This window comes from Coffea arabica, chromosome 5e (assembly GCF_036785885.1).
Source record: "Coffea arabica cultivar ET-39 chromosome 5e, Coffea Arabica ET-39 HiFi, whole genome shotgun sequence".
In the NCBI taxonomy this organism is placed as follows: Eukaryota; Viridiplantae; Streptophyta; class Magnoliopsida; order Gentianales; family Rubiaceae; genus Coffea; species Coffea arabica.
In genome coordinates this window covers 42,601,245-42,673,333 of record NC_092318.1, presented here as the reverse complement: position 1 = coordinate 42,673,333, position 72,089 = coordinate 42,601,245, and the positions used below count along the sequence as shown (strand labels likewise).

General features: G+C 37.0%; 4 protein-coding genes and 1 long non-coding RNA gene across 5 annotated transcripts; all 5 read left to right on the top strand.

Moving 5' to 3' along the window:
- The first annotated feature begins 9,123 nt into the window (after positions 1-9,123).
- Positions 9,124-9,375, top strand: LOC140006292 (uncharacterized). The gene is made up of 2 exons (XR_011813933.1): positions 9,124-9,210; positions 9,318-9,375. It is a non-coding gene; the product is annotated as an uncharacterized lncRNA (long non-coding RNA).
- A 1,602-nt stretch (positions 9,376-10,977) lies between these two features.
- On the top strand, positions 10,978-17,653 carry LOC140007037 (uncharacterized). The gene is made up of 5 exons (XM_072049724.1): positions 10,978-10,983; positions 11,025-11,571; positions 11,708-11,899; positions 11,993-12,103; positions 16,991-17,653. Exons 1-5 carry the CDS (start codon positions 10,978-10,980, stop codon positions 17,464-17,466), a joined length of 1,332 nt encoding a protein of 443 aa, XP_071905825.1. The 3' UTR covers positions 17,467-17,653.
- Positions 17,654-23,468: 5,815 nt separating this feature from the next.
- Positions 23,469-24,655, top strand: LOC113687392 (uncharacterized). Its single transcript, XM_072048127.1, has one exon. The coding sequence runs from the start codon at positions 23,482-23,484 to the stop codon at positions 24,520-24,522; it is 1,041 nt and encodes a 346-aa protein (XP_071904228.1). The 5' UTR covers positions 23,469-23,481; the 3' UTR covers positions 24,523-24,655.
- A 13,429-nt stretch (positions 24,656-38,084) lies between these two features.
- Positions 38,085-44,401, top strand: LOC113687391 (uncharacterized). The gene is made up of 3 exons (XM_027205008.2): positions 38,085-38,532; positions 43,473-43,841; positions 43,902-44,401. Exons 1-3 carry the CDS (start codon positions 38,106-38,108, stop codon positions 44,288-44,290), a joined length of 1,185 nt encoding a protein of 394 aa, XP_027060809.2. The 5' UTR covers positions 38,085-38,105; the 3' UTR covers positions 44,291-44,401.
- A 12,694-nt stretch (positions 44,402-57,095) lies between these two features.
- Positions 57,096-64,006, top strand: LOC140006291 (uncharacterized). Its single transcript, XM_072048126.1, has 3 exons — positions 57,096-57,543; positions 62,908-63,177; positions 63,307-64,006. Exons 1-3 carry the CDS (start codon positions 57,117-57,119, stop codon positions 63,792-63,794), a joined length of 1,185 nt encoding a protein of 394 aa, XP_071904227.1. The 5' UTR covers positions 57,096-57,116; the 3' UTR covers positions 63,795-64,006.
- The last annotated feature ends 8,083 nt before the right edge of the window (positions 64,007-72,089 follow it).

The following is a 72,089-nucleotide window of genomic DNA, read 5'->3' as shown; positions in this document are numbered from 1 at the left end:
CAATATTTTCCTGACTCTTATTCTTTAATTTCTGTTAGTGAGATTGATTTTATTATACCAGAAAATTTTGAGTTTCATGACAGGAACAAGTTAAGAGTCACGATGGCAAAATATCTCAAACCAGTAGGTGCTTGTGATGGAGGAGTGAATGAAGATTTAAGGTCATTACTTGGTTGTTTGGCGCAATCTACTGGTCCATGGAAGACCGTAGCTCGTGTGCTCAAGAATTACTCTATTTACGAGGGCTATCAGGATCACATAGAAGATGAAGCACTGAAGCGAGCTACGCGATTTTATCCTCCATGAATAAACAGGACAATGTCTAGCCAAAGACATTAAAGAAAGGCGCTGCTTGGGAGGCAACCCAAGGCTTTTGTTTTAATTTTCTTATGTTTTTGGAGTTTTTGTTAAGTGTTAGTTGCATTTAGTGATTTGTTGCTTGGTGGCAGGAAAGTGGCAGTTAGACGTGCCCACGCCAGGTGGTCACGCCTGAGGGAAAGAAATTTTCGTTCAGGATCTGCGGACTCTATAGCAGTTAGACGTGCCCACGCCTAAGCCAGAGGTTCCTTGAAAAAAAAAAAAAGAGTTAAAATTTCACATTGAGAAAATTCAAAAATTCAAAAAGCATTTTTTTTTCTTTCCTTTTCTTCAAAAATTCAAATTTGGAAAATTTAAATTCGGGAAAAAATTTGGAAAAAAAACATTGAAAAAAAAAAATCCAAAAACTATTTTTTTTTCTTTCTTTCTCTTTTTCTTTTTCTTTCTTTCTTCTTCTTTCTTTCTTTCTTTCTTCCCCGCTGCCCTGTTTCCCTTTTCTTTTATTTCTTCTTTCGGCTGCCCTCCATCGTCCGCCACCCACCTCGCTGGTGCACCTCCACCAGCTAATCGCAGCTTCTACCTCCACCACGGACCTCCACCTCCACCAGCCGAGCGCCGCGCCCCTCTCCTCCCATCGCGCGCGCAGCCAACAGCCGAGTGCACAGCTCCGCCTGAGCTCGCGCTCCACCAGCAGCCCACGGCGCGCGCCCGCCGCCTGCCGCTACCACCAACCCGCCGCCAGGAGTTTCCTCCGCTTCACCCACAGCCCACGGCCGAATCTTCACCTGCGCACAGCTCCTCCTACCCACTCGCAACACCATCAGCAACATCCTCCTCTGCTCCGCACACCGCACGTAGCCCACGGACAACCAGCGCCGCCCTCTTTTCTCCCTTACTCACCCTCGCGCTCCACCTCTCGCTCAGCCCACGTCGTTCGTCCGCCGCCGCCGCCGTCCGCCACGCCACCAGACAACGCCGTGCGCCGCCCGTCTCTCTGTTTTCCCCTTGCCGCGCGTCACCACCTGTCAATTTTGACAGGTGGAGGTATTAACTTTCTACCCTTGTTTTGGCATTTTTCCTGAATCTTCAGGTGCTGGGTTTTGTGCCTCTTTGTGGGTTTCTTGATGGATAACGCAGGAGGTGATTTGAACATTTTCTGGGGTTAATTTTAGGGTGGAATTACGTTTCTTTACTGCTCCATTTGGGCGTATTTTCTGATAATGATTACATTGTTGAATATTGATTTGGTTTTACCTGCTTGAGGCCTCTATTTTTCATCTGTGTGGATTGAATTTGGGTTGGCCATTTGATTTACTTTCTCCTTGAGCATTTACCAGTGGTACTGATAGCAGTAGTTTGCCTCAAATTTCTTAATCTTAAGTGCTTGACTGCCTAATTGACTACTGGGCTCTCGTGCTTAAAGTGTTGCCCGAATTCTGCACTATGATTGCTGGAATTCCCACTCTCTTGGGTCATTTGCTATTTTTAGTAGGTTGAACTGTGTAATTGACTGTCCAATTGGAGACAGTTGTTGAGATTTTGGGTGGAGTTGTGTCCAATTGCTGAATTTGTTATTTTGATTAGCCACTAGCACCGCTCTTCGTTGTTCGAGTTATTGTTTTGTTGCATTGTTGGGAGCTGTGCTCTGGTGTGGTGGGTCCTTTTTCTGCGTCCGTTTGCTGAATTGGGATATGAATGTGACTTTGCATTTGCTTATTGAAGTGGGTTGCCTCTAATTGTCTTGTGTGGGAATATTTTGTCTTGTTCATCTCAATTACTTAGTTCATTGGGGTACCTTTACGGCCTTTGGGGACCTTAGGTGTGCATTTTATTGTTTGGTTTGGCCGTGTGATTTACTTCTTTTCTACATGTGCACCAGTGGTACTGGTTGTGGTGTTTGGCTTATAATTTATTCGTCTTATGTGCACCAATGGTACTGGTTGTGTTGGTAATCTCGGACTGCTTTGTTTCTACATCTGACTGATTTGGGGCCACCAGTGAGTATTGATTGAAATTGCTGTATTGTTGGGATATTTGTATAGTCTCTAGGTGCCTAGGTTGTGCATTTTGTTGATTGGGTTGTCTACGAGGGAGGCACCAGTGGCTATTAAATTGTTATTGTTTTGAATTTGTAAGTGGCCTCTCACACCGATGGCCTCTGATGCTAAGTGGCGCCACTTCCGAGATCAGGTTCACCACGCGGATGAGCAAGTAATGCATATCGCCAACCAGATGGCTCCAATCTCTAAGAACCTGGCCGCGTACTTCCACCATGTCTGCTTCACTCCCCGTTCCCGCCTATCCCGTAGCCGCTTGAGAGGGAAGTTTCGTTTTTCTCTTCGCTTTAATTGCTATATTACCTCCATCGAGGGCAATGTCGGACATAGGTGTGGGGGGGACAGCTGTGGTACAGCTAGTATTTCTAATTTTTAGTTTGTACATGTTTTCCTTTATTTTTGTTATTTGTTCTATTTTTCGTTTATTTCCTTTTCTTTCTTTTTAGTGGTCAGTCTTCATATGACTACCAAGTTTTGATGCTGGATTGTTGCCTCTAATTCTGCTATTGCCAAGTTTTAATAATAAAAGAATATCAAGTTGATGTGGTTGAGTTCAGGAACATCTCTTTGGTGAATATCAATAATTGCTTAACTTTTCCAATTTTTGGTTAACTTTTCTAGGCAAAGGGAATGATTATTGGCATTCTTCATGTGAATTGGTCCAATTATTAATTTTAGTTCTCCATGTTTGAAATTTGAGGCTGGCTGCTGTTATTTTTATGTTATTTTTAGTTATTGTGCTATATGATTGTAAATAAAAGGTGACTGTACTCCGCTAGTTATCACTACTGAGTAACCGGGGATCTTCACCTAAAGTGTCGATTCTCGCGTCAAAAGGTAGTAGTTGCTATGAGTGCGTGGTCCTGTAGCGATTGGAGCTGAGTAACCGGGCTCCTTCATCTATCAAATGTTGGAGTTCGCGTCAAAATGCTCTAAGGGCTATAGACTAAGTCTTTTGTTCCTCAAAAAAAAAAAACAAAAAAAAAACAAAAAAATAAAATAAAATAAAGATTGTGTTAGTATGTGAATAAGTCAGCTTGCCGGTTTGTGATCTTAATGTCGAGATTTTGGTTAATAGTTGGACCATTTGCTGATAAATGTGAGCAACCATTCCTTTTTCTTAGATTAGTTTGCTTTAAATTGGAGGAGTTGGTGGTTGAGAAGCTAACCGGAGTGATTTTTCTTGGATCTTAACTGTGATGCTTGATATATGTTTTTCTGGGTATCTTGGCAATATGATAGTTAGAGCAATAGCCATTGTCAAAATTTTGGTGTTCAATTGCTGTTCTTATGCTTGAGGGCAAGCATGATTCAGGTGTGGGGGGAATTGATAGGGTATAATTTGTTAGTATTTTTATTATTAATTTTCCCTTCTATTCCTGACAAATATTGTGTTAATTGCTGATATTTACTCATATTTGGTATTTGGAATCAATTTCAGGAATGAAGCAGAAAACTACCAAAAAGGAAGGATTTTGTGAAAAATATGGAGACTTCTAAGGGTTTCAATCCTTGGGCCCTTGAATTGGTGGGGGACCACAAGCTAGTGAAAGACATTTGGTCATTTGGGCTTCAAAGAAAGCAACGTAGAGAGACTTGAAACAAGAAGTACTTGGGAGGCTTTGTCCATATGTGTGGGGACCACCTAGATAGCTTTTAGTCATCTTTCTTTTGTTGCTTTAAAAGGGGACAACGGACAGAAGCAAAAGATATCTAGGGCTTTAGTTTTAGTTTTTTAGTTTAGTTCTAGTTTTCTTTCTTTGGACTGGCCTCTGGCACACGCCAGGTATTCGACAATATTCCCCAACGGGGAGATTTTCTCATGAGGCGTGGTTAAGCTTTTCTAGTCAAGGGGACAACTGACGATTTGGTTCGACAATTACTGTGAGATCGAATCTGTTTTAATTATTTTCTTCATTTATTGGTATTTATATGTTCCTTGATTTTAATTGCTATGGCCTTGTGTATGATTGATTAGTGCGAAATAATTAATTATTCATATAGGCTATTTTTGCTAAATAGGGGTAATTGAATCCGTAATTGTTCGTTATCTCTACCTCAGTAGCAACTGGCGTAATTGGATTTATGTCAGGGGAGCATATGATCTAATTTAAACAAACCCTCGTAGTGTGTTTGTTGGTTAGGATTGGGCCTTTCTAATTATTAATGCAATCTAGAAATTAAATCCTACGGTCGTACCTAGGGTTATTTTTGGGTTAGAGAAATAGCTAACGGTCGTACCTTAGCTAACGAGAAATTAAGGAAGGGTTGGTTGTTTATCGCGTGGATGACAACTATAACTAATCTATTGCTAAATGTTGGAATTATTTCTGCATCAATGATCAGTGCATGAACCATTTCTAATGTGTACCCTTGGCTAGAGTTTTCCCTTAATTATTTCTCTTAATCAATTATTTTCTGCAGTTAATTTATTTAGTTAGCATTTAATCCAAAACCCCCCATACTTTGGACTCTAGAAGAAACGAATTATCCCCAGTCCCTGTGGATTCGACCCTACTCACCGCTATATACAAAATCTGTATTTTTCTCGAGTAGGTATTTATTATTGCACAGGTTCGGCACCTGTCACTCACCCTAACTGGCCACCCTGTTTGCTATACCTTGCCACTCATTTCTTCTCCCCTCTCCTTGATCCCAACTGACACTCCCCTTAATTACCTTTAGTCACTGTCAACGGACCAGGTTTTGATCAGGAACCAACTCGAACCCACTCAATATTTTTGGATACGGATATAGTTATAATTCTATTTACTCGGATTTGATCCAGACCCGTTTATACTAATCTAAAACTAGGTTGGTTATGGAATATTGAGTTTTGACCTAGGTTCGAACCGAACACGTTTGAATAAGTAATTGTTTTGACCATATGTTTGAGTATTTAATATTTGTTTGGATCTTCTAGGAGTTGTAATTTGTAGGCCTTAGAATAATTATCTAAAGTGATTTGTGATTTTTAATTGGGATTGTGGTGTGTAATTAATGTTTTTTTAGAAAGACATTTTTTTCATTTCTTTGCCTATTTTTTTTTTTGTTGGGCATACTTGACTTGTATCTGAACCTGATCGAATCTAGATCCTAGAGAATAAGTTCAAGACCCGTCGAGTATTTGGAGCAAATCTAGTACAAGTATAGTTAAGAGGGACTAGATCCGAAATATTCAATTCCGACCCGAAACTACCCAATGATAGGCCTAATCACTTTTAACCCTATTCCCGTTTCCTCCCGATTTGGATGCGACAAAATATTGATCCTATAATTAACTAAATACACGTCTCATCATGACCCTTCGAAGAAAGAAAACTATTTCTATATCTTATGTAACAAATACACTAATCTGCACCCCAACATGACCCAATGATTTTTTTTTTAATCATTCTATCCCTTCTCATACCCTTCCACCCTCGATTGTGCACATCAAATTCTGAACCTCACAATAGATGGACTCTAAAAGTCCTCTCAAAACCACTAGACTGGCCCTAGTAATTACATAGTCATCATGGTTCATTTATTACTTGAAGAGTGGTTCCAATTATGAATTAGCCCTTATGGTTTAGCCAAATTTGATTGACTTCCTCTATTATTTTTAAGATCCAAATCCAAATGATGGAAAAAGTGAAATGACAAAAGTGCCTATTGCTTAAGTATAGTTACCTCCCACATGATTGGTCCAAGTCAAGGAAAAAAAAAAGAGGGGGAGTGGGAGTTAGGAATAGGGCTAATGGTCCCCTATGGGCACCATTAGTAGGTGGAGTTCTTGAAATTTTTGGGTTGAAGGTTAAGTTTGTTGGTTTTTTGTTTCTGATTAGTTTACTAGGTAAGTGTTTGGTATACTATCTTTTGTCTATATTGCCCTTCATTTTGTTTATTTTTGACTATCTTACCCTTGTTGGTCTTTAATACCCTCGTACTTGCATTGGAGATTGTTATGTAGGATTCATTTTGTAGTCTTTTTCTCTTGTTGAAATCTAACAATATTGAACATTCAAATTTTCAAGCATCATTTCCAGTACAAATTCATGCTGTGCTAAGTGCGGTGTTAGCGGTAGTTAGCGGTGATGTGCTATGTGCTGGGTAGTGCATGTACTTTGAGCATTGGATTGAAGTTAAACCTAATCAGATTGTTAAAGTGATCAATATATAAACTAATCTGGTTGGAATTGTAGTTACATAAATGTCAGTGGAGACAAATATATATGTTCACAGTGAGACCTTCAAGAGATTATCTTAACATTTGGTTTGAAATTGCAATTTACAAATAGGGTCAGCCATTGGTTAGTTTAATTTTCATTTGTTTTTATGCTTCTTAATATACTATATTTGTGGAATTTTGATAGGGTATAATTTGTTAGTAAATTTATTATTGATTTCCCCTTCTATCCCTGACAAATATTGTGTTAATTGCTGATATTTACTCATATTTGGTATTTGGAATCAATTTCAGGAGTGAAGCAGAAAATTACCAAAAAGGAGGGACTTGTATGGAAAAATGCAGACTTCTAAGGGCTTCAACCTTTGGGTCCTTGAATTGGTGGGGACCACAAGCTAGTGCAAGGCATTTAGTCATTTGGGCTTTTCAAAGAAAGCAACGTAGAGAGATTTGGAACAACAAGTACTTTGGAGGCTTTGTCCACATGTGCGGGGACCACGGATAAGAAGCATGAGTCATTTGGACTCTAGGAAAAGAAACGTACAAGACTTTGAATTTGGTGTGGGGACCACTAGAGATAGCATTAGACTTCCTTTTGGCTTTAAAAAGGGGGAAACGTACAGAGAACTGGGAGGAATCGATAGTTTTAGTTTTTCTTTTCTTAGCTTTTTCGCATGGTTGTTCTCCATTAATGGAGGACTAACCTCTTAATTCTAGTCAAGGGGACAACTGCAGACTTGGCTCAACAATTACTGTGAGATCTAATTTATTTTAATTGTTTCCTTAATTTATTGGTATTTATATGTTTCCTGCTTTTAATTGCTATAGCTCGTGTGAGTGATTGAATAGACGCGCAATATTTAATTATTCACATAGGCTATTTTGCTAAATAGGGATAATTGAATCCGTAATTGTTCGTTATCTTTATCTCAGTAGCAACTGGCGTAATTGGGATTTACGTAGAAAGACAAGAAAACACGCACACGACTGTTGAGTGACCCCTTTCCCCCTTCTTCTTCAAAGTCAAGAAAACCCAAATTTTCGTTCTAATTTGGAAAACCCAGAAAATCCCTAATCCTACTTTTCATTTTCCTTCTTGTTTTAGGGATGAATCTCCGTTCTCGAGCTTCAAAAGGTACCGTTCCAAGAACCCTGCTGTTTATTGGTTGCTGACTTGCTGTTTGTCTTTCTTTATTTCCTTATCTACTACTCTTTGCTTGATCATTTGGTTCATTAAAATCGAAATGGGATGTCTTTTTTTAGCTTTCATATTTCTGGGTTTTTTTGAGGAAATAGATTTATAGATGCTATTGTTGTTTTTGAATTCTTCTTCAAAAGACGTGTCCTTTTTTTTTTCTGGGCTGAATTTTGATTATGATGTGGATGCAGGAAAAGATATTATTCAATATATAGAGAGCTCTGATGATGATGAACAAGGCCGTACAGATTCTTCGGATTCTGACATTTATATAATAAGTGGTTGTGAAGGTACAAATATGCACACACAGATAGTTTATATTACTTCAATAAATATTGATTTTTGCAAATATGAATGCCAGGATGAAAGATTTATTGATTTGTCTCTTTTGGATTGTTTAATTATATTTAATATTAATTCGACTAAATATATAATGACGAAGGCCAAGCACAAGGACCTCTAGTTTTTGCCCTTTTGATACTTTGGCCAATTTTGTAGTGGAATGCACACGGTTGTAATGAGAAACATGGAGTACATTTTTTTTTTTTGCCTATTTTCCTGTTTGAAAGTTTAATTATGTTAATAATCACTACTGTAGTAATGCATGTAAAAGCTAATGCTTTGGTGTCATGAAACTGTGAGTTTTACTATGGAAAAATTTGGTAATTGGTAAGTAATTTGTCCGATAATAACTGAGATGGTGAGTTAGATTAACTCTTAAAATGTCGGAGGTACATTACATTGTGGGGATTTTGCACGCGCATGTCTTTGTATCTCTGTGTGCGTGTGTATAGGGTTGTAAACTTTGGCGGTTTCTTAGTAGGCACCACATTGCTTTTCTTGATATTGGTTCTTGACATGCAGCCAAACCAAATACTTTTGAAGATATAAGCTAGTTTTGGAAATTGGAGATGATTCCAATTACCCACTGGACATTTCATGTTTTGAAAATATGTAGATCATTGGGTGTATTTTTGTTTAGAAATTGATAGAATTATTTTGTATCAGGAGTAAATGCTCATGTGAATTCGGAAATCTGAATGCTACAGGAAACCTAGTTGCATTCCATGTAAACCTGGTTTATGTATATTTTGAGTTCACTTGGTTGCATGGCATTTTATTGACTTGGGTTGCATTCCACGTATATCTTGTTTATGTATTTTATGGTACCAGCTCAACTCCAGAGTAAACACACTTAGTAATATTGTCTTTCAACCAATAAACACACTTATTGGTTCTTGCTAACAACCAAAGTCTCTTTCTTTTTTGAGTAAAATATTTTATCTATGTTTATATGTTCCTGGCAGAGGTAGCGGTGTGGATGAATGAATTGGACTGTACTAAATTGTTAGTTTTTTTGTGCTTGGGCAGCCAGGTTGGTACTTGCACTAGGTGCTTAGGCAAAGCTTGAATCTGTGCCTGGTGCTGCAGAGTATGCATTGCCATTTTCTACTCTTGAAGATGCTCGCGTTAGTATATGTACTACTGAGCATTAGTTATTCAGTAATTACTTCAAACAGTAATGCAGCATGTAAATTAGAATAATTGGTATTGTCTTGGTCTTCTTGAAATTCAGATGGTTGATGAAAAACTTAGAGCATTAGAGCGCCAGAACTTTGGTAAGGACTCTCAAATACGTGTAGCTGTTGTGGGATGTGGTTACTCTGGAGTTGAGCCAAAGTCCCCAGGCTCCCCCGAACGTATTGGCTATTTGAGAGTCCCAAGTTCTTATTTGATATTTACTCTCAAATACGTTTATTGGAATGATTTTTCTTTTAAAAAAAACAAAAAAAAAGATCAAATGATGAAAACTTTCAATATTAAATGCCAAACGTCATGCTTGTCAGTGCATTAACCATCAACAAATAAAATTTTATAAACATTAGGATGGATCAAGTGGTGAAGAAGTGAAGATTGAGATAATCGAATAATTAGTGGTAAACTTGAGTTTCAACTTAGCAAAAACACTAGCTGAAACATGTATAATGGCATTTCCGGTCAATATCAAAATCATATGTCAAGAATACCTAAAAGACACTACAAGGACTTGAGGCGATTTACATGCATGCAAGAGAATCGAAGTCCAGCAAGAAATTTGTTGTATTATTCACCATGTGGGAATGTATATGCAATTGTTTTAGAAATTTGTCTTGTCCAAATATTCTATTTATGGGAACAAGAAAGCTAATTTTTGGACTTTGATTTACAAATAGAAAGGGCAAATATGTAAAGTTATATTCTCATAAAATCCTTTCTTTCCATATCTCTCCAACTCTCAAATAAAAGAAAGATATTTTTTTTCTTTTCTTTCATTAAACTCCCAAACGAAATATGCATCTTTTCCCTTCTCTTCCTTTCTTTCCTAAGCTATCTTTTCTTTTCTCTTCCTTCATAAACTCCCAAACTAAGCCGAAAACACGCACACGACTGTTGAGTGACCCCTTTCCCCCTTCTTCTTCAAAGTCAAGAAAACCCAAATTTTCGTTCTAATTTGGAAAACCCAGAAAATCCCTAATCCTACTTTTCATTTTCCTTCTTGTTTTAGGGATGAATCTCCGTTCTCGAGCTTCAAAAGGTACCGTTCCAAGAACCCTGCTGTTTATTGGTTGCTGACTTGCTGTTTGTCTTTCTTTATTTCCTTATCTACTACTCTTTGCTTGATCATTTGGTTCATTAAAATCGAAATGGGATTCTTTTTTTTAGCTTTCATATTTCTGGGTTTTTTGAGGAAATAGATTTATAGATGCTTATTGTTGTTTTTTGAATTCTTCTTCAAAGGACGTGTCCTTTTTTTTCTGGGCTGAATTTTGATTATGATGTGGATGCAGGAAAAGATATTGTTCAATATATAGAGAGCTCTGATGATGATGAACAAGGCCGTACAGATTCTTCGGATTCTGACATTTATATAATAAGTGATTGTGAAGGTACAAATATGCACACAGATAGTTTATATTACTTCAATAAATATTGTATTTTTGCAAATATGAATGCCAGGATGAAAGATTTATTGATTTGTCTCTTTTGGATTGTTTAATTATATTTAATATTAATTCGACTAAATAGATAATGACGAAGGCCAAGCACAAGGACCTCTAGTTTTTGCCCTTTTGATACTTTGGCCAATTTTGTAGTGGAATGCAAACGGTTGTAATGAGAAACATGGAGTACATTTTTTTTTTTTGCCTATTTTCCTGTTTGAAAGTTTAATGATATTAATAATCACTGCTGTAGTAATGCATGTAAAAGCTAATGCTTTGGTGTCATGAAACTGTGGTAGTAGGGGAAAGGAAGGGCGAGGGTTAGGTGGAGTTGGAGGAGGTTTGGAGGTGGTGGAGGTGGAGGATTTAGTGGTGGTGCAGGAAAAGGTGGAGGGTTTGGAGCAGGAGGTGGTGTTGGTGTTGGTGTTGGTGGTGGTGCCAGGGGTGGAGTAGGTGGTGGTGCAGGTGGCGGAGGAGGATTCAGAGGCGGTGAAGGTGGAGGAGTTGGTGGTGCTGCTGGAAAAAATGGAGGGTTTGGAGCCGGAGGTGGTGTTGGTGGTGGTGCAGGGGGTGGAGTAGGTGGTGGAGGAGGTTTTGGAGGTGGTAAAGGTGGAGGATTTGGTGGTGGTGCTGGAAAGGGTGGTGGGTTTGGAGCAGGAGGTGGTGTTGGTGGAGCTGCAGGTGGCGGAGGAGGTTTTGGAGGCGGTAAAGGTGGAGGAATTGGTGGTGGTGCTGGAAAACGTGGAGGGTTTGGAGCTGGAGGTGGTGTTGGTGGTGGTGCAGGGAGTGGAGTAGGTGGTGGTGCAAGGGGTGGAGGAGGTTTTGGAGGCGGTGAAGGTGGAGGAGTTGGTGGTGGTGTTGGAAAAGGTGGAGGGTTTGGAGCCGGAGGCGGTGTTGTGGTGGTGCAGGGATGGAGAAGGTTTTGGAGGTGGTAAAGGTGGAGGAGTTGGTAGTGGTGCTGGAAAGGGTGGTGGGTTCGGAGCAGGAGGTGGTGTTGGTAGAGGTGCAGGTGGCGGAGTTGGTGGAGAAGGGTTTGGCAGTGGTGGAGGTGGTGGTGTTGGCGGTGGGTCAGGTCATGGTGGTGGACTTGGAGTAGGAGGAGGAGTAGGTGGAGGCATTGGTGGAGGTGCAGGAGGCGGTGGCGGCGGCGGCGGCGGTGGCGGTGGCGGTGGCGGTGGTGGTGGTGAAGGAGGTGGTGTCAGTGGCGGTTTTTGCCATGGTGGAGGTTTTGGAGCAGGTGGTGGAGTAGGAGGTGGCATTGGAGGTGGAGCTGGAGGAGGTTCTGGACATGGTGGTGGATTTGGTGCTGGAGGAGGTGTAGGAGGTGGAGCAGGTGGAGGAGTTGGAGGCGGTGGAGGATTCGGAGGAGGAGGTGGTGGTGGTGGAAACTAAAACATGTCTACTGGGATTAGTTCAACCTTGGTCCTTTGTTTTCTTGAACGTATGTATTACCACCACCCTAGTCTATGGTTCGGTGGAGCTCGTTGATTTCCTTTAATATGGAAATTTTGGATAAAAGGACGTAGGTCCTGTTCGAGAAACAATTAATGCATGATTTACATGCCCTACTAAACGTTTCCTTGTTTCCTTTTTATGCAAGATCTGATACTAGTCTTCTAGTCTTCTTCTTCTTCTTCTTCTTTTGAAACATCCATTCTGGTTAAGGCGAAAAGTTTTCACAATTACTGAAGTTAGAATAAACTGAAATAGTAATATAGTTTGAATAATATCATATTAATATGTTCCCAGAATTATTAATTCTCATGGCTTATTGAAAGACAAATATATTAAGCAAGACAAAAGCTAGTTTACCAATTGGTGTAGACACTTCTATGGGTAGTATTTGATAGTATTTGATCTCCAAAAGCCAATTGTATATCCTTTGGAGTCAAAAGCTGATGCTGCTCACTGATTTCCCAGAATGGAATTTGACAAATACTGAGCGAATTCGATCTTTAACATATTTTAGCTTGCAAAAAAATCCTTCTTACAGAAAAATTTACTGACAAACCAAAAAGATGTGAAACTACTGAAAAATTTAGACCTCATTTGGTTCTTCAAAATTATACCTGCTTATTCCAGTCTTTTGTTTAATGGATTTCACTGCTTGCTGATTTTGTCTCTAGGGCGCTTATTCCTTCTTTTTACAAAACTAAACTGTTCTTTTTTTTTTTTTTCCTTTTGGTCTTAACCAGGTTCTATGGCCCATTAATAAATTGTTACTATTAGCTCTATGAGGCTCAATTCTAAAGTACATGCGAAATATTTGAACCAAATTATGGAACTCGAAAAGAATGAATTCTATGCATTTTGCTAAAGACAATTGTTAAGAAAATTTTGATCACAACTTGCAAGATTTCAGTTCTGATTCCAATTGAAATGAAGAAACAGCCTAAAACATTATTTCCATGGGTGCAAGCAATTATTTGAGTTGACAATGGCATTCCTATATTGGCAAACATGGGACATTGAATGTAGATGGATTTGATTGCCACTACAAGTGGGTTCAATTGACAAGGATAAGTCACTTCTTCACAAAAGGTTGTATGTTTGAATTCGACTGTCGATGTGAGAGTTGTATTGATGAGCGGTACGTAAGAATTTCTATAAATGACTTATGATCCCGTAAACATGTGTTGGCGAGCGACTGTAAGAGTCTTTATAAATGATTTATAGTTCTATTGGCATGCCCTGACTTGAAATGTTAATGGGAGTCAAATCCACCCTAATTTTAGAACTCCCAAAAGTCTGAATAGTATCTATTAATTTTGTCTCTCACTCTTTACAATTGAATACAGTGGCTAAACACCCTATATATGACCCACAATATTCAATAAATAAGAAACAACTATAACTGGACAATATTCAATATTCTGGGTTTGTTGCATCCTAAAAGGTTGTTAGGCACCAAAATTACCCTAATATTTACCCTAATCTTTTATTTTTATTTATTTTTATTTTTGGTTCTATCTTCATGATTAAATACAAATAGCGACCATGGACAATGGAACAAAAAATAGACTAATTTGGAAATTTACTTGACAAATAGTCTTACACTCAAGGAAATGCAACTTGCCCTCACTAAGACCAATCAGCTATTTTTCTTTTTTGTTGAAAATAAAAACAAATAAAAAGGCTGCGATTCATAATGCTTTAAAATGAATACACTGAGAAATCATATACGTCGAAGCAGATATATTTATACTGGGAGGACAATCTTTAGTACTACGTAGATTTTAACTTCAATCCTTTTGAGTCAGTTAATGTAAAGAATATGCGTTTCTCTCAACGATGGTTTTGTGTGTTGCTTCTTCTCTTGAGCATTGCCTTGGACTTGAGTGCAATCGCACGTGGCAATGGTGATTGTGATTTTGGTCGGAAAGGAGCAGTGGCAGGTGAGCAAGAATTAGAGTGCTTCTTTGTAGAACTAAAAAAATTCACCAAAAATATATAGGAGATATATTTCATAAAATCAATGCATATGGAGAGGCAATTTACACACATAAAAATATGTGTGGAAGAAGAGGAATAATATCAATGATAATCTATTACTCAGATCATAAGAACAAGACTCTTAATCCTTCGCTCTTCTCTTTTTTTTTTTTTTTTTTCATCACAGTGGGTATCTGGGGCCGAGGACTGGTTACCGTACGCCCCAACTAATCCCACTGCGTGACCGCGAGAGGCTGCCCGACATCATCGGTCAATGGTAACGACTGGGATTCGATCCTTGGTTGGTGGCTCTCACCCAACTGGGCTACAACCACCGGACCGAACCCAGACTGGGCAATCCTTCGCTCTTCTCAACTGACAATAATAATAAGACTCCCTATTTATAAACTACATGACTTAGTAAACAAGCCTTATAACCATAAGAAATTTCCTAATAAAATATTCATTTCTAAACAATGAAACTACCATAACTTGACTCCAATAGATTTACTAAAACCCTAACTTAACTGAAACACTACTAAATAACAATATAAAAAATTTCTAATTTTGAGTCTTGATTTAATATGCCAACATTCTTGGAGCTAATAGAAATTTTGCTGTTGCCTCTAGTGACTTAATTGACTTGAGGCAGGAGCTAGATTTGGTGTAGGATCAAGAGAAAATTGTTTTGGCAATTGACAGGTTATAATGGATTAGAACATATTAGGATTACATACGTTTATAACTTTGAGAGCTACAGGCGCTTATGAACCATTATAGTATTTCATAATTTTGATAAAAGTTTGTCTCTCAATTTAATTCTAATCATATCTCTAAAATTTTAGATATACCTATCCATGAAAAGCAAACAGTCTCATGATCTCATAACATTCGAAAATTGCAGCGTCTTTGATGCAACTATAGTCCAAATAGATTACCAACTTTAATGAACGAGTTACTGCTCCAGCGTTTTTTTTTTTTTTTCATTTTTCAATATGTCTTATTGGAATTTTCTGCCGACTATTGTCAAAATAAGAGATGCAGGAGATTTCGCAGCAGTGCCTCAAGTTGATGATTACTTTTTCAAAAGTAATCCACAAATGATTCTACACGCAAAATGTCAAATAAAGACTGCCAATTGATCACTGGTTCTATAGACTGTATATAGTCACCATGCCCCAAAATTAAGGTCAAACAAATACTGGTTAGTTGACTTCAATGAGCGTATTATCCAATGGGAAAGAAAGACAGTTTTCTTCGCCTTTAAGACTGAGTTAATGTTAACTAAATTAGTTGTAAGATATATCTTTAATAAATGCTACGAAGAAATTCTACTTATATAATAATCATGGATAACAGGATAATAGTTTACAACATCTCTCAATACACATAAATCTGCACACACACACACACACACACACAATTTTGACGAATCCATCCTCTTCTATGTAATAATGTTAATGCCATTTCCTTCAATCACTTTCCATTGACTTTATAAACCAAAAACCTCCCCGAACCACAAGTTCCGAGCTTAGTTCTCAACTAGTAGTTGTCTTTAATCTCTTTGACTACTTGAGCCATTTTAGCCGTCAAGAGTAACATCTTTTACAACTTAAAATTGCGTTAGTTGTTTTCCACAACCATAATTGTTGTCTAAGGGACAATTTTACGTGAAATTACAACTCCGAGAGTTATAGAAAATTCCCTTTGTAAAGAAAAAAAATTATTAGCACAACCATTGCAAAGTTTGTAATTCAATTAAAAGGTACATTTGAAAAAGAAATGATGCCGAAGTGATAGCTCTAGAGTATCATATGTCAAAATCCCCCAAAAAGCAAAAAAAAAAAAAAAAAAAGTGTCTTAACCAACAAGAATGTTGTGTGTCATGGCCATTCTTCCTATTATTTTGCAAGCACAATTTTGGATATATAATTGGAGATGTTGCCAGAATTGGAGAAAATACTGAAATCGTGTCAGAAAATCTCCACCAGAAATACGGGCCATTTTGGCCATCCCTAGTCGTCTCAAGACACGTAATGCATCGTTGTTCAACAATGGAGTTGTAATCAGCAATGTAGGACTCTATGCAAAGACTGCTGCCTTCTCAATGATCTCAGCGCCAAGGACAAGAGCAAGAAAAGGGAAAAAAAAATATTACTACTTGCACGTTGTAGCATGGTAAAATACTTGATGTCGTGGCTTATCATGAGTCCATCACAAGCAGATATGCAGGTGGCTAATAAATTTGGTTGCTGTGCAAGCAAAGCTCTAAATATTTGTGCCAAGTGGGTTGAAATTAACTTGCGCAATTTGAAAGGTAATATGCAAGTTATGTCTGTAAAAAACAAGAAGTTGTATTCTTACACTTGAATGCATGAGAAACACCGACTCAGTAATACTTTTCCTTTTTTTTTTTTTTGTCAACAGATTTGAAAATATGCTCCAAAGATGCATCAGAGATTGACTTTGATGGTCACTTCATTAATTAATGGCTCCCGCCATATCTCCCCAACGGCTGTGACGCGTTGAGTAAGAATTTTTAATGCTTACATTAACGGTGTATTGACAATCTTGGCACTTTCGCTAGTAAGGTGAAGCCTATATAAATGCCAAGTCTTGGGGTGCAATAGAGCACGCCAAATTGAACTGCGAAGTGTGAACCTTGTTAGCAATATGGGTTCATCTTCGAGAAAATGTGTCTTTGTGTTTCTTCTTCTCTTGAGCATTGTGTTAGAGTTGAGTGTAACAACTCTTGGTGATGGCAAGCTTAACAAAGAATTGAAGGAAGATGGTTGTGGAATTGGTAGGAGGGGTTGTAGTGGTAGGGGAAGGAAAGGACGAGGGTTATTTGGAGTCGGAGGAGTTGGTGGTGGCAGTGGGTTTGGAGCTGGAGGTGGTGTTGGCGGAGGTGCAGGTGGCGGAGTTGGTGGAGGAGGAGGGTTTGGCGGTGGTGAAGGTGGTGGCATTGGGGGTGGGTCAGGTCATGGTGGTGGATTTGGAGCAGGAGGAGGTGTCGGAGGAGGCATTGGTGGAGGTGCTGGAGGAGGCGGCGGCCAAGGAGGTGGTGTCGGTGGCGGTTCTGGCCATGGGGGAGGTTTTGGAGCAGGTGGCGGAGTAGGAGGTGGCATTGGAGGTGGTGGTGGAGGCGGTGGTGGTGGAGGTGGAGGTGGTGGAGGAGGAGGAGGCCTCGGAGGAGGTTTTGGACATGGTGGTGGATTTGGTGCTGGAGCGGGTGTAGGAGGTGGAGCAGGCGGAGGCGTTGGAGGCGGTGGAGGATTCGGAGGAGGTGGTGGTAGTGGTGGTGGATTTTAATTATGTCCATGCAGGACTAGTTCAAGTGTTGCACTTTGTTTTCTTGAATCCCATGTCTAAGTATTACCTCCCTGGCCTATACATAGTGGGGTGGAGCTCGTTAATTTCCATAAATCAGTTGCATATTATGGAAATCTTGGAAAAAAAAAAGTACGTATGTCCTATTAAATAAATAACTAATTAAACACTTCCCGATTTCCTTGTTCCCTTTTTGTGCAAGATCTGCTAATCATCCGTCATTTTATGCACTTGTGTAACGAGACCTATAAAACCCGATGCTCAGCTCATTGATTTCCGTGAATCTAATTTGACAAATATTGTGTAAATTTGGCATCTAACATATTTTACTTCCAAAAGGAAACTTTTTATTATGCGTAAATTTTACTGAAGAACCAAAATGATGCGAATTTACTGAAACATTTGGACCTCGTTTGGCTCTTCAAAATTATACCAAAACAGGCTTATTAATTAATTCCAATCTTTTGGTTAACTGATTTCATTGATAGCTGATTTTGTCTCTGCTGTGTGCTGTTTCCTTCGGTTTTGATGAGAATCTGGGAAATTCTCGTCCAAGTGCTAAATTTCCTTCTAGACAATGGCCTTCGTTTTACAAAGTGCATTGCTATTATTGACTCTATCAGACTCAATTCTCAAGTATGTGCGAGGCTTTTGAACTAAAGACAATTCTATACATTTTGCTAAAGACAATCATTCAGACAAGTATGATTTCAATTCTAATTCCGATTAAAGTGAAGAAATAGCCTAAAACGATTATTTCCTTGACACAAATATTTGAGTTCGCTATGACATCTCTATATTGGCAAAGCATATTTTACGTCAAATGCTTAGCAGAATGAAATATATGAATCTTATAAGATTACAAGAATTAGGTTAAATTACCAAAAATTAGATTAGAACAAAAACTTCAAAATCAGGATAGAAAATATTAACATTCAGAAATTTGGTCTAATTATGTCGATAGTCATTTTAAGCCAAATCCAGGGGCCATTTTTGCCGTAGACTACAAACAATCTCACAATTCTTGTCATAGCTTAAATCCAATTATCTTTCACCTCAAATCTTGTTGCACCCTAAAGGCATTTAAGCTACCAGAATCGCCCTAATATTTACCTTTTCATCAGTGAAGTTCTTTTGGGTTCTAGCTTCATGGCTAAATATAGATACCAACGGCGGACATTGGAACATAAAACAGACTATTTCAGAACATGTTTGGAAGATAATGGTAGGAAAAATTAAGTCAAAAAAGGAGACGTAATCTCACAGTCAAGGAAATCAAACTGACTTGCCCAAGTAATACCAAACCTTTATTTCTCTTTTCTCATGCAAAAAAAAAAAAAGAGAAAAGAAAAAAAAACCATGAGTCTTAAGCTTGAAAAATAATACTTTCGAAAACCATATACTTCAAAGTAAATACAGATGCACTCATATAAAAACTAACTAGTGAAAAGGTAATGCATCTTAGGCTTTTTCTTTTTCTTTTTCTTTTTCTTTTGTGAAAAGGTAATGCATCTTAGTTATTCCTAAATTGGTATAAACTAATTAGCATTATTTGTTAGTATTATTGTCAATTAAAAAGCGCAAATGCACCAGGATAAGGCGTCAACGGTTGACCACCCTAACTGTATACAACCATGTGAACAGTTGATCCGCCGCTTTTTTTCCCATAACGGCGATCAGATCGCCAGTATGGAGATTTTCCGTGGTCGTTGACATTGAAATTTGATCTTGTCAAACATACATTAATGGATATTTATGTCAAAGAAATTTAAACTTGACCAATGTACGTTAAAGTCTAATTATTCAACAGTATTTGACAATGGCTACATTTTTTTTAATTGACAGTATAATGGCTACATTTAAGTAGCTAGTAATCCTTCCATCCTAATAATTGGCTTGGTATTGTTTTAATAATGAATCTTTTCTACGCTTTAGCGTTAGATGAATGACAAATATACAAATTTTGAATTTGAAATTCAACTTTTGTACACATATCATGAATCTAACGATGATAGTGTATACGCTGTCAATATTTACTCTTGTTTTAATATTTGACCTCAACAATTGTCAGTGCCAAATGCATATTGCATTAGACAATATAGATCATAAAATAGTAATTTTAAAATAATAAATGCAGATATTAAAATTGTAAAAAATAAAAAAATTTATCTCTACACATAGTTTTTAGAGGTTTAAACATTTTCTTGCAACTTTAAGTATTCCTCTTTGACCCTCAAAACAAGGGTAAAAAGATACTAACCTCTCCAAAAAGAAAAAAAACACACACGCGACACACACGCGCTTACACTTGAAGACTAATAAAACTTGCTAATTGCAGCAAATAACCAATACTGTCCAACAAAACACGCTCTATTGATGAACTTAACATAACTTCAATTGACTACCATAGATTTTTTTTCCTTTTTCTGTGTACCCTTTCCTCTAGTAAATTTATTTTAAGTCATCTATTTATTGAACTACTACATAATCAAATTTTCTTCAAATTCCAACTTTACCATTCATTATCAAAATGCTGGAATTTTATCATTAATTGCTCTAACAATTATTAAACCCATCATCCGAGATATACCTAGTTTCACTTAATAGGATACAAACTAATAATAATAACTAGGGAGGGACAGCCCGCGCGACGCGCGGGAATTTGGTGTTTGTAATTCAAGATAATTAATAATTATTGTTAAATATTTTGTAGTATAGGAACTGAAGTATGATGATTTTATCATGTGATTTTAATAGAAAAAACATAAGTTACATAGTGAGTCAATAAAATAATATGCAATGAAACATCCTTATCATTATACTATGTAAGAATCCGTTGTGATCAAAGGTTATGTTTGAATTTCAATCACAAAGATAAGGGTAGTTTGAAAAGGTAAAAATGTTTAAAGTGCAATTGAAAATTATCCAAAAGTCTCTTCTAAAACTTATCCAAGATGATAAAACATTTTAAAGTATCAATTGGACCCCTCATCTCTCGAATCTATATATGTTCGTGAAAGATCCCTTAAGTAATGCTTCTGATTTCTCCCTCAACTTAAGGTCAACCTGAATTATCAAGTCAAGTTTATCCATCAATCACTTTGCGTCCAATCTAATCTAAAATAATTTTATTTTAGACTAACTATTTATATAATTTGGTGGGCATAATACGACTTAATCACATGTTTCTTACAGAGATAATAATGCCCAAAAATGATAGATAGATAAGAAACTTAAGTGGTCTTTTTCAAAGTTTTGTAGAAACTATTCAGATTTGGTGTTTTTTGCTAGGGGCATTTCTTTATAATCTCATAAATAAGTTCAAATCTGCATAATTGTTAAAGATCTGAATTGAAACTATCTTGATTATAAAAAATTGGTGCAAATAATATGTTCTAAATTTGAAATTGTAGAAAATGGTAACTAAAATCAGAAGAAATTCCTCATATGAATTCGAATTGCAAACTATAGGTAGAAACTGCTTAATGATATTTTCTAATGTTTACTTGTATGAGTATTCAATATAGCAACTCTACTTAATTGACTCGTTTGAACTATAGATAATAGTTGCTTCAATCAAATCAAGAAACATTATTTATCATTGTACAACATACAATTATGAGTAAATGAATTCATACAATGCAATCAAAATGGTGCTATAGCTAAAGCATTTAAACTCATCAAGTTCCACTGCAAATTCTTTTAGATAGCATAAAAAGTAAATTTTTTGTATTTGAAACTATATAAACATTAGAATACAAGAACGAGATCATAACAGGGAAAGCAAATAGAGTGCAAATGACATTTTAGTACTATGTAGCATGATTAATTTTTTTTTTTAGTTTCAATGAAGTACAAAATTCTAAGTTAATAAATTTTACAATCATAAAATTCTCAGTTAAAATAAACACAAGATGAATTCCAAATCATATTACATGAAAAAATAACTACTTGAACCATACTATATCCATAATATACAATGCCATAATAATTCTGTTCAACCATCAAAAAATTTGTCAAGCATTAAACTATCAGCAGAATCACCAGGCCTCAACTCCATCCCTTCTTGCTATACTTATTGCAAAGCCGACACCCATATGCCTATTGCCTCAAACCCTCAAGTTTCAATCGCTTTCATCGATTTTTCATACCTTAGTTTCAACAATACTGATTAGCGTTTTCAAGCAATCTGAGACCTTAGAAGAAGATGTCAAGGTTGGGGTTTCTTCATGGTAATTGTCGGATCATACCCTTTTCTTTTTTCTTTTTTTTTCCACTTGGGAATTTGGATTCCTAGCTACTTGGTAACAACAAGACATCGGGAATTCTGGAAATTCAAACTCCTTTCTTTCGAGAACTGTCAAAATATATCATGCTTCTACATGATTTAGTTTGAATGATATATAGTATGTGACGGTATGTGTAGGTGGTGAATCACGACATATAAGAAAGTCTTTTTTTTTTAGTAAAATAAAGATGCATTAAAACAAAGTCAAAGTCTATAGAGTAATAGTTAAAGTAAAGTCATCCGTGTGTTGATGACACCCTTTTAAGTCTTGCAAAAGTAAGGGAAGGACAAAATCAGGATAGGATTAAAAAAAGGTGGAGTCTTCATTGATGCTTCTTCCCCAATTCGCTAGCATGTCTACACATTTGTTTGCTTTGCGGTAGTTATGGTAAAAACATAACTGCTGGAATGTAGTCAACAGATCCCTGGAGTCAAAAATAATAGGAGAAAGTTCATGAGAAATAAAGTTATTTGACTTAAATAAAGAGATAATACCTTGGCCGAGGAGAAAAAGATGATAAAATTGCTTTTCTGATTATTTTAGAAAGTGACAACATTATCTCAAATCAGAGACAGAATCTCTAGGATCTACTAAGGAAAATAATACAATTAGTCAGTTTTTGGAATTAGAAGTATCAAAAAGCAAACTATATTGAGTTCTTGAATAAACCACTCATCAGAAAAAAAAAACTACATTCGAAGAAGACTAACCCAAAGAACTCACCTCAATTTAAAGGAAAACCTATGCCTTCCACCAAATATTTAATAGCCATAATAAAACCAAAGAGGTGAAACCGAAAAAGAAGAAAGGGTATCGGCTTAACATGGGGGCATAAATATGATAATGATTGTTCAAATAACAATTAAGTTAATTAATTGTAATTAAAATCCAATTATGTAAACATCCAATTAATTCCTTAACGTATGAGAAAGGTTTTCAGGAAATTGGAAGGTTTGGATGTTAGTATAATAAATGATTAAAAGGGCTTTTATGTAATTCTATCAAAACACAAGCTTAATTCAGTTGTACTTGATACTCAACTTGGCACCAAATATTATAACATATCAAACCTGCACCTAACCTTAAATGTCTGAAATGTTATATAAGTAATTATAGTGAAATTAAAGTTGTAATGACTTGTATTCAATGCTCCAATTACACTTCAAACACTCTAACATTCCCAAAATAGCCCCACACTTGCGGTTGAAATCTAAAACCATCTTTGTCCTAAACTCGTTCTTATATAGTATAAAATAATAAAATATAAGGATACACTTGCAAAAACAAATAGAAAGGTTTAAAGGGGAAGGCCATTTACTTCAAGAACATGGATATAAGAAGAAATTTATGGCCGATTGGCCCCAGTGACCACAGTTTCCATATGCATTAATCGTAGCGTGTCAATTTGGAGTAAAATAACTTAGTAAATCCTTGTCGGTGGAATTGAAAACAAGCACAAGCGATCCATTGGATTTGACTTTGAATATCTCTTCATTTAATGTTCCCGCCTCAATTTCTCTTATCTCCCCAACAACTCGAACGTGTCGTACAAGCCATGCAACAGTGCATGCATTAATTACGTAGTGAGAATTGAAAACCCTATTGCCAACTTACTACTTTTGGTAGTGCCTTTAAGGAATTAAGCCTCTATATATACCCATGTCTAAAGGCCAGTAGAGCAAAGCAAATTTGAATTCTTGTAAGCATTATGGGTTCTTCTCAAAAATGGTTTTGCGTGCTTCTTCTTATCTTGAGTGTGGTGTTAGAATTGAATGTAGTTGCTTTTGGAGATAGCAAGATAGAAAAAGAGACGTGGAGAGATAATGATTGTGGATTTGGAAGGAGAGGTTGTTTTGGTGGTGGACGTGGTGGATTTGGAAGACCAGGAGGAAGAGGTCCTGGATTTGGAGGTGGACGTGGAGGTGGTGGAGGTTTTGGTGGAGGAGCTGGAGGAGGTCTTGGTGGTGGAGGTGGAGTAGGTGGAGGTGGCGGTTTTGGTGGTGGAGGAGTTGGGGGTGGTGCAGGTAAAGGTGGAGGGTTTGGAGCAGGAGGTGGTGTTGGTGGAGGTGCAGGAGGTGGTGTAGGTGGAGGAGGAGGGTTTGGAGGAGGTGGAGGTGGTGGTGTTGGAGGAGGTTCAGGTCATGGTGGTGGATTTGGAGCTGGAGGTGGTGGTGGTGGTGGTGGAGGACTTGGTGGTGGTGCTGGTGGAGGAGGAGGAGGGGGTAGTGGTGGAGGCGGTGGCCTTGGAGGTGGTTCAGGTCATGGAGGTGGGTTTGGAGCTGGTGGAGGTGTAGGTGGTGGTGCTGGAGGACTTGGTGGAGGTGCTGGAGCAGGAGGTGCAGTAGGGGGTGGCATTGGAGGAGGAGCAGGTGGAGGTGGCGGCGGAGGAGGAGGTGGAGGTGGAGGCGGTGGCGGCATTGGAGGTGGTTCTGGCCACGGTGGTGGATTCGGTGCAGGAGGAGGTGTTGGAGGTGGGGCAAGTGGAGGAGTTGGAGGTGGTGGAGGATTTGGAGGTGGTGGTGGTGGAGGAAGAGGGGGAGGATCAGGCCATGGTGGTGGTTTAGGAGCTGGTGGAGGTGTAGGAGGTGGAGCTGGAGGCGGTGCAGGTGGTGGTTTAGGAGGTGGCCATGGAGGTGGAATTGGTGTTGGGGTTGGAGTAGGCATTGGCGTAGGGGCTGGTGCTGGTGCTGGCAAGGGCATTGGTGTTGGTAGTGGTTCCGGCAGCGGTGGAGGAGGTGGTGGACAGTAGAGATGCTGCTGCTTATAAACCCATCCATGCAGATTCAAAGTTTCAAGTGCCTGTGTTTTCAAACTCGGACCGGACCGGCCGGTCCGACCGGTTGAACCGGGAACCGGTGGTGTGTCCGGTCCGAGTTGATCATCAAAACCGGGAAATTCAAAACCCGGTCAACTCCGGTCAAAACTCGGGTTTGACCGGGTTTGACCGGTACAGAACCGGAAAAACCGGTCCAACAGGAGCTTTTGCAAAAAAAATTCAAACTTTTTTAATATTATATTTTGACCCCCTAAATTGTGAAAACTTATTAATATACATCAAATATTTCATACTTTATAAATATTGTCCTAAAATTTGATGTTATTTTTCAATTAAATCCATAATTTTAATTCTAATCTTGTTAATGTTTATTAAATAATATAAATTGTTACTTGATTGTTCTAATTTCTTTGTATTTTCTTGTTAAATATATTTGAAACATCAAATATATATGAATATACCTTTATTAATATCAATATATTATTGGATATTTTATATACAATAATTTAATTTTTAAATAATTTTTATTTATGACGTCATCCGGTTCGACCCCTATCGACCCCCGGTCGAACCCATTGACCCCTGACCCCTGACCTCGGCCGAGTCGATATCCGGTCCGGTTCTGAAAACATAGGTTTCAACCCACATTCTGCTGTTAAAACCTAAATGACTGCTACTTTTTTGTCCTTTTTTCTTTTCTTTGTTTTCTGCTTAAGCTGCAAAAAGTGTACTATCAATATGTTCTCGTGATTAATTGTAATATCATTACTACAACTAAAGCAATGCAATGCAATGCCATTTTCTTCAGTATCTATACAAGATTTAATTATTCCATGCAGATTGAACTATGAAAGTCCACTGGAAAATGGCAGCACAATCTTGTAATATAAAGAAAAATCTCACACTACTACTCTTTGTTTTCTTTCTAAACTTGAGTAGGAAATGGAAAGAAGAGCCCAGAAAGAGGAATGGAATATGTAACAATAGAACTATGGTTTTGGCGTGGGTAATAAGAGTTCTTAACCATGATTTAAGAAGCAAGTGGAACGTATAGACAATTGATATGTATAATAAGAGTTTCCTTACGAACAATTTCTAGGAAAACGTTATTTGCATTTCTATTTTTGTTAATCATACTTTTATTATTATTTTAATTATATAGTTTTCATATATTAATTTATATGATAAAATAAATAATGAGACTGCAAATAACAAACAATGGAGTACAAATAACATTTTTCAAATTTTTGTAATGCTAAAATTGCATCTAAATGTATTATCAAAGAAATGTTACTTTTGAATGTAACGTATGCTTGGAAGCCTTGGATACTTTTCTTTCTGAATAACACTTTTTAATTTTTAATTACAAACGTTAATACATTTATCATAAATTAAATATTTGAAAATAAAATATCCGTAAAGAGTCGGTACTTTAAATAGATTATGTGTATTTGCCTATAAACTATACTCTTTAAAGTAAGGAGTATAGTTTATTGATTTAAGTTAAGGAGTGTAGTTTATTAATTTAAGTAAGGAATGTAGTTTATTGATTTAAGTAAGGAGTGTAGTTTATAGGCAAATACACATAACCTATTTAAAGTATCCGCTCTTTACAGATATTTTATTTTCAAATATTTAATTTATGATAAATATATTAACGTTTGTATTAAAAAGTGTTACAATAATATTCTCGCAAAAAGAAAATCAGTAGGTTATCTATTTGATATAAATTAAATATTTTTTTTAAAAAGAAATGACCCATAAAGTATTAATTTTTTATGGTTTTCATCCATTACATGAGTAAAGTATTAGCTCTTTATGAGTATTTTATCCTGAATTATTTAATTTATGTTAAATACATAAATATTTATAACTAAAATTGAAAAAGTGTTATATTAATATTTCTATGGAAGAAAAACTGGTAGGTTTTGTATTTAACAAAAATTAAATATTTGAGAGTAAATACAAATCTGTATTTGAGAATAAATATTTGTAATAAAGTAAATGTTTGAAAGTAAAATACTCGTAAAGAGTTGGTACTTTAAATAAGTAATATGTATTTGCCTATAAATTACGCTCCTTAAAGTTTATTAATTATTAATTAATTTGTAATACTTTGTCATTCATTGGACATGTAGCACAAAGGACAAATCAGGTACAAAATTCTAATTTCACTCTCTAAAACAATATTTTAATCATTTGGACTAAATTTATAAAGGATTAGTAACCTCAAGGGAGGTCAGTGTAATTGTTCAAACCACAGGGGAGGTTAGTGCAAATGTCAGAAACCTCAGGGGAGGTTTCTGAAATTATCCCTAAAAAAAATTGATCCTTTAAGAGATGCTAGTGGTTCCCCTGAACTTTGGAACACCTGTTTGGCACGTTGAGACTCATTTTAGCTAGACGATCGGCACAGAAGTTTCTTTTTCTCCATGGGTGTCAAAATAGATATTTAGTTCTTAAGTCGATCGTCAAAGACTGTGGAATAGTTAATTACCTTGAAAAGTTTCAACTAATAGTAATCTTTGGACTATATTACTACATGCCAGTCGTTTTCATCTTAAGAATAGTCCATAGGTTGCTATATTATGTTCCCCTGTGACAGAGGATCTTTGTCATAAGAAGTGGTTCGATGTCACCGTCGTTACAAAAGAGTAAATTTTATTTACTTGTGGGAAGTAAACGGAAATTGTGAATTTTTCATAGTGAATCCCCCAACTTTTATTTAATTAGTGTAGTTATTTTGTGCTCTTAGTAAACCATGATGATAGAAACCATTAATTATTGTATCATGCAATAAGGATTAGGGGTGTATATTGTCATATGCAGTACAAAAATGAATGTAGACGCAATAAAAATTAGTAATGGCAGAAGAGTGCAATGTAGACACCATAAAAATAAGGATTAATTTTATACACACTGTGAGTATATACACTATCACCATTAAATATACGATATATGTGTAAAATTTGTTCCTGTGTCATCCATCCAACCGTAATAGTGCATGCCTTAACAATGTATATAAAAGTTACTCTAAAAATAAATGTAGATATTAAATAATAGATGTAAATATTAATACAAAAATAGGTAAAAGCACAATAGATTTTCTCTCTCATTAAAATTTGAGTCTAAAAATTTGTTGTAATTTTTAATCTTAATATATTAGTGTCTACATTTACCATATTACTGTTTACATTTATTATATTAGTATTTATACTCTATTGTCCTGTAGTCACCCGTTCCTTGATCCATGCAACAATACTTGTCCATGTCAAATACGTCCAAATGGTTGAAGTTTCAAACACTTAATGGGTATAACTAGGTAATGGCAGAGTGTAAAAATAAAATTTTGACTAGCCGAATTGTTTAAACGAGCTAAAGCACTTTTTCTCTAATCAACATCGCTACTTGATCGGGTCTAACAATTTTTAGTTCACTAAAGTTAAAGTTTATTCAGATTTTACTTATTGATGTAGTGACGTTATAAATTTTTAACAGAATAAAGGTAAAAGATTTAGTTAAAAGGAAAAAGGGATTTAGTTCTCTAAGGCGCAATGTAGAAAATGAACAAAACTCGAGAAAATTAAGGGGTGCAGTAGAGAATTGTAAAATTTCAGGCTGTGCTTGGATTAAGTGTTTCTAAAATATTTTACCATAGGCTTTATTAGCTAAAAATAGCTTTATATATATATTTTTGGAGTGTTTTTTCAGTTTTTTGAGTAGTTGTTAAGCATTGACACCCTTCCTCTTCCTCGCCATTCCGACCAACCATTGCCTGCCGCCACTTTCTTTCCTTTCCCCTCCTTGACCCTGCCTAGAGTTCAAATCACGTTTCCCTTTCTTCCACCAACATCAAGCTAGCAGCAACTCCTCCCCTCCGCACCCTAACTGGCCACCCTGTTTGCTATACCTTGCCACTCATTTCTTCTCCCCTCTCCTTGATCCCAACTGGCACTCCCCTTAGTTACCTTTAGGCACTGTCAACGGACCAGGTTTTGATCACGAACCAACTTGAACTCGCTCAATATTTTTGGATACAGATATAGTTATAATTCTATTTACTCGGACTTGATCCAGACCCGTCTATACTAATCTAAAAATGGATAAGGCATTTTTATCTTATGAAGCCAAAGTTGTCCAATAGTTAGCTAGGCATAAACTTGTGGGAGTCCCAATGGAACGTGACCAAGCCCAGTTTGCATCTCCAGTTTTCTGCAACTCTGCCAACTGTCATGAATCAATTCCATCAGCAACAGTATCAAGTAGAAGACTTGAGTTTAAACTTGTACATTTTCAAAATACTCAAAGCCAAGATTTAATATGTTTACTTTGTTTGGAGATGAAAATGTTGAAATATTATGATTTTCTTAGAGAAGCATAAGAATTCCAAGCGAAGTCTGTGTGCTGTCACTTAAATTTTCACAATGTGTTACTTGTAAGAAGATTAATCCAATCATAAGCTGCATTTACAAAAGAGGTAGATCTTTATAACATTTCTCATTATTCAAGTGTTTTTATGTTGCATGTTGGAAGTTTCAGTCTTACCGTCACCAGTGTATGGCTGTTGTAATAGTTAGCAGATGATAATTAGATGCACTAGGTACGATACGAAACTTAGAGTAGGCAATGAATTAGATTGCTTACTCTGCCATCTCTTAGCTCAAATATTGAAAAGTAAACAGTCTCATGATCTCATAAGATTCGAAAATTGCAGATGCAACTGTAGTCCAAATAGATTACCAACTTTAATGAACGAGTTACTGCAAAACTATGAACTAAAGGAAACACTTGAGGTTTTTTTTTTTCATTTTTCAATATCTTATTGGAATTTTCTGCCGACTATTGTCAAAATAAGAGATGTAGGAGATTTCGCAGCCATGCTTCAAGTTGATGATGCTGGATGATTACTTTTTCAAAAGTAATTGACAAATGATTCTATATCCAAAATGTCAAATAAAGACTGCCAATTGATCACTGGTTCTATAGACTATATATAGTCACCATGCCCAAAATTAAGGTCAAACAAATACTGGTTAGTTGACTTCAATGAGCTTATTATCCAATGGGAAAGAAAGACATTTTTCTTCGCCTTTAAGACTGAGTTAATGTAAACTAAACTAGTTGTAAGATATATCTTTAATAAATGTTACGAAGAAATTCTACTTATATAATAATCATGGATAACAGGATAATAGTTTACAACATCTCTCAATACACGTAAATCTTCACACACACACAATTTTGACGAATCCATGCTTTTCTATGTAATAATGTTAATGCCATTTCCTTCAATCACTTTCAATTGACTTTATAAACCAAAAACCTCCCCGAATCACAAGTTCAGAACTTCGTTCTCAACTAGTAGTTGTCTTTAATCTCTTTGACTACTTGAGCCATTTTAGCCGTCTAGAGTAACATCTTTTACAACTTAAAATTGCGTAAGTTGGTTTCCACAACTATAATTGTTGTCTAAGGGACAATTTTACGTGAAATTACAACTCCGAGAGTTATAGAAAATTCACTTTGTAAAGAAAAAAATTATTAGCACAACCCCTGCAAAGTTTGTAATCCAATTAAAAAGTACGTTTGAAAAAAAAAATGATGCCAAAGTGATAGCTCTAGATTATCATATGTCAAAATCCCCCAAAAAGCAAAAAAAAAAAAAGTGTCTTAACCAACAAGAATGTTGTGTGTCATGGCCATTCTTTCTATTATTTTGCAAGACAAGTTTGGATATATAATTGGAGATGTTGCCAAAATTGAACAAAATAGTGAAATCGTGTCAGAAAATCTCAACCAGAAATACGGGCCATTTTGGCCATCCCTAGTCGTCACAAGACACGTAATGCATCGTTGTTCAACAATGGAGTTGTAATCAGCAATGTATGACTCTATGCAAAGACTGCTACCTTCTCAATGATCTCAGCGCCAAGGACAAGAGCAAGAAAAGGGAAAAAAAATATTACTACTTGCACGTTGTAGCATGGTAAAAATACTTGATGTCATGGCTTATCATGAGTCCATCTCAAGCAAATATGCAGGTGGCTAACTGTTATAGCAGATGCAACGGAACAGAAGAACAAACAAGAACAGACAAGAACCACTTGGGAGAAATCAGATTTTATTAGGGTTGTAATCGAAATAGTTTACAGACTAAAATAAGGTGTATATATATACAACCAAATGGACTGGACCCAAAAATAGATCCAAAACAAGACCCGAAATAAAACAGATACGGTAACTAATATATACCGTAAGCTTCGGGGGTGTTGCCCCCAAACCCCCACTGGGGGCAACGCTGCCCCCCGGGCCCCCTAGCCGAGGCGCGTCGCCCCTTGGACCCCCGACTCGCTGACCGAGCAGCGAGACCCCCGATCAGCTCAACGAAGGTCGAAGATCTAATTCAAGGCATCTCAACAAATCTTCACCTTGACTTGAATCTTCCCCGAAAAAGATGTAACAGACGCACTAATGAAGTGCCAGATGTACTCAGAGAATTATCTCTAAGTACCATCAGGATGCCCATAAGGGCTATCAGAAACTCAGGACATTTAGCAAGTCCAAACAATGTTTGAACTTACTATGAGGAACCGACTTGGTGAACATATCAGCAGGATTGTCAGCCGTGCCAATTTTCTTCACCTTGATCCTTGTCTCAGATCTTAGAAAATGATATCGGACATCAATGTGTTTAGTCCTCTCATGATGGACTTGATCCTTGGCTAGACATATTGCACTGAAACTATCACAATATATATTAGTCTGATCCTGATGTAGGCCAAGATCTCCAACTAGTCCTTTTAACCAAATTCCCTCTTTAGCAGCCTCTGTTAGTGCCATATACTCTGTTTCAGTAGTAGACAGAGTCACTGTAGGTTGTAGAGTTGCTTTTCAACTAACTACAGAATGTCCAAAAGTGAAAACATAACCAGTCATCGACCTCCTATCATCAACATCTCCAGCATAATCAGAATCTGAATAGCCTGTAACCAAACACTCTGTATCACCTCCATAGATGAGACCAACATCAGATGTACCTCTCAAGTACCGAAAAATTCGCTTCACGGCCAGCCAGTGCTCTTTCCCAGGATTAGCCATAAATTTGTTAATAACACTGACTGCATGTGCCAGATCAGGTCTAGTGCAGACCATGGCATACATCAAACTGCCCACTGCACTAGAATAAGGAACCTTAACCATATACTCTATCTCGGCTTCTGACTGTGGTGCGAGTGTAACTGATAGTTGAGTATTCGCTGCACTCGGAGTATTCAAGGGCTTTGCTGTAGACATGCCAAATTTGGATAGTACCTTCTCAATATATCTCTTCTGTGATAAGAAAAGCTTCTTGTGACTTCTATCCCTGAAAATCTCCATTCCCAAAATTTTCTGTGCTACACCCAAGTCTTTCATCTCAAACTCTGCACTGAGAAGATTTTTCAACTTTTGTATATCAGCTTTGTTCCTCGCAGCTATGAGCATATCATCTACATACAGAATCAAGTAGATCATCGAACCATCTTCAAGCTTGTTGTGATATACACAACAATCATACTGACTTCTGTTGTAGCCGAGCTCAATCATGTAGCCGTCAAATCTTTTGTACCACTATCTTGGGGAATGTTTTAATCCATACAAGGATTTCTTCAACTTGCATACATAATCTTCTTTTCCTGGAACATGGAATCTATCTGGCTGAGTCATATAAATCTCTTCATCTAACTCTCCATGTAGGAAAGCTGTCTTCACGTCTAGCTGCTCAAGTTCTAAGTCCTGATGTGCAACCATTGCTAGTAGCACCCTGATTGAAATGTGTCTGACCACTGGTGAGAAAATCTCATTGTAGTCTACTCCTTCTCTTTGAGTGAACCCTCTTGCAACAACACGTGTTTTATACTTGATGCTCTCAACTGGAGAATTCCTTCCTTCCTTTTAAAGACCCATTTGCAAGTCACAACCTTTCTCTCTACTGGCCGTTTAACTAATTTCCAAGTGTCATTCTTGTGTAATGACTCCATTTCATCACCCATTGCAGTAAGCCATTGAGCTGACTCACTGCCTGAAATAGCTTCTCTATAGGTAGAGGGCTCAGGAGAATCCACCTCCTCAGCAACCTGAAATGCATAACTTACAAAATCCCGATATCTGCTGGGAGGTCGTACTCCCACTCTCCTCGCACGATCATAAGCAATACCGTGCTGTTGAGTTTCTAACGCAGTATGGGATATAGGTGCCGACCTTTCTGCTGATGTAGGTTCTGGGGACTCTACTTCTGCAAGAGGTTCAGTTTCAAAGGATAGCTGTTGATGATCATCAAATTGCTGTTGTGATTCAAAACCATTTTGAATGATTTGTAACTCCACCTGCTTATCAACACCTACACTTTCTTCAACAACAGTCTTTACAAGGGGGTTAAGTATGGAGTTTTCATAAAAAATTACACTTCTGCTAAGTATAACTTTCTTTTCTGAGGGTGACCAGATTCTATACCCTTTAACCCCATCTCCGTATCCCAGAAACACTCCCTTTTTAGCTCTTGGTTCTAGTTTGCCCTCACTGACATAATAATACGCAGTACAACCAAAAGCTTTCAAACTTGAGTAGGAAGGGGACATATCAGACCACACTTCATAAGGTATCTTGCAGTCTATACCTGTATGAGGTGCACGATTGATCAAGAAGTAGGTTGTGCTCACTGCTTCTGCCCAGAACCTCCTTGGCAACCCAGCATTGAAGAGCATACACCGTGCTCTCTCTAGAAATGTCTGATTCATGCGTTCTGCTACACCGTTTTGTTGTGGTGTGTGTCGAACTGTGTGATGCCGAGCAATTTCTTCATCTTTGCAGAACTCATCAAACTCCTTTGAACAAAATTCCAGACCATTATCAGTTCGCAGCCTTTTGATCTTCTTTCCAGTTTGATTCTCCACTAAGGCCTTCCACTGCTTGAAGTTCTTGAAAGCTTCACCTTTTTCCTTCATAACGATTATCCAAGTCATCCTTGAATAATCATCAATCATGGATAAAAAATACCGACAACCTCCCAAAGACTCAACTAGTGAAGGACCCCAACAGTCAGAATGGATGTAATCAAGTGTGCCTTTTGTCTTGTGAATTGCCTTCCCAAACTTTCTGCGATGTAGTTTACCGAAAGTACAATGTTCACAGAATCCAAGATCGGTGACCTTGTGGCCTTCTAGAAGATCACGTTTAGACAGAACCTGCATCCCCCTTTCGCTCATATGACCAAGCCTAATGTGTCACATCTTGGTCATATCAGACCTACGATCTTCAGAAGATGCAACAGCAGCAGCGGCAGAACCTGTTAGCGTAGAACCCTGTAAGATGTACAGGGTGCCATGCTTAACTCCTTTGAGAACCACTAATGAACCTTTACTGATGCACAACTTTCCACTTCCTCCGCTGAACCTGAAACCTTTACTGTCAAGAGTACTAAGTGATATCAGATTCTTCGTCATTTTGGGAACGTGCCTGACTTCGTTCAGTGTGACAATTCTCCCAGCATGTGTCCTGATCTTAATCGAACCGATTCCAACAGCCTTGCAAACAGCGCTATTAGCCATCACGATATTTTCGCCATCTATCTGTTCATATGTTGTAAACCATTCCTTGTTTGGACATATGTGATAGGACGCCCCAAAATCAAGAACCCACACATCAGAGTGATGTGTTGGTTCGTTTGCAATTAGTGCCAGGTCTTCTTCTGAATTTTTCGCTTCCTTTTCAGCAACTGAAGCTGAAGCGTGTTGTTTTTCCTGCTGCTTCTTCTTCTTAGGACAATTAGATTTCCAATGACCCTTTTTCTTGCAGTAGTTACAGACATCATCCGGCTTGGGACCTTTAGAGAACTGCTTCTTGTTTTCGGATTTCTTTTTCCAAAATTTTCCTTTACCACTGCTGACAACTAGCCCAGCAGCCTGATTATCTGTAACCTTATCAGCCGCCTTATGGCGCAACTCTCTACTATGCAGTGCTGATCTTATTTCTTCTAAAGTCACTGTATCTTTACCGCCAATGAAAGACTGAACAAAATTCTCATACGATAACGGTAGAGACACTAACAGAATCAACGCGGTATCCTCATCCTCAATTTTAACATCAATATTATGCAACTCAAGAAGAATCGTATTTAATTGATTTAAATGTTCTCGAAGAGGAGTACCTTCCTGCATACGCAGACTGAACAGACGTTGCTTTAGGAGCAACTTGTTGGCTAAAAACTTCGTCATATAGAGACTCTCAAGTTTAACCCACAGCAATTTCTTCACCGGCGACCTCAGTGATGACATCATCTGCCAGGCACAGCATGATTGTCGAGTGAGCCTTTTCCTCTAGACTCATCGACTCTTCATCAACGGAATCCGATTTCTTCTTCGTCAGCGGACTCCACAGACCCTGTTGCTTTAACAGAGCCCGCATCTTGATCTGCCACAGACTAAAACTATTTCTCTGGTGAACTTGTCGATCTTGATGTTCAAAGCAGACTCGTTATTGCGTGATCCGAGCCCTAGGACGAACCTAGAGCTCTGATACCAGTTTGTTATAACAGATGCAGCGGAACAGAAAAATAAACAAGAACAGACAAGAACAACTTGGAGGAAATCAGATTTTATTAGGGTTGTAATCGGAATAGTTTACAGACTAAAATAAGGTGTATATATATACAACCAAACGGACTGGACCAAAAATAGGCCCAAAACAAGACCCAAAATAAAACAGATACGGTAACTAATATTTACCGTAAGCTCAGCGAAGGTCGAAGATCTAATTCAAGGCATCTCAACACTAACAAATTTGGTTGCTATGCAAGCAAAGCTCTAAATATTTGTGCCAAGTGGGTTGAAATTAACTTGCGCAATTTGAAAGGTAATATGCAAATTATGTCTGTAAAAAACAAGAAGTTGCATTCTTAAACTTGAATGCATGAGAAACAGCGACTCAGTAATATTTTTTTTTTTTGTCAACAGGTTTGAAAATATGCTCCAAAGATGCATCAGAGATTGACTTTGATAGTCACTTCATTAATTAATGGCTCCCGCCATATCTCCCCAATGGCTGTGACGCGTTGAGTAAGAATTTCTAATGCTTACATTAACGGTGATTTGACAATCTTGGCACTTTCGCTAGTAAGGTGAAGTGTGACGCCCCGAAAGAATGAGTGTGAAAACTAAAAAATTTTATATATTTTCTAGACATTATTTTGTTTTCTTGTCTATAATTTTATACCTTTCTTCAATATATTAATTTCCTATACATTTTTATAAGGGAATATAGTTTTCAAATCATTTCCTTGATACAAGTTAGTCCACGTTAAGTTTGAAGTGTATTATGGACGTGGGACCCGCTAGTGCGGTAAATGCGATATATTTTTGACAACTTGTTGGAGTTTTGTATTAAGTAATATTATTTTACAAGGTGTTAGGAAATAATTAGAGGTTACTTGGAGGGATTAACCATTGGAAGACAACAAAATGAGGATTAACCCTTGGATGCCATTTGTCCTTGAAACATTGGACCTTGACTTTGACTTGGACTTGTCTTAACCTTTACTAAACCAAATTTTGACCCAATTTCTTTCCATTTTCATTGTCCTGGCCGAAATTTATGGAGAGGAAAGAACAAGAGAGAGTTTCTTCAACTTCAACTTCAATTCTTGCTCAAATCTTGAGTTTCAACCGTTGAATTATCAAATTACTCCATCAAAGTTGTTTATTAAGGAGGATTAAAGCTTCTAGTGGAGGGATTTGTGAAAGGAAAATCCTAAGTTATCATCTTTCTTGAGGTGTTTAGGTACTTTGTTTACAAACTTTCTCTTTGTTCTTGCTAATGTCAAATTAGTGGCTTAGTGGCTAAATATGTTGATTTGTGGTAGATTTTATGGTTGAAAGTGGAGTTTTGATGAATTTTTGATTGATTAGTGATTTTTCTGTTTTTATATCATAATTATTGTTTAGTCATGGATTGATGGCCTGTTATAGTGTAAAATGGAGATTGGTATATGTTGGATATGATTAGTTGCAGAAAATTTCAGAGTTTATGCGGAATTTTCAGTTTAGGGTTTCATCCTACCCTGTTCTGTCCGAACCTGTTAGGCCATGATTGAGGCAGAATCAGCCTTTGCCCAAAACATGAAAGTTGTTGGTAATTGAGTTAGCTAGCTATCTGTAAAATTTCAACTCAATCGGAGCACTGTAGCATATGAAATGACAGAAATACCCTTGACTGCCCATGAGCCCTGTTTCGCGCCCAGATTTCTGTTTTCGTGGAGTTTTCCATTTTTTTGACTCTGAAAATGCATGATTTGGCTTTGGAGGTCTTCATAAGAAATGTAGGGTTATGTCTTGGTTTCGAAACGCCATAAGATTCGTTTCAATCCGATAAGTATAGCTTCAGTTATGGATATTGTGTCGAAAGGTGTATTTGATAGTCTATGATGTGTATGTGGTTGATTTGAGATGAATTGGTGTTGCTTGTAGGATGGAAAAGTAAGGAAATTAAGGGTATATGCTGTCCGATCTTTGAAAGCATTTGATTGCTTTGAGTTTGAGTTGAAGGGTTTGGACTTGAGCAAGGCAACGATATATGATGGATGGTTCCTGAGCCGTGGTTGGTGAGTGATCCCTCAACTACTTCCAAAGTTACTTTTGAACTAATTCTTGCTAATTCTTGCACTGGTTCCTCAATTGCTTGCATTGGTTGTTTGATTGCATATCATTTGTGTATGTGTGTGTGCTATGACATAATTTGGCTCCAATGAGTTTTTGAAAAAATCTTGTGTTTAGAACCAACGTCTCCACTACGGTTTACACATTCTTTGGAGCACGATGGCTCCTTATTTCTGTTTATCTGTTACCTGATCTAAATGAGCGTTGGATATTTAAGTACAAGAACTTCACCGGCTCACACGAGCAATAAATGTACATTTGATTACTGCATCATGACATCATCTAAATGCTTTATTGTGAAATATACTTAATTATTGATTTTACTGGACACTCGCTGAGTTTCTAGCTCACCTCCAAATGTTTTCTTCTCTCCATAGGGATCGAGGCAAAGGAAGCACGTGTAATAAGTTAACGTATCTGGAAGATTATTTCATGTATATTTCGCTTTTGATTCACTTGTGGTTTATATATTCGTGGAACTTGGGGAAAAATATTATTTTGTTTATTATTGAGATTGTACCATAGGTTATTGGATGTGATGATTCACCTTGTGTAATTGTGGGCCTGTATAAATATTTGGAATTGAATTGGTTGTATATATACGTTCCACGTTTAGAATTAGTTTTCGCTTCGCTTATGATATGTAATTTTTGGAGAATTTGATGTATTATTTGAGTTGTGCCTTATATTTTATTGAGGAATGTAGTGAGTGAGTAAGTCCCGACGAGAGCTGGGCAGGCGGTCCGCCGAACCCTTTGGTTTGCCTTAGGGGGAGGTGGGGCTGTCACATGAAGCCTATATAAATGCCAAATCTTGGGGTGCAATAGAGCACACCAAATTGAACTGCGAAGTGTGAACCTTGTTAGCAATATGGGTTCTTCTTCGAAAAAATGTGTCTTTGTGTTTCTTCTTCTCTTGAGCATTGTGTTAGAGTTGAGTGTAACAACTCTTGGTGATGGCAAGCTTAACAAAGAATTGAAGGAAGATGGTTGTGGAATTGGTAGGAGGGGTTGTAGTGGTAGGGGAAGGGAAGGACGAGGGTTATTTGGAGTCGGAGGAGTTGGTGGTGGCAGTGGGTTTGGAGCTGGAGGCGGTGTCGGCGCAGGTGCAAGTGGCGGAGTTGGTGGAGGAGAAGGTTTTGGAGCAGGTGGTGGCGTTGGATGTGGTGGTGGTGGAGGTGGAGGTGGAGGTGGAGGAGGAGGCCTCGGAGGAGGTTTTGGACAAGGTGGTGGATTTGGTGGTGGAGTTGGAGCAGGTGGAGGCGTTGGAGGCGGTGGAGGATTCGGAGGAGGTGGTGGTGGTGGACTTTAATTATGTCCATGCAAGACTAGTTCAACTGTTGTACTTTGTTTTCTTGAATCCCATGTCTAAATATTACCTCCCTGGCCTATAAATGGTGGGGCGGAGCTCGTTAATTTTCATAAATAATATGGAAATCTTGGGGGAAAAAAGTACGTATGTCCTATTAAATAAATAACTAATGCACGATTTTCATGCCCTATTAATTAAACACTTCCAGATTTCCTTGTTCCCTTTTTGTGCAAGATCATCCGTCATTTTATGCACTCGTGTGACGAGACCTATGAAACCCGATGCTCAGCTCACTGATTTCCGTGAATCTAATTTGACAAATATTGTGTAAATTTGGTATCTAGCATATTTTACTTCCAAAAGGAAACTTTTTATTATGTGTAAATTTTGCTGAAGAACCAAAATGATACGAATTTACTGAAACATTTGGACCTCGTTTGGCTCTTCAAAATTATACCAAAACAGGCTTATTAATTGATTCCAATCTTTTGGTTAACTGATTTCATTCTGATTTTGTCTCTGCCGTCTGCTGTTTCCTTCGGTTTTGATGAGAATCTGGGAGCTTCTGTCCAAGTGCTAAATTTCCTTCTAGACAGTGGCCTTCGTTTTACAAAAGAAGAAAAGGTAGAATAGGTTTAGTACATAAAAGTACGTATTGATCTAACTTTTATAATCTAAACAAAATTGCCTTTACAATACGCAAACTTTCCCTAGACTCTTTTTTTTTTTTTTTGGTCAAACCACCCGGTATCCGGAGCCACTGCTCCAACTAATCCGAATTCGGCCCGGATTGCGCCCGCAGAGTCTGACTCTTGCTCAGGAGTAAGGCCTGGCCCGAACTGTTGAACTTGGCGCTCACAACGAGAGTCGAACCGAGGACCTCGTGTAGCATTCACTAGTCTCTCTTTTGCCTCACACTCTTTGCAACTAAATACAATAACAAAAATTTGAAAACAAGAAACAAGCAGGAAATAAACTACCAAATAACCGCTTAATTTCCTAAATAGTTAAATTACCAGAAATTAGATTAGAATAAAAACTTCAAAATCAGAATAGAAAATATTAACTTTCAGAAATTTGGTCTAATTATGTCGATAGTTATTCTACATCATTTTAATCCAAATCCAGGGGCCATTTTTGCCGTAGCAATACTACAAACAATCTCACAATTCTTGTCATAGCTTAAATCCAATTATCTTTCCCCTCAAATCTTGTTGCACCCTAAAGGCATTTAAGCTACCAGAATCGTCCTAATATTTACCTTCATCAGTGAAGTTCTTATGGGTTCTACCTTCATGGCTAAATATAGATACCAACGGCGGACATTGGAACATAAAACAGACTATTTCAGAACATGGTTGGAAGATAATGGTAGGAAAAATTAAGTCAAAAAAGGAGACGTAATCTCACAGTCAAGGAAATCAAACTGACTTGCCCGAGTAATACCAAACCTTTATTTCTCTTTTCTCATGCAAAAAAAAAAACCATGAGTCTTGAGCTTGAAAAAGAATACTTTCAAAAACCATATACTTCAAAGTAAATACAGATGCACTCATATAAAAACTAACTGGGTGATGCGTCTTAGGCTTTTTCTTTTTCTTTTGTGAAAAGGTAATAATGCATCTTAGTTATTCCTAAATTGGTATAAACTAATTAGCATTATTTGTTAGTATTATTTTCAATTAAAAAGCGCAAATGCACCAGGATAAGGCGTCAACGGTTGACCACCCTGACTGTATACAACCATGTGAACAGTTGATCCGCCGCTTTTTTTCCCATAACGCCGATCAGATCGCCAGTATGGAGATTTTCCGTGGTCGTTGACATTGAAATTTGATCTTGTCAAACGTACATTAATGGATATTTATGTCAAAGAAATTTAAACTTGACCAATGAGTTAAAGTCCGATTATTCAACAGTATTTGACAATGGCTAAATTTTTTTTTATTGACAGTATAATGGCTACATTTTTTTTTATTGACGGTAGTCCTTCCATCCTAATAATTGGCCTGGTATTGTTTTAAGGATTAATCTTTCCTACACTGACAGTGTATATACTGTCAGCGTTAGATGAATGACAATTATGCAAATTTAAATTTGAAATTCAACTTTTTGGACGCATATCATGGAATCTAATGGTGATAGTGTATACACTGTCAGTGTATATAAAATTTACTCTTGTTTTAATATTTGACCTCAACAATTGTTAGTGCCAAATGTAAATTGCACAAGGCAATAGAGATTATAAAATAGTAATATTAAAATAATAAATGCAGATATTAAAATTGTAAAAAAAAAAATCTATCTCTGCACATAGTTTTTAGAAAATCTATCTCTACACATAGTTTTTAGAAAATCTATTTCTACACATAGTTTTTAGAGGTTTGAACATTTTTTGCAACTTTAAGTATTCCTCTTTGACCCTCAAAACAAGGGTAAAAAGATACTAACCTCTCCAAAAAGAAAAAAAAAACACACACACACACACACAGAAACACGCGCGCTTACACTTGAAGCCTAATAAAACTTACTAATAGCAGCAAATAACCAATACTTTCCAACAAAACACGCTCTATTGATGAACTTAACATAACTTCAAATGACTACCATAGATTATTATTATTTTTCTTTTCCTGTGTACCCTTTCCTCTAGTAAATGTATTTTAAGTTATCCATTTATTGAACTACTACATAATCAAATTTTCTTCAAATTCCAATTTTACCATTCAATATCAAAATACTGGAATTTTTATCATTAATTGCCCTCAGCAATTGCTCTCACAATTATTAAGCCCATCATCCGAGATATACCCAGTTTCACTTAATAGGATACAAACCACTGGCGGATTTAAGGTGGGGGCACGGGCCCCCACTGCTCCTCCTTAAATTCCTACAATATGCATAAAATTTTGATATTATCTTAAATGTGCCTCTAAAGTTTTTTTATGAAATAAATGAAAGAATTACATGATCTTTTAAATTGGTTCATGAACTAATATTCTAAAAGAATATGTGGATCACAAAATTTCATTTGAAATAAGTTCAAAATTTTTTTTTCATTTTAACTTATTGGTGAATATTTTTACTTAAAAAACTAACAAAAGAGTAGGAAAAAAATTTTAGTGTTACTTTTGCCCAAACTTTTTCTGGCTCCACCACTGATATTTTTTAGTAAAATAAAGATGCATTAAAACAAAGTCAAAGTCTATAGAGTAATAGTTAAAGTAAAGTCATCCGTGTGTTGATGACACCCTTTTAAGTCTTGCAAAAGTAAGGGAAGGACAAAATCAGGATAGGATTAAAAAAAGGTGGAGTCTTCATTGATGCTTCTTCCCCAATTCGCTAGCATGTCTACACATTTGTTTGCTTTGCGGTAGTTATGGTAAAAACATAACTGCTGGAATGTAGTCAACAGATCCCTGGAGTCAAAAATAATAGGAGAAAGTTCATGAGAAATAAAGTTATTTGACTTAAATAAAGAGATAATACCTTGGCCGAGGAGAAAAAGATGATAAAATTGCTTTTCTGATTATTTTAGAAAGTGACAACATTATCTCAAATCAGAGACAGAATCTCTAGGATCTACTAAGGAAAATAATACAATTAGTCAGTTTTTGGAATTAGAAGTATCAAAAAGCAAACTATATTGAGTTCTTGAATAAACCACTCATCAGAAAAAAAAAACTACATTCGAAGAAGACTAACCCAAAGAACTCACCTCAATTTAAAGGAAAACCTATGCCTTCCACCAAATATTTAATAGCCATAATAAAACCAAAGAGGTGAAACCGAAAAAGAAGAAAGGGTATCGGCTTAACATGGGGGCATAAATATGATAATGATTGTTCAAATAACAATTAAGTTAATTAATTGTAATTAAAATCCAATTATGTAAACATCCAATTAATTCCTTAACGTATGAGAAAGGTTTTCAGGAAATTGGAAGGTTTGGATGTTAGTATAATAAATGATTAAAAGGGCTTTTATGTAATTCTATCAAAACACAAGCTTAATTCAGTTGTACTTGATACTCAACTTGGCACCAAATATTATAACATATCAAACCTGCACCTAACCTTAAATGTCTGAAATGTTATATAAGTAATTATAGTGAAATTAAAGTTGTAATGACTTGTATTCAATGCTCCAATTACACTTCAAACACTCTAACATTCCCAAAATAGCCCCACACTTGCGGTTGAAATCTAAAACCATCTTTGTCCTAAACTCGTTCTTATATAGTATAAAATAATAAAATATAAGGATACACTTGCAAAAACAAATAGAAAGGTTTAAAGGGGAAGGCCATTTACTTCAAGAACATGGATATAAGAAGAAATTTATGGCCGATTGGCCCCAGTGACCACAGTTTCCATATGCATTAATCGTAGCGTGTCAATTTGGAGTAAAATAACTTAGTAAATCCTTGTCGGTGGAATTGAAAACAAGCACAAGCGATCCATTGGATTTGACTTTGAATATCTCTTCATTTAATGTTCCCGCCTCAATTTCTCTTATCTCCCCAACAACTCGAACGTGTCGTACAAGCCATGCAACAGTGCATGCATTAATTACGTAGTGAGAATTGAAAACCCTATTGCCAACTTACTACTTTTGGTAGTGCCTTTAAGGAATTAAGCCTCTATATATACCCATGTCTAAAGGCCAGTAGAGCAAAGCAAATTTGAATTCTTGTAAGCATTATGGGTTCTTCTCAAAAATGGTTTTGCGTGCTTCTTCTTATCTTGAGTGTGGTGTTAGAATTGAATGTAGTTGCTTTTGGAGATAGCAAGATAGAAAAAGAGACGTGGAGAGATAATGATTGTGGATTTGGAAGGAGAGGTTGTTTTGGTGGTGGACGTGGTGGATTTGGAAGACCAGGAGGAAGAGGTCCTGGATTTGGAGGTGGACGTGGAGGTGGTGGAGGTTTTGGTGGAGGAGCTGGAGGAGGTCTTGGTGGTGGAGGTGGAGTAGGTGGAGGTGGCGGTTTTGGTGGTGGAGGAGTTGGGGGTGGTGCAGGTAAAGGTGGAGGGTTTGGAGCAGGAGGTGGTGTTGGTGGAGGTGCAGGAGGTGGTGTAGGTGGAGGAGGAGGGTTTGGAGGAGGTGGAGGTGGTGGTGTTGGAGGAGGTTCAGGTCATGGTGGTGGATTTGGAGCTGGAGGTGGTGGTGGTGGTGGTGGAGGACTTGGTGGTGGTGCTGGTGGAGGAGGAGGAGGGGGTAGTGGTGGAGGCGGTGGCCTTGGAGGTGGTTCAGGTCATGGAGGTGGGTTTGGAGCTGGTGGAGGTGTAGGTGGTGGTGCTGGAGGACTTGGTGGAGGTGCTGGAGCAGGAGGTGCAGTAGGGGGTGGCATTGGAGGAGGAGCAGGTGGAGGTGGCGGCGGAGGAGGAGGTGGAGGTGGAGGCGGTGGCGGCATTGGAGGTGGTTCTGGCCACGGTGGTGGATTCGGTGCAGGAGGAGGTGTTGGAGGTGGGGCAAGTGGAGGAGTTGGAGGTGGTGGAGGATTTGGAGGTGGTGGTGGTGGAGGAAGAGGGGGAGGATCAGGCCATGGTGGTGGTTTAGGAGCTGGTGGAGGTGTAGGAGGTGGAGCTGGAGGCGGTGCAGGTGGTGGTTTAGGAGGTGGCCATGGAGGTGGAATTGGTGTTGGGGTTGGAGTAGGCATTGGCGTAGGGGCTGGTGCTGGTGCTGGCAAGGGCATTGGTGTTGGTAGTGGTTCCGGCAGCGGTGGAGGAGGTGGTGGACAGTAGAGATGCTGCTGCTTATAAACCCATCCATGCAGATTCAAAGTTTCAAGTGCCTGTGTTTTCAAACTCGGACCGGACCGGCCGGTCCGACCGGTTGAACCGGGAACCGGTGGTGTGTCCGGTCCGAGTTGATCATCAAAACCGGGAAATTCAAAACCCGGTCAACTCCGGTCAAAACTCGGGTTTGACCGGGTTTGACCGGTACAGAACCGGAAAAACCGGTCCAACAGGAGCTTTTGCAAAAAAAATTCAAACTTTTTTAATATTATATTTTGACCCCCTAAATTGTGAAAACTTATTAATATACATCAAATATTTCATACTTTATAAATATTGTCCTAAAATTTGATGTTATTTTTCAATTAAATCCATAATTTTAATTCTAATCTTGTTAATGTTTATTAAATAATATAAATTGTTACTTTAATTATATAGTTTTCATATATTAATTTATATGATAAAATAAATAATGAGACTGCAAATAACAAACAATGGAGTACAAATAACATTTTTCAAATTTTTGTAATGCTAAAATTGCATCTAAATGTATTATCAAAGAAATGTTACTTTTGAATGTAACGTATGCTTGGAAGCCTTGGATACTTTTCTTTCTGAATAACACTTTTTAATTTTTAATTACAAACGTTAATACATTTATCATAAATTAAATATTTGAAAATAAAATATCCGTAAAGAGTCGGTACTTTAAATAGATTATGTGTATTTGCCTATAAACTATACTCTTTAAAGTAAGGAGTATAGTTTATTGATTTAAGTTAAGGAGTGTAGTTTATTAATTTAAGTAAGGAATGTAGTTTATTGATTTAAGTAAGGAGTGTAGTTTATAGGCAAATACACATAACCTATTTAAAGTATCCGCTCTTTACAGATATTTTATTTTCAAATATTTAATTTATGATAAATATATTAACGTTTGTATTAAAAAGTGTTACAATAATATTCTCGCAAAAAGAAAATCAGTAGGTTATCTATTTGATATAAATTAAATATTTTTTTTAAAAAGAAATGACCCATAAAGTATTAATTTTTTATGGTTTTCATCCATTACATGAGTAAAGTATTAGCTCTTTATGAGTATTTTATCCTGAATTATTTAATTTATGTTAAATACATAAATATTTATAACTAAAATTGAAAAAGTGTTATATTAATATTTCTATGGAAGAAAAACTGGTAGGTTTTGTATTTAACAAAAATTAAATATTTGAGAGTAAATACAAATCTGTATTTGAGAATAAATATTTGTAATAAAGTAAATGTTTGAAAGTAAAATACTCGTAAAGAGTTGGTACTTTAAATAAGTAATATGTATTTGCCTATAAATTACGCTCCTTAAAGTTTATTAATTATTAATTAATTTGTAATACTTTGTCATTCATTGGACATGTAGCACAAAGGACAAATCAGGTACAAAATTCTAATTTCACTCTCTAAAACAATATTTTAATCATTTGGACTAAATTTATAAAGGATTAGTAACCTCAAGGGAGGTCAGTGTAATTGTTCAAACCACAGGGGAGGTTAGTGCAAATGTCAGAAACCTCAGGGGAGGTTTCTGAAATTATCCCTAAAAAAAATTGATCCTTTAAGAGATGCTAGTGGTTCCCCTGAACTTTGGAACACCTGTTTGGCACGTTGAGACTCATTTTAGCTAGACGATCGGCACAGAAGTTTCTTTTTCTCCATGGGTGTCAAAATAGATATTTAGTTCTTAAGTCGATCGTCAAAGACTGTGGAATAGTTAATTACCTTGAAAAGTTTCAACTAATAGTAATCTTTGGACTATATTACTACATGCCAGTCGTTTTCATCTTAAGAATAGTCCATAGGTTGCTATATTATGTTCCCCTGTGACAGAGGATCTTTGTCATAAGAAGTGGTTCGATGTCACCGTCGTTACAAAAGAGTAAATTTTATTTACTTGTGGGAAGTAAACGGAAATTGTGAATTTTTCATAGTGAATCCCCCAACTTTTATTTAATTAGTGTAGTTATTTTGTGCTCTTAGTAAACCATGATGATAGAAACCATTAATTATTGTATCATGCAATAAGGATTAGGGGTGTATATTGTCATATGCAGTACAAAAATGAATGTAGACGCAATAAAAATTAGTAATGGCAGAAGAGTGCAATGTAGACACCATAAAAATAAGGATTAATTTTATACACACTGTGAGTATATACACTATCACCATTAAATATACGATATATGTGTAAAATTTGTTCCTGTGTCATCCATCCAACCGTAATAGTGCATGCCTTAACAATGTATATAAAAGTTACTCTAAAAATAAATGTAGATATTAAATAATAGATGTAAATATTAATACAAAAATAGGTAAAAGCACAATAGATTTTCTCTCTCATTAAAATTTGAGTCTAAAAATTTGTTGTAATTTTTAATCTTAATATATTAGTGTCTACATTTACCATATTACTGTTTACATTTATTATATTAGTATTTATACTCTATTGTCCTGTAGTCACCCGTTCCTTGATCCATGCAACAATACTTGTCCATGTCAAATACGTCCAAATGGTTGAAGTTTCAAACACTTAATGGGTATAACTAGGTAATGGCAGAGTGTAAAAATAAAATTTTGACTAGCCGAATTGTTTAAACGAGCTAAAGCACTTTTTCTCTAATCAACATCGCTACTTGATCGGGTCTAACAATTTTTAGTTCACTAAAGTTAAAGTTTATTCAGATTTTACTTATTGATGTAGTGACGTTATAAATTTTTAACAGAATAAAGGTAAAAGATTTAGTTAAAAGGAAAAAGGGATTTAGTTCTCTAAGGCGCAATGTAGAAAATGAACAAAACTCGAGAAAATTAAGGGGTGCAGTAGAGAATTGTAAAATTTCAGGCTGTGCTTGGATTAAGTGTTTCTAAAATATTTTACCATAGGCTTTATTAGCTAAAAATAGCTTTATATATATATTTTTGGAGTGTTTTTTCAGTTTTTTGAGTAGTTGTTAAGCATTGACACCCTTCCTCTTCCTCGCCATTCCGACCAACCATTGCCTGCCGCCACTTTCTTTCCTTTCCCCTCCTTGACCCTGCCTAGAGTTCAAATCACGTTTCCCTTTCTTCCACCAACATCAAGCTAGCAGCAACTCCTCCCCTCCGCACCCTAACTGGCCACCCTGTTTGCTATACCTTGCCACTCATTTCTTCTCCCCTCTCCTTGATCCCAACTGGCACTCCCCTTAGTTACCTTTAGGCACTGTCAACGGACCAGGTTTTGATCACGAACCAACTTGAACTCGCTCAATATTTTTGGATACAGATATAGTTATAATTCTATTTACTCGGACTTGATCCAGACCCGTCTATACTAATCTAAAAATGGATAAGGCATTTTTATCTTATGAAGCCAAAGTTGTCCAATAGTTAGCTAGGCATAAACTTGTGGGAGTCCCAATGGAACGTGACCAAGCCCAGTTTGCATCTCCAGTTTTCTGCAACTCTGCCAACTGTCATGAATCAATTCCATCAGCAACAGTATCAAGTAGAAGACTTGAGTTTAAACTTGTACATTTTCAAAATACTCAAAGCCAAGATTTAATATGTTTACTTTGTTTGGAGATGAAAATGTTGAAATATTATGATTTTCTTAGAGAAGCATAAGAATTCCAAGCGAAGTCTGTGTGCTGTCACTTAAATTTTCACAATGTGTTACTTGTAAGAAGATTAATCCAATCATAAGCTGCATTTACAAAAGAGGTAGATCTTTATAACATTTCTCATTATTCAAGTGTTTTTATGTTGCATGTTGGAAGTTTCAGTCTTACCGTCACCAGTGTATGGCTGTTGTAATAGTTAGCAGATGATAATTAGATGCACTAGGTACGATACGAAACTTAGAGTAGGCAATGAATTAGATTGCTTACTCTGCCATCTCTTAGCTCAAATATTGAAAAGTAAACAGTCTCATGATCTCATAAGATTCGAAAATTGCAGATGCAACTGTAGTCCAAATAGATTACCAACTTTAATGAACGAGTTACTGCAAAACTATGAACTAAAGGAAACACTTGAGGTTTTTTTTTTTCATTTTTCAATATCTTATTGGAATTTTCTGCCGACTATTGTCAAAATAAGAGATGTAGGAGATTTCGCAGCCATGCTTCAAGTTGATGATGCTGGATGATTACTTTTTCAAAAGTAATTGACAAATGATTCTATATCCAAAATGTCAAATAAAGACTGCCAATTGATCACTGGTTCTATAGACTATATATAGTCACCATGCCCAAAATTAAGGTCAAACAAATACTGGTTAGTTGACTTCAATGAGCTTATTATCCAATGGGAAAGAAAGACATTTTTCTTCGCCTTTAAGACTGAGTTAATGTAAACTAAACTAGTTGTAAGATATATCTTTAATAAATGTTACGAAGAAATTCTACTTATATAATAATCATGGATAACAGGATAATAGTTTACAACATCTCTCAATACACGTAAATCTTCACACACACACAATTTTGACGAATCCATGCTTTTCTATGTAATAATGTTAATGCCATTTCCTTCAATCACTTTCAATTGACTTTATAAACCAAAAACCTCCCCGAATCACAAGTTCAGAACTTCGTTCTCAACTAGTAGTTGTCTTTAATCTCTTTGACTACTTGAGCCATTTTAGCCGTCTAGAGTAACATCTTTTACAACTTAAAATTGCGTAAGTTGGTTTCCACAACTATAATTGTTGTCTAAGGGACAATTTTACGTGAAATTACAACTCCGAGAGTTATAGAAAATTCACTTTGTAAAGAAAAAAATTATTAGCACAACCCCTGCAAAGTTTGTAATCCAATTAAAAAGTACGTTTGAAAAAAAAAATGATGCCAAAGTGATAGCTCTAGATTATCATATGTCAAAATCCCCCAAAAAGCAAAAAAAAAAAAAGTGTCTTAACCAACAAGAATGTTGTGTGTCATGGCCATTCTTTCTATTATTTTGCAAGACAAGTTTGGATATATAATTGGAGATGTTGCCAAAATTGAACAAAATAGTGAAATCGTGTCAGAAAATCTCAACCAGAAATACGGGCCATTTTGGCCATCCCTAGTCGTCACAAGACACGTAATGCATCGTTGTTCAACAATGGAGTTGTAATCAGCAATGTATGACTCTATGCAAAGACTGCTACCTTCTCAATGATCTCAGCGCCAAGGACAAGAGCAAGAAAAGGGAAAAAAAATATTACTACTTGCACGTTGTAGCATGGTAAAAATACTTGATGTCATGGCTTATCATGAGTCCATCTCAAGCAAATATGCAGGTGGCTAACTGTTATAGCAGATGCAACGGAACAGAAGAACAAACAAGAACAGACAAGAACCACTTGGGAGAAATCAGATTTTATTAGGGTTGTAATCGAAATAGTTTACAGACTAAAATAAGGTGTATATATATACAACCAAATGGACTGGACCCAAAAATAGATCCAAAACAAGACCCGAAATAAAACAGATACGGTAACTAATATATACCGTAAGCTTCGGGGGTGTTGCCCCCAAACCCCCACTGGGGGCAACGCTGCCCCCCGGGCCCCCTAGCCGAGGCGCGTCGCCCCTTGGACCCCCGACTCGCTGACCGAGCAGCGAGACCCCCGATCAGCTCAACGAAGGTCGAAGATCTAATTCAAGGCATCTCAACAAATCTTCACCTTGACTTGAATCTTCCCCGAAAAAGATGTAACAGACGCACTAATGAAGTGCCAGATGTACTCAGAGAATTATCTCTAAGTACCATCAGGATGCCCATAAGGGCTATCAGAAACTCAGGACATTTAGCAAGTCCAAACAATGTTTGAACTTACTATGAGGAACCGACTTGGTGAACATATCAGCAGGATTGTCAGCCGTGCCAATTTTCTTCACCTTGATCCTTGTCTCAGATCTTAGAAAATGATATCGGACATCAATGTGTTTAGTCCTCTCATGATGGACTTGATCCTTGGCTAGACATATTGCACTGAAACTATCACAATATATATTAGTCTGATCCTGATGTAGGCCAAGATCTCCAACTAGTCCTTTTAACCAAATTCCCTCTTTAGCAGCCTCTGTTAGTGCCATATACTCTGTTTCAGTAGTAGACAGAGTCACTGTAGGTTGTAGAGTTGCTTTTCAACTAACTACAGAATGTCCAAAAGTGAAAACATAACCAGTCATCGACCTCCTATCATCAACATCTCCAGCATAATCAGAATCTGAATAGCCTGTAACCAAACACTCTGTATCACCTCCATAGATGAGACCAACATCAGATGTACCTCTCAAGTACCGAAAAATTCGCTTCACGGCCAGCCAGTGCTCTTTCCCAGGATTAGCCATAAATTTGTTAATAACACTGACTGCATGTGCCAGATCAGGTCTAGTGCAGACCATGGCATACATCAAACTGCCCACTGCACTAGAATAAGGAACCTTAACCATATACTCTATCTCGGCTTCTGACTGTGGTGCGAGTGTAACTGATAGTTGAGTATTCGCTGCACTCGGAGTATTCAAGGGCTTTGCTGTAGACATGCCAAATTTGGATAGTACCTTCTCAATATATCTCTTCTGTGATAAGAAAAGCTTCTTGTGACTTCTATCCCTGAAAATCTCCATTCCCAAAATTTTCTGTGCTACACCCAAGTCTTTCATCTCAAACTCTGCACTGAGAAGATTTTTCAACTTTTGTATATCAGCTTTGTTCCTCGCAGCTATGAGCATATCATCTACATACAGAATCAAGTAGATCATCGAACCATCTTCAAGCTTGTTGTGATATACACAACAATCATACTGACTTCTGTTGTAGCCGAGCTCAATCATGTAGCCGTCAAATCTTTTGTACCACTATCTTGGGGAATGTTTTAATCCATACAAGGATTTCTTCAACTTGCATACATAATCTTCTTTTCCTGGAACATGGAATCTATCTGGCTGAGTCATATAAATCTCTTCATCTAACTCTCCATGTAGGAAAGCTGTCTTCACGTCTAGCTGCTCAAGTTCTAAGTCCTGATGTGCAACCATTGCTAGTAGCACCCTGATTGAAATGTGTCTGACCACTGGTGAGAAAATCTCATTGTAGTCTACTCCTTCTCTTTGAGTGAACCCTCTTGCAACAACACGTGTTTTATACTTGATGCTCTCAACTGGAGAATTCCTTCCTTCCTTTTAAAGACCCATTTGCAAGTCACAACCTTTCTCTCTACTGGCCGTTTAACTAATTTCCAAGTGTCATTCTTGTGTAATGACTCCATTTCATCACCCATTGCAGTAAGCCATTGAGCTGACTCACTGCCTGAAATAGCTTCTCTATAGGTAGAGGGCTCAGGAGAATCCACCTCCTCAGCAACCTGAAATGCATAACTTACAAAATCCCGATATCTGCTGGGAGGTCGTACTCCCACTCTCCTCGCACGATCATAAGCAATACCGTGCTGTTGAGTTTCTAACGCAGTATGGGATATAGGTGCCGACCTTTCTGCTGATGTAGGTTCTGGGGACTCTACTTCTGCAAGAGGTTCAGTTTCAAAGGATAGCTGTTGATGATCATCAAATTGCTGTTGTGATTCAAAACCATTTTGAATGATTTGTAACTCCACCTGCTTATCAACACCTACACTTTCTTCAACAACAGTCTTTACAAGGGGGTTAAGTATGGAGTTTTCATAAAAAATTACACTTCTGCTAAGTATAACTTTCTTTTCTGAGGGTGACCAGATTCTATACCCTTTAACCCCATCTCCGTATCCCAGAAACACTCCCTTTTTAGCTCTTGGTTCTAGTTTGCCCTCACTGACATAATAATACGCAGTACAACCAAAAGCTTTCAAACTTGAGTAGGAAGGGGACATATCAGACCACACTTCATAAGGTATCTTGCAGTCTATACCTGTATGAGGTGCACGATTGATCAAGAAGTAGGTTGTGCTCACTGCTTCTGCCCAGAACCTCCTTGGCAACCCAGCATTGAAGAGCATACACCGTGCTCTCTCTAGAAATGTCTGATTCATGCGTTCTGCTACACCGTTTTGTTGTGGTGTGTGTCGAACTGTGTGATGCCGAGCAATTTCTTCATCTTTGCAGAACTCATCAAACTCCTTTGAACAAAATTCCAGACCATTATCAGTTCGCAGCCTTTTGATCTTCTTTCCAGTTTGATTCTCCACTAAGGCCTTCCACTGCTTGAAGTTCTTGAAAGCTTCACCTTTTTCCTTCATAACGATTATCCAAGTCATCCTTGAATAATCATCAATCATGGATAAAAAATACCGACAACCTCCCAAAGACTCAACTAGTGAAGGACCCCAACAGTCAGAATGGATGTAATCAAGTGTGCCTTTTGTCTTGTGAATTGCCTTCCCAAACTTTCTGCGATGTAGTTTACCGAAAGTACAATGTTCACAGAATCCAAGATCGGTGACCTTGTGGCCTTCTAGAAGATCACGTTTAGACAGAACCTGCATCCCCCTTTCGCTCATATGACCAAGCCTAATGTGTCACATCTTGGTCATATCAGACCTACGATCTTCAGAAGATGCAACAGCAGCAGCGGCAGAACCTGTTAGCGTAGAACCCTGTAAGATGTACAGGGTGCCATGCTTAACTCCTTTGAGAACCACTAATGAACCTTTACTGATGCACAACTTTCCACTTCCTCCGCTGAACCTGAAACCTTTACTGTCAAGAGTACTAAGTGATATCAGATTCTTCGTCATTTTGGGAACGTGCCTGACTTCGTTCAGTGTGACAATTCTCCCAGCATGTGTCCTGATCTTAATCGAACCGATTCCAACAGCCTTGCAAACAGCGCTATTAGCCATCACGATATTTTCGCCATCTATCTGTTCATATGTTGTAAACCATTCCTTGTTTGGACATATGTGATAGGACGCCCCAAAATCAAGAACCCACACATCAGAGTGATGTGTTGGTTCGTTTGCAATTAGTGCCAGGTCTTCTTCTGAATTTTTCGCTTCCTTTTCAGCAACTGAAGCTGAAGCGTGTTGTTTTTCCTGCTGCTTCTTCTTCTTAGGACAATTAGATTTCCAATGACCCTTTTTCTTGCAGTAGTTACAGACATCATCCGGCTTGGGACCTTTAGAGAACTGCTTCTTGTTTTCGGATTTCTTTTTCCAAAATTTTCCTTTACCACTGCTGACAACTAGCCCAGCAGCCTGATTATCTGTAACCTTATCAGCCGCCTTATGGCGCAACTCTCTACTATGCAGTGCTGATCTTATTTCTTCTAAAGTCACTGTATCTTTACCGCCAATGAAAGACTGAACAAAATTCTCATACGATAACGGTAGAGACACTAACAGAATCAACGCGGTATCCTCATCCTCAATTTTAACATCAATATTATGCAACTCAAGAAGAATCGTATTTAATTGATTTAAATGTTCTCGAAGAGGAGTACCTTCCTGCATACGCAGACTGAACAGACGTTGCTTTAGGAGCAACTTGTTGGCTAAAAACTTCGTCATATAGAGACTCTCAAGTTTAACCCACAGCAATTTCTTCACCGGCGACCTCAGTGATGACATCATCTGCCAGGCACAGCATGATTGTCGAGTGAGCCTTTTCCTCTAGACTCATCGACTCTTCATCAACGGAATCCGATTTCTTCTTCGTCAGCGGACTCCACAGACCCTGTTGCTTTAACAGAGCCCGCATCTTGATCTGCCACAGACTAAAACTATTTCTCTGGTGAACTTGTCGATCTTGATGTTCAAAGCAGACTCGTTATTGCGTGATCCGAGCCCTAGGACGAACCTAGAGCTCTGATACCAGTTTGTTATAACAGATGCAGCGGAACAGAAAAATAAACAAGAACAGACAAGAACAACTTGGAGGAAATCAGATTTTATTAGGGTTGTAATCGGAATAGTTTACAGACTAAAATAAGGTGTATATATATACAACCAAACGGACTGGACCAAAAATAGGCCCAAAACAAGACCCAAAATAAAACAGATACGGTAACTAATATTTACCGTAAGCTCAGCGAAGGTCGAAGATCTAATTCAAGGCATCTCAACACTAACAAATTTGGTTGCTATGCAAGCAAAGCTCTAAATATTTGTGCCAAGTGGGTTGAAATTAACTTGCGCAATTTGAAAGGTAATATGCAAATTATGTCTGTAAAAAACAAGAAGTTGCATTCTTAAACTTGAATGCATGAGAAACAGCGACTCAGTAATATTTTTTTTTTTTGTCAACAGGTTTGAAAATATGCTCCAAAGATGCATCAGAGATTGACTTTGATAGTCACTTCATTAATTAATGGCTCCCGCCATATCTCCCCAATGGCTGTGACGCGTTGAGTAAGAATTTCTAATGCTTACATTAACGGTGATTTGACAATCTTGGCACTTTCGCTAGTAAGGTGAAGTGTGACGCCCCGAAAGAATGAGTGTGAAAACTAAAAAATTTTATATATTTTCTAGACATTATTTTGTTTTCTTGTCTATAATTTTATACCTTTCTTCAATATATTAATTTCCTATACATTTTTATAAGGGAATATAGTTTTCAAATCATTTCCTTGATACAAGTTAGTCCACGTTAAGTTTGAAGTGTATTATGGACGTGGGACCCGCTAGTGCGGTAAATGCGATATATTTTTGACAACTTGTTGGAGTTTTGTATTAAGTAATATTATTTTACAAGGTGTTAGGAAATAATTAGAGGTTACTTGGAGGGATTAACCATTGGAAGACAACAAAATGAGGATTAACCCTTGGATGCCATTTGTCCTTGAAACATTGGACCTTGACTTTGACTTGGACTTGTCTTAACCTTTACTAAACCAAATTTTGACCCAATTTCTTTCCATTTTCATTGTCCTGGCCGAAATTTATGGAGAGGAAAGAACAAGAGAGAGTTTCTTCAACTTCAACTTCAATTCTTGCTCAAATCTTGAGTTTCAACCGTTGAATTATCAAATTACTCCATCAAAGTTGTTTATTAAGGAGGATTAAAGCTTCTAGTGGAGGGATTTGTGAAAGGAAAATCCTAAGTTATCATCTTTCTTGAGGTGTTTAGGTACTTTGTTTACAAACTTTCTCTTTGTTCTTGCTAATGTCAAATTAGTGGCTTAGTGGCTAAATATGTTGATTTGTGGTAGATTTTATGGTTGAAAGTGGAGTTTTGATGAATTTTTGATTGATTAGTGATTTTTCTGTTTTTATATCATAATTATTGTTTAGTCATGGATTGATGGCCTGTTATAGTGTAAAATGGAGATTGGTATATGTTGGATATGATTAGTTGCAGAAAATTTCAGAGTTTATGCGGAATTTTCAGTTTAGGGTTTCATCCTACCCTGTTCTGTCCGAACCTGTTAGGCCATGATTGAGGCAGAATCAGCCTTTGCCCAAAACATGAAAGTTGTTGGTAATTGAGTTAGCTAGCTATCTGTAAAATTTCAACTCAATCGGAGCACTGTAGCATATGAAATGACAGAAATACCCTTGACTGCCCATGAGCCCTGTTTCGCGCCCAGATTTCTGTTTTCGTGGAGTTTTCCATTTTTTTGACTCTGAAAATGCATGATTTGGCTTTGGAGGTCTTCATAAGAAATGTAGGGTTATGTCTTGGTTTCGAAACGCCATAAGATTCGTTTCAATCCGATAAGTATAGCTTCAGTTATGGATATTGTGTCGAAAGGTGTATTTGATAGTCTATGATGTGTATGTGGTTGATTTGAGATGAATTGGTGTTGCTTGTAGGATGGAAAAGTAAGGAAATTAAGGGTATATGCTGTCCGATCTTTGAAAGCATTTGATTGCTTTGAGTTTGAGTTGAAGGGTTTGGACTTGAGCAAGGCAACGATATATGATGGATGGTTCCTGAGCCGTGGTTGGTGAGTGATCCCTCAACTACTTCCAAAGTTACTTTTGAACTAATTCTTGCTAATTCTTGCACTGGTTCCTCAATTGCTTGCATTGGTTGTTTGATTGCATATCATTTGTGTATGTGTGTGTGCTATGACATAATTTGGCTCCAATGAGTTTTTGAAAAAATCTTGTGTTTAGAACCAACGTCTCCACTACGGTTTACACATTCTTTGGAGCACGATGGCTCCTTATTTCTGTTTATCTGTTACCTGATCTAAATGAGCGTTGGATATTTAAGTACAAGAACTTCACCGGCTCACACGAGCAATAAATGTACATTTGATTACTGCATCATGACATCATCTAAATGCTTTATTGTGAAATATACTTAATTATTGATTTTACTGGACACTCGCTGAGTTTCTAGCTCACCTCCAAATGTTTTCTTCTCTCCATAGGGATCGAGGCAAAGGAAGCACGTGTAATAAGTTAACGTATCTGGAAGATTATTTCATGTATATTTCGCTTTTGATTCACTTGTGGTTTATATATTCGTGGAACTTGGGGAAAAATATTATTTTGTTTATTATTGAGATTGTACCATAGGTTATTGGATGTGATGATTCACCTTGTGTAATTGTGGGCCTGTATAAATATTTGGAATTGAATTGGTTGTATATATACGTTCCACGTTTAGAATTAGTTTTCGCTTCGCTTATGATATGTAATTTTTGGAGAATTTGATGTATTATTTGAGTTGTGCCTTATATTTTATTGAGGAATGTAGTGAGTGAGTAAGTCCCGACGAGAGCTGGGCAGGCGGTCCGCCGAACCCTTTGGTTTGCCTTAGGGGGAGGTGGGGCTGTCACATGAAGCCTATATAAATGCCAAATCTTGGGGTGCAATAGAGCACACCAAATTGAACTGCGAAGTGTGAACCTTGTTAGCAATATGGGTTCTTCTTCGAAAAAATGTGTCTTTGTGTTTCTTCTTCTCTTGAGCATTGTGTTAGAGTTGAGTGTAACAACTCTTGGTGATGGCAAGCTTAACAAAGAATTGAAGGAAGATGGTTGTGGAATTGGTAGGAGGGGTTGTAGTGGTAGGGGAAGGGAAGGACGAGGGTTATTTGGAGTCGGAGGAGTTGGTGGTGGCAGTGGGTTTGGAGCTGGAGGCGGTGTCGGCGCAGGTGCAAGTGGCGGAGTTGGTGGAGGAGAAGGTTTTGGAGCAGGTGGTGGCGTTGGATGTGGTGGTGGTGGAGGTGGAGGTGGAGGTGGAGGAGGAGGCCTCGGAGGAGGTTTTGGACAAGGTGGTGGATTTGGTGGTGGAGTTGGAGCAGGTGGAGGCGTTGGAGGCGGTGGAGGATTCGGAGGAGGTGGTGGTGGTGGACTTTAATTATGTCCATGCAAGACTAGTTCAACTGTTGTACTTTGTTTTCTTGAATCCCATGTCTAAATATTACCTCCCTGGCCTATAAATGGTGGGGCGGAGCTCGTTAATTTTCATAAATAATATGGAAATCTTGGGGGAAAAAAGTACGTATGTCCTATTAAATAAATAACTAATGCACGATTTTCATGCCCTATTAATTAAACACTTCCAGATTTCCTTGTTCCCTTTTTGTGCAAGATCATCCGTCATTTTATGCACTCGTGTGACGAGACCTATGAAACCCGATGCTCAGCTCACTGATTTCCGTGAATCTAATTTGACAAATATTGTGTAAATTTGGTATCTAGCATATTTTACTTCCAAAAGGAAACTTTTTATTATGTGTAAATTTTGCTGAAGAACCAAAATGATACGAATTTACTGAAACATTTGGACCTCGTTTGGCTCTTCAAAATTATACCAAAACAGGCTTATTAATTGATTCCAATCTTTTGGTTAACTGATTTCATTCTGATTTTGTCTCTGCCGTCTGCTGTTTCCTTCGGTTTTGATGAGAATCTGGGAGCTTCTGTCCAAGTGCTAAATTTCCTTCTAGACAGTGGCCTTCGTTTTACAAAAGAAGAAAAGGTAGAATAGGTTTAGTACATAAAAGTACGTATTGATCTAACTTTTATAATCTAAACAAAATTGCCTTTACAATACGCAAACTTTCCCTAGACTCTTTTTTTTTTTTTTTGGTCAAACCACCCGGTATCCGGAGCCACTGCTCCAACTAATCCGAATTCGGCCCGGATTGCGCCCGCAGAGTCTGACTCTTGCTCAGGAGTAAGGCCTGGCCCGAACTGTTGAACTTGGCGCTCACAACGAGAGTCGAACCGAGGACCTCGTGTAGCATTCACTAGTCTCTCTTTTGCCTCACACTCTTTGCAACTAAATACAATAACAAAAATTTGAAAACAAGAAACAAGCAGGAAATAAACTACCAAATAACCGCTTAATTTCCTAAATAGTTAAATTACCAGAAATTAGATTAGAATAAAAACTTCAAAATCAGAATAGAAAATATTAACTTTCAGAAATTTGGTCTAATTATGTCGATAGTTATTCTACATCATTTTAATCCAAATCCAGGGGCCATTTTTGCCGTAGCAATACTACAAACAATCTCACAATTCTTGTCATAGCTTAAATCCAATTATCTTTCCCCTCAAATCTTGTTGCACCCTAAAGGCATTTAAGCTACCAGAATCGTCCTAATATTTACCTTCATCAGTGAAGTTCTTATGGGTTCTACCTTCATGGCTAAATATAGATACCAACGGCGGACATTGGAACATAAAACAGACTATTTCAGAACATGGTTGGAAGATAATGGTAGGAAAAATTAAGTCAAAAAAGGAGACGTAATCTCACAGTCAAGGAAATCAAACTGACTTGCCCGAGTAATACCAAACCTTTATTTCTCTTTTCTCATGCAAAAAAAAAAACCATGAGTCTTGAGCTTGAAAAAGAATACTTTCAAAAACCATATACTTCAAAGTAAATACAGATGCACTCATATAAAAACTAACTGGGTGATGCGTCTTAGGCTTTTTCTTTTTCTTTTGTGAAAAGGTAATAATGCATCTTAGTTATTCCTAAATTGGTATAAACTAATTAGCATTATTTGTTAGTATTATTTTCAATTAAAAAGCGCAAATGCACCAGGATAAGGCGTCAACGGTTGACCACCCTGACTGTATACAACCATGTGAACAGTTGATCCGCCGCTTTTTTTCCCATAACGCCGATCAGATCGCCAGTATGGAGATTTTCCGTGGTCGTTGACATTGAAATTTGATCTTGTCAAACGTACATTAATGGATATTTATGTCAAAGAAATTTAAACTTGACCAATGAGTTAAAGTCCGATTATTCAACAGTATTTGACAATGGCTAAATTTTTTTTTATTGACAGTATAATGGCTACATTTTTTTTTATTGACGGTAGTCCTTCCATCCTAATAATTGGCCTGGTATTGTTTTAAGGATTAATCTTTCCTACACTGACAGTGTATATACTGTCAGCGTTAGATGAATGACAATTATGCAAATTTAAATTTGAAATTCAACTTTTTGGACGCATATCATGGAATCTAATGGTGATAGTGTATACACTGTCAGTGTATATAAAATTTACTCTTGTTTTAATATTTGACCTCAACAATTGTTAGTGCCAAATGTAAATTGCACAAGGCAATAGAGATTATAAAATAGTAATATTAAAATAATAAATGCAGATATTAAAATTGTAAAAAAAAAAATCTATCTCTGCACATAGTTTTTAGAAAATCTATCTCTACACATAGTTTTTAGAAAATCTATTTCTACACATAGTTTTTAGAGGTTTGAACATTTTTTGCAACTTTAAGTATTCCTCTTTGACCCTCAAAACAAGGGTAAAAAGATACTAACCTCTCCAAAAAGAAAAAAAAAACACACACACACACACACAGAAACACGCGCGCTTACACTTGAAGCCTAATAAAACTTACTAATAGCAGCAAATAACCAATACTTTCCAACAAAACACGCTCTATTGATGAACTTAACATAACTTCAAATGACTACCATAGATTATTATTATTTTTCTTTTCCTGTGTACCCTTTCCTCTAGTAAATGTATTTTAAGTTATCCATTTATTGAACTACTACATAATCAAATTTTCTTCAAATTCCAATTTTACCATTCAATATCAAAATACTGGAATTTTTATCATTAATTGCCCTCAGCAATTGCTCTCACAATTATTAAGCCCATCATCCGAGATATACCCAGTTTCACTTAATAGGATACAAACCACTGGCGGATTTAAGGTGGGGGCACGGGCCCCCACTGCTCCTCCTTAAATTCCTACAATATGCATAAAATTTTGATATTATCTTAAATGTGCCTCTAAAGTTTTTTTATGAAATAAATGAAAGAATTACATGATCTTTTAAATTGGTTCATGAACTAATATTCTAAAAGAATATGTGGATCACAAAATTTCATTTGAAATAAGTTCAAAATTTTTTTTTCATTTTAACTTATTGGTGAATATTTTTACTTAAAAAACTAACAAAAGAGTAGGAAAAAAATTTTAGTGTTACTTTTGCCCAAACTTTTTCTGGCTCCACCACTGATACAAACTAATAATAATAATACACTTGCAAAAAAAAATAGAAAGGTTTGAAGGGGAAGGCCATTTACTTCAAGAACGTGGATATAAGAAGAAATTTATGGCCGATTGTGACCATAGTTTCCATATGCATTAATCATAGCGTGTCAATTTGGAGTACAATAACTTAGGGGGCATTTGATAAAAGGGTATCAGAATGAAGTAATGGAATAAACTACATAATTGGTGTTTGGTTCACTGGTATGAGAATTGAAATTTTGGAATGATTTCTAAAAATTTGGCATCCCTTCATTCCTTAGTAAAATGGTGGGTTTTGTCCAAAACCCAAGTGTGATTCCAAAATCTTATAATTACATAATATTTAGTATAATTAATATTTATATATATTATATATTATATATTTATATTATAACATATACATATATTATAATATATTATAATTATAAAATTTTATTATAATTATATATTTTATTATAATATTAGTATATTATATAAATATATATTATAATTATTTAGTTAAATATAATTATATTTATATAATATATATTATAAATTTATTAATATTATACCATAATATATTTATAATATATATGTTTATTTATAAATGTATATTATATGTGCATATAATTATAATAAATACATGTATATAATATTAATAAATTATATAATTATATTTATATTTATTATTTTAAATATAATAATATATAATAATAACTATATCTAATTAATATGCATTATATTTATTTAAAATATTAGTACAATTAATATTTATATATTATATAATTATAATTATATATTTATATTATAACATTTGTATAATTATAATTAATTATATATAATATTTAATTTAATTAGTTACAAACTTATAATAATGATATTATTATATTATATAATTATATATTATAATTATTTAGTTAAATACAATTATATTTATATAATATACATATTATAAATTTATTAATATTATATAATAATATATTTATAATATATATGTATATTTATAAATGTATATTATATGTGCATATAATTATAATATATACATGTATGCAATATTAATAAGTTATATAATAATAATTATTATTATTATTATTTTAAATATAATAATATATAATAATAACTATATTTAATATGTATATATATTATATTTATAATTAATATTTGTATAATTAATATTTGTATATATTATATAATTATAATTATATATTTATATTATAACATTTGTATATTTATATTTAATTATATATATAACATTTAATTTAATTAGTTACAAACTTATAATAATAATAATATTATTAGTTATATGTATTTTATAATGTATATTAATTTATGTAATATAATTAATATTATCAATTATACTAATAATTATACATGTTTACTAATAGAAATTATTAATCAGTTAGACTAAATTTACTAATACATTTATACTAATATATTTAATTAGTGAAAATTTCTTATATCCCATTTACAAAGAGCCAATAACTATCATTTACGATTTAGTTTATGATATATTTATTATATTCCATTCTAAAAGAGTCGACGAACCAAACATCAACTATAGTAATGATATACATTTCTGGTATTTGAACCAAACAAATGTATTGAAATGAATGATCTCATTCCAAACCCAAGATATTCGATTCCGAATCCGATTCCGATTCCGATTTGCGAACCAAACGCCACCTTAGTAAATCCTTGTCGGTGGAATTGAAAACAAGCACAAGCGACCTATGGGATTTGACTTTGAATATATCTTCATTTAATGTTCCCGCCTCAATTTCTCTTATCTCCCCAACAACTCGAACGCGTCGTACAAGCCATGCAACAGAGCATGCATTAATTACGTAGTGAGAGTTGAAAACCCTATTGCCAACTTACTACTTTTGGTAGTATCTTTAAGGAATTAAGCCTCTATATATACCCATGTCTAAAGGCCAGTAGAGCAAAGCAAGTTTGAATTCTTGTAAGCATTATGGGTTCTTCTCAAAAATGGTTTTGCGTGCTTCTTCTTATCTTGAGTGTGGTGTTAGAATTGAGTGTAGTTGCTTTTGGAGATAGCAAGATAGAAAAAGAGAGGTGGGGAGGTAATGATTGTGGATTTGGAAGGAGAGGTTGTTTTGGTGGTGGACGTGGTGGATTTGGAAGACCAGGAGGAAGAGGTCCTGGATTTGGAGGTGGACGTGGACGTGGTGGAGGTTTTGGTGGAGGTGCTGGAGGAGGTCTTGGTGGTGGAGGTGGAGTAGGTGGAGGTGGCGGTTTTGGCGGTGGAGTTGGGGGTGGTGCAGGTAAAGGTGGAGGGTTTGGAGCAGGAGGTGGTGTTGGAGGAGGTGCGGGAGGCGGTGTAGGTGGAGGAGGAGGGTTTGGAGGAGGTGGAGGTGGTGGTGTTGGAGGAGGGTCAGGTCATGGTGGTGGATTTGGAGCTGGAGGTGGTGTAGGTGGTGGTGGAGGACTTGGTGGTGGTGCTGGTGGAGGAGGAGGAGGAGGTAGTGGTGGAGGCGGTGGCCTTGGAGGTGGTTCAGGTCATGGAGGTGGGTTTGGAGCTGGTGGAGGTGTAGGTGGTGGTGCTGGAGGAATTGGTGGAGGTGCTGGAGGAGGAGGTGGTGGCGGTGGAGGAGGAGGAGGTGGCATTGGTGGTGGCTCTGGGCATGGAGGAGGGTTTGGAGCAGGAGGTGGAGTAGGGGGTGGCATTGGAGGAGGAGCAGGTGGAGGGGGTGGCGGCGGAGGAGGTGGAGGTGGAGGTGGTGGCGGCATTGGAGGTGGTTCTGGCCACGGTGGTGGATTCGGTGCAGGAGGAGGTGTAGGGGGTGGGGCAGGTGGAGGAGTTGGAGGTGGTGGAGGATTTGGAGGTGGTGGTGGTGGAGGAGTAGGGGGAGGATCAGGCCATGGTGGTGGTTTTGGAGCTGGTGGAGGTGTAGGAGGTGGAGCTGGAGGCGGTGCAGGTGGTGGTTTAGGAGGTGGCCATGGAGGTGGAATTGGTGTTGGGGTTGGAGTAGGCATTGGCGTAGGGGCTGGTGCTGGTGCTGGCAAGGGCGTTGGTGTTGGTAGTGGTTCCGGCAGCGGTGGAGAAGGTGGTGGACAGTAGAGATGCTGCTGCTTATAAACCCCTCCATGCAGATTCAAAGTTTCAACCCACATTTTGCTGTCAAAACTTAAATGAGTGCTACTTTTTTGTCCTTTTTTCTTTTCTTTGTTTTCTGCTTAAGCTGCAAAAAGTATACCAGTAAAATGAATATGTTCTCGTGATTAATTGTAATATCATTACTACAACTAAAGCAATGCAATGCCATTTTCTTCCGTATCTATATAAGATTTAATTATTCCATGCAGATTGAACTATGAAAGTCCACTGGAAAATGGCTTTTCAAGCTGGGATAAGCCCTCCAGGAGGTCTGTTAGTAGGACCAAATCCACACACAATAGGAGAAGCTGTCATGGCACAAAAGCATCCAAAATATTACTGGCTTCTGATTCGGGCAAACACAATAGCATTTGTTTCATCTCTGAGCACAATTATTTTGCTCATTCGTGGGTCGAGCATCTCCAGCAAGTACTTGATGCCGCTGTTGGCCTTCGTCATGTGGCTAGCCATTGCAGCCATAGCCATAACTTATGCTATAGCACTTGTTACAGTAGCACCAAAAGGAGCAAGAGGGCGGCAATTGGGTAATACAAGTGATATTCTAGTCATCCTACTCATGGTCTGGAGCGGTTGGATGGTCACAACCCTGTATGAGATAAACGCTCTGTTCAAGAAATGGCTGAAAATTCGTCGGATGGACAGCAGAGGCTACTCGTTTTCTGATTTTGGCAGTCAGGTGCTCTCTCGGCTCAGCTTGCGGGCACCTAGGTCCAGTGGCGGAGTTAAGCAAATCGTTCTTACATTTTGCTGCAAGCAAAATGAATGCTGCTTTTTGCACATCAAAAAGATAAGATAAAGTTGCTTTTGAAGAAGATAAAATTTTTCCCAATTATCACTCTATTTAATTTTTGGGACGTCAAAGGCATCAAGAAGTGCAAGAATCCTTTGTTGGTGACAACCTTAGTTGCGGAGTACAAATTAATTATTCAAAAGCAACTCTGAGTTTACAAATTATTCAAAAGCAACCTGTATTTGCCATACATTGGGCAAATCTGAGTTTACAAATTATTCAAAGAAAAGATATATTAGATACTTTTGAACCCATTTAATATGGAAAGCTGTCCCAGTCTTAACTATATTAATTATTTCGAAGAATAATTCATGGGAGTCAAAAGCAGCAATTTTTTTCTTGAAATTTTTTCAAAGAATTAATTGAGTGTGTATGGATAGGAGATTACTTCAAATATTATTTGAAATAAATACTGTAGTACTGTTTGGAATATGATATACATGAAATAAAAAAGTGATTGAAAATATAAAAAAAGTTGATTAGAAATTGTGTTTGTGATTACGCAATCGAATTAATATGCTTTGCTTATAGGGACCTTATGGATCCTCACACATCTTCTTATTTTACAGGCTAATATATATTTTATAACTCATACTATTTCCATATGATTACTGGCTTGCTATTTTCAGAAATAGATGTTATTTCCTCTTTCTTTTTTGCTTTTTTGATCCTATGGACTGACTTGTTACATTGGAACGAAACCAGGTATTGCAACACAAATAACATCTAAAACAAGAAGAGATTTGAGAGAGGATAACTTTTTTATATACTATCATTGTATAATTTTTTTTTACACTTATATATTTAGATTCCGTTACATATATGAATTCAAATTTGAAATCTAAAATATACATATGGCATATATTTAAAACTGTTAGTATAAAAAATTCACTCCACTATAGTACATAAAAAATTGATCCTTTAAGAGATGCTAGTGGTTCCCCTGAAGTTTGGAACACCTGTTTGGCACGTTGAGACTCATTTTAGCTAGATGATCAGCACAGAAGTTTCTTTTTCTCCATGGGTGTCAAAAATAGATATTTAGTTCTTAAGTCGATCGTCAAAGACTGTGGAATAGTTAATTACCTAGTTGGATAGAGTATTATTTGAAATATTATTTGGAATAATTACTGTAGCACTTTTTATGATGTGATGTATGTGAGATAAAAAGATGATTGAGAATATAAAAATGTGGGTTGGAAAATATGTTTATATGCAAGCGAAATAATATTTGGGATAATTTCACAATCCAAACACTCTCAAGTAATCTTTGGACTATATTACTACATGCCAGTCGTTTTCATCTTAAGAATAGTCCACAGGCTGCTATATTATGTTTCCCTATGACAGAGGATCTTTGTCATAAGAAGTGGTTCGATGTAAACTCGTAACAAAAGAGTAAATTTCATTTACATGTGGGAAGTAAACGGAAATTGTGAATTTTTCATAGTGAATCCGCCCTACTTTTATTTAATTAGTGTAGTTATTTTGTGTTCTTAGTAAACCATAATGATAGAAACCATTGATTATTGTATCATGCAATAGGTATCAGGGGTCTCTATTGTCATATGCAGTACAAAAATGAATGTAGACACTATAAAAATTAGTAATGGCAGAAAAGTGCAATGTAGACACCATAAAAATAAGGATTAATTTTATACACACTGTGAGTATATACACTATCACCATTAAATATACGATATATGTGTAAAAAATTTTCCTGTGTTATCTATTCAACCGTAATAGTGCATGCCCTGACAATGTATATAAAAGTTACTCTAAAAATAAATGTAGATATTAAATAATAGATGTAAATATTAATACAAAAATAGGTAAAAGCACAATAGATTTTCTCTCTCATTAAAATTTGAGTCTAAAAATTTGTTGTAATTTTTAATCTTAATATATTAGTGTCTACATTTACCATATTACTGTTTACATTTATTATATTAGTATTTATACTCTATTGTGCTGCAGTCACCCGTTCCTTGATCCATGCAACAATACTTGTCCATGTCAAATACGTCCAAATGGTTGAAGTTTCAAACACTTAATGGGTATAACTAGGTAATGGCAGAGTGTAAAAATAAAATTTTGACTAGCCGAATTGTTTAAACGAGCTAAAGCACTTTTTCTCTAATCAACATCGCTACTTGATCGGGTCTAACAATTTTTAGTTCACTAAAGTTAAAGTTTATTCAGATTTTACTTATTGATGTAGTGACGTTATAAATTTTTAACAGAATAAAGGTAAAAGATTTAGTTAAAAGGAAAAAGGGATTTAGTTCTCTAAGGCGCAATGTAGAAAATGAACAAAACTCGAGAAAATTAAGGGGTGCAGTAGAGAATTGTAAAATTTCAGGCTGTGCTTGGATTAAGTGTTTCTAAAATATTTTACCATAGGCTTTATTAGCTAAAAATAGCTTTATATATATATTTTTGGAGTGTTTTTTCAGTTTTTTGAGTAGTTGTTAAGCATTGACACCCTTCCTCTTCCTCGCCATTCCGACCAACCATTGCCTGCCGCCACTTTCTTTCCTTTCCCCTCCTTGACCCTGCCTAGAGTTCAAATCACGTTTCCCTTTCTTCCACCAACATCAAGCTAGCAGCAACTCCTCCCCTCCGCACCCTAACTGGCCACCCTGTTTGCTATACCTTGCCACTCATTTCTTCTCCCCTCTCCTTGATCCCAACTGGCACTCCCCTTAGTTACCTTTAGGCACTGTCAACGGACCAGGTTTTGATCACGAACCAACTTGAACTCGCTCAATATTTTTGGATACAGATATAGTTATAATTCTATTTACTCGGACTTGATCCAGACCCGTCTATACTAATCTAAAAATGGATAAGGCATTTTTATCTTATGAAGCCAAAGTTGTCCAATAGTTAGCTAGGCATAAACTTGTGGGAGTCCCAATGGAACGTGACCAAGCCCAGTTTGCATCTCCAGTTTTCTGCAACTCTGCCAACTGTCATGAATCAATTCCATCAGCAACAGTATCAAGTAGAAGACTTGAGTTTAAACTTGTACATTTTCAAAATACTCAAAGCCAAGATTTAATATGTTTACTTTGTTTGGAGATGAAAATGTTGAAATATTATGATTTTCTTAGAGAAGCATAAGAATTCCAAGCGAAGTCTGTGTGCTGTCACTTAAATTTTCACAATGTGTTACTTGTAAGAAGATTAATCCAATCATAAGCTGCATTTACAAAAGAGGTAGATCTTTATAACATTTCTCATTATTCAAGTGTTTTTATGTTGCATGTTGGAAGTTTCAGTCTTACCGTCACCAGTGTATGGCTGTTGTAATAGTTAGCAGATGATAATTAGATGCACTAGGTACGATACGAAACTTAGAGTAGGCAATGAATTAGATTGCTTACTCTGCCATCTCTTAGCTCAAATATTGAAAAGTAAACAGTCTCATGATCTCATAAGATTCGAAAATTGCAGATGCAACTGTAGTCCAAATAGATTACCAACTTTAATGAACGAGTTACTGCAAAACTATGAACTAAAGGAAACACTTGAGGTTTTTTTTTTTCATTTTTCAATATCTTATTGGAATTTTCTGCCGACTATTGTCAAAATAAGAGATGTAGGAGATTTCGCAGCCATGCTTCAAGTTGATGATGCTGGATGATTACTTTTTCAAAAGTAATTGACAAATGATTCTATATCCAAAATGTCAAATAAAGACTGCCAATTGATCACTGGTTCTATAGACTATATATAGTCACCATGCCCAAAATTAAGGTCAAACAAATACTGGTTAGTTGACTTCAATGAGCTTATTATCCAATGGGAAAGAAAGACATTTTTCTTCGCCTTTAAGACTGAGTTAATGTAAACTAAACTAGTTGTAAGATATATCTTTAATAAATGTTACGAAGAAATTCTACTTATATAATAATCATGGATAACAGGATAATAGTTTACAACATCTCTCAATACACGTAAATCTTCACACACACACAATTTTGACGAATCCATGCTTTTCTATGTAATAATGTTAATGCCATTTCCTTCAATCACTTTCAATTGACTTTATAAACCAAAAACCTCCCCGAATCACAAGTTCAGAACTTCGTTCTCAACTAGTAGTTGTCTTTAATCTCTTTGACTACTTGAGCCATTTTAGCCGTCTAGAGTAACATCTTTTACAACTTAAAATTGCGTAAGTTGGTTTCCACAACTATAATTGTTGTCTAAGGGACAATTTTACGTGAAATTACAACTCCGAGAGTTATAGAAAATTCACTTTGTAAAGAAAAAAATTATTAGCACAACCCCTGCAAAGTTTGTAATCCAATTAAAAAGTACGTTTGAAAAAAAAAATGATGCCAAAGTGATAGCTCTAGATTATCATATGTCAAAATCCCCCAAAAAGCAAAAAAAAAAAAAGTGTCTTAACCAACAAGAATGTTGTGTGTCATGGCCATTCTTTCTATTATTTTGCAAGACAAGTTTGGATATATAATTGGAGATGTTGCCAAAATTGAACAAAATAGTGAAATCGTGTCAGAAAATCTCAACCAGAAATACGGGCCATTTTGGCCATCCCTAGTCGTCACAAGACACGTAATGCATCGTTGTTCAACAATGGAGTTGTAATCAGCAATGTATGACTCTATGCAAAGACTGCTACCTTCTCAATGATCTCAGCGCCAAGGACAAGAGCAAGAAAAGGGAAAAAAAATATTACTACTTGCACGTTGTAGCATGGTAAAAATACTTGATGTCATGGCTTATCATGAGTCCATCTCAAGCAAATATGCAGGTGGCTAACTGTTATAGCAGATGCAACGGAACAGAAGAACAAACAAGAACAGACAAGAACCACTTGGGAGAAATCAGATTTTATTAGGGTTGTAATCGAAATAGTTTACAGACTAAAATAAGGTGTATATATATACAACCAAATGGACTGGACCCAAAAATAGATCCAAAACAAGACCCGAAATAAAACAGATACGGTAACTAATATATACCGTAAGCTTCGGGGGTGTTGCCCCCAAACCCCCACTGGGGGCAACGCTGCCCCCCGGGCCCCCTAGCCGAGGCGCGTCGCCCCTTGGACCCCCGACTCGCTGACCGAGCAGCGAGACCCCCGATCAGCTCAACGAAGGTCGAAGATCTAATTCAAGGCATCTCAACAAATCTTCACCTTGACTTGAATCTTCCCCGAAAAAGATGTAACAGACGCACTAATGAAGTGCCAGATGTACTCAGAGAATTATCTCTAAGTACCATCAGGATGCCCATAAGGGCTATCAGAAACTCAGGACATTTAGCAAGTCCAAACAATGTTTGAACTTACTATGAGGAACCGACTTGGTGAACATATCAGCAGGATTGTCAGCCGTGCCAATTTTCTTCACCTTGATCCTTGTCTCAGATCTTAGAAAATGATATCGGACATCAATGTGTTTAGTCCTCTCATGATGGACTTGATCCTTGGCTAGACATATTGCACTGAAACTATCACAATATATATTAGTCTGATCCTGATGTAGGCCAAGATCTCCAACTAGTCCTTTTAACCAAATTCCCTCTTTAGCAGCCTCTGTTAGTGCCATATACTCTGTTTCAGTAGTAGACAGAGTCACTGTAGGTTGTAGAGTTGCTTTTCAACTAACTACAGAATGTCCAAAAGTGAAAACATAACCAGTCATCGACCTCCTATCATCAACATCTCCAGCATAATCAGAATCTGAATAGCCTGTAACCAAACACTCTGTATCACCTCCATAGATGAGACCAACATCAGATGTACCTCTCAAGTACCGAAAAATTCGCTTCACGGCCAGCCAGTGCTCTTTCCCAGGATTAGCCATAAATTTGTTAATAACACTGACTGCATGTGCCAGATCAGGTCTAGTGCAGACCATGGCATACATCAAACTGCCCACTGCACTAGAATAAGGAACCTTAACCATATACTCTATCTCGGCTTCTGACTGTGGTGCGAGTGTAACTGATAGTTGAGTATTCGCTGCACTCGGAGTATTCAAGGGCTTTGCTGTAGACATGCCAAATTTGGATAGTACCTTCTCAATATATCTCTTCTGTGATAAGAAAAGCTTCTTGTGACTTCTATCCCTGAAAATCTCCATTCCCAAAATTTTCTGTGCTACACCCAAGTCTTTCATCTCAAACTCTGCACTGAGAAGATTTTTCAACTTTTGTATATCAGCTTTGTTCCTCGCAGCTATGAGCATATCATCTACATACAGAATCAAGTAGATCATCGAACCATCTTCAAGCTTGTTGTGATATACACAACAATCATACTGACTTCTGTTGTAGCCGAGCTCAATCATGTAGCCGTCAAATCTTTTGTACCACTATCTTGGGGAATGTTTTAATCCATACAAGGATTTCTTCAACTTGCATACATAATCTTCTTTTCCTGGAACATGGAATCTATCTGGCTGAGTCATATAAATCTCTTCATCTAACTCTCCATGTAGGAAAGCTGTCTTCACGTCTAGCTGCTCAAGTTCTAAGTCCTGATGTGCAACCATTGCTAGTAGCACCCTGATTGAAATGTGTCTGACCACTGGTGAGAAAATCTCATTGTAGTCTACTCCTTCTCTTTGAGTGAACCCTCTTGCAACAACACGTGTTTTATACTTGATGCTCTCAACTGGAGAATTCCTTCCTTCCTTTTAAAGACCCATTTGCAAGTCACAACCTTTCTCTCTACTGGCCGTTTAACTAATTTCCAAGTGTCATTCTTGTGTAATGACTCCATTTCATCACCCATTGCAGTAAGCCATTGAGCTGACTCACTGCCTGAAATAGCTTCTCTATAGGTAGAGGGCTCAGGAGAATCCACCTCCTCAGCAACCTGAAATGCATAACTTACAAAATCCCGATATCTGCTGGGAGGTCGTACTCCCACTCTCCTCGCACGATCATAAGCAATACCGTGCTGTTGAGTTTCTAACGCAGTATGGGATATAGGTGCCGACCTTTCTGCTGATGTAGGTTCTGGGGACTCTACTTCTGCAAGAGGTTCAGTTTCAAAGGATAGCTGTTGATGATCATCAAATTGCTGTTGTGATTCAAAACCATTTTGAATGATTTGTAACTCCACCTGCTTATCAACACCTACACTTTCTTCAACAACAGTCTTTACAAGGGGGTTAAGTATGGAGTTTTCATAAAAAATTACACTTCTGCTAAGTATAACTTTCTTTTCTGAGGGTGACCAGATTCTATACCCTTTAACCCCATCTCCGTATCCCAGAAACACTCCCTTTTTAGCTCTTGGTTCTAGTTTGCCCTCACTGACATAATAATACGCAGTACAACCAAAAGCTTTCAAACTTGAGTAGGAAGGGGACATATCAGACCACACTTCATAAGGTATCTTGCAGTCTATACCTGTATGAGGTGCACGATTGATCAAGAAGTAGGTTGTGCTCACTGCTTCT

Coding starts and splice junctions, on each gene's coding strand:
- LOC140006291 (XM_072048126.1), top strand. CDS start 57,117: ATGGGTTCTTCTTCGAAAAAATGTGTCTTTGTGTTTCTTCTTCTCTTG. Junction 57,544..62,907: donor AGGATTCGGAGGAGGTGGTG/GTGGTGGACTTT, acceptor GACGTGGTGGAG/GTTTTGGTGGAGGTGCTGGA. Junction 63,178..63,306: donor AGGACTTGGTGGTGGTGCTG/GTGGAGGAGGAG, acceptor GTGCTGGAGGAG/GAGGTGGTGGCGGTGGAGGA.
- LOC113687391 (XM_027205008.2), top strand. CDS start 38,106: ATGGGTTCTTCTTCGAAAAAATGTGTCTTTGTGTTTCTTCTTCTCTTG. Junction 38,533..43,472: donor AGGATTCGGAGGAGGTGGTG/GTGGTGGACTTT, acceptor GAGGTGGTGGAG/GTTTTGGTGGAGGAGCTGGA. Junction 43,842..43,901: donor TGGTGGAGGTGTAGGTGGTG/GTGCTGGAGGAC, acceptor GTGGCATTGGAG/GAGGAGCAGGTGGAGGTGGC.
- LOC113687392 (XM_072048127.1), top strand. CDS start 23,482: ATGGGTTCTTCTCAAAAATGGTTTTGCGTGCTTCTTCTTATCTTGAGT.
- LOC140007037 (XM_072049724.1), top strand. Junction 11,572..11,707: donor CGGTGAAGGTGGAGGAGTTG/GTGGTGGTGTTG, acceptor GGTTCGGAGCAG/GAGGTGGTGTTGGTAGAGGT. Junction 11,900..11,992: donor TGGCGGTGGCGGTGGCGGTG/GTGGTGGTGAAG, acceptor TTGGAGGTGGAG/CTGGAGGAGGTTCTGGACAT.